The sequence below is a fragment of the Pinus tabuliformis genome, chromosome 5_1 (assembly GCF_031772625.1).
Source record: "Pinus tabuliformis cultivar Carrire ecotype Pingquan chromosome 5_1, CPIR1, whole genome shotgun sequence".
In the NCBI taxonomy this organism is placed as follows: Eukaryota; Viridiplantae; Streptophyta; class Pinopsida; order Pinales; family Pinaceae; genus Pinus; species Pinus tabuliformis.
Genome location: NC_142305.1, coordinates 255508697 through 255580785, shown reverse-complemented (window position 1 = coordinate 255580785; position 72089 = coordinate 255508697).

Below are 72089 nucleotides of genomic sequence, written 5' to 3'. Positions count from 1 at the left end.
TACCTCTTTCAAATGGGAAGTCCATCAGATGGATGTTAAATTTGCCTTCTTGCATGGAGACTTGCATGAAGAAATCTATATGGAACAACCCATTGGCTTCATACAAACAGACTCCAGCCTTGTATGTCGACTTAAGAAATCCCTTTATGGTCTCAAGCAAGCTCCTCGGGCTTGGTATGCCAAAATGGACAGCTTTCTTTTAGAATCTGGCTTTTCTAGGTGTCATTCTGACAATACTGTCTACACCAAGAAAGTGGGCAACTCTCTTATCATCCTTTTTCTTTATGTTGATGATCTTATCCTTACTGGTAGTGATCCAAACCTTATAAACCATGTGAATTCTAGCCTTAAAAGTAAATTTGAAATGAAAGACTTAGGAAACTTACACTATTTTCTCGGTCTTCAAGTCTTGCAATCCAAGGAGGGTATTTCCCTTTCCCAGTCCAAGTATGCTTGTGATATTCTACGTCATTTTCACATGGAAGACTGTAAGCTAGCCCCTTCTCCCTTTCAGTCTGGAGTCAAACTTTCAGTCACTTGTACTTCTCCTGAAGTTGATGCTACCTTATACCGTCAACTTGTAGGAAAACTTTTGTATCTAACCCATACTCGCCTTGACCTTTCCTTTGTTGTTGGACTTGTTTCTCGGTTCATGCAAAACCCCTGTGAAAGTCATTGGAAAGCAGCTAAAAGAATACTTCGTTATGTTCGAGGTACAGTTCAGTTTGGGATTCATTACAGTGCCGAAGCATCTCCTCTATTGGTTGGTTTCACTGATTCCGATTGGGATGGTGACCCTAATGATCGGAAGTCTACTGCCGGTTATGTGTTCACTCTTGGTTCAGGACCTATTACATGGGCTTTCAAGAAACAAGGTGCCATTTCTCTTTCATCAGCAGAAGCAGAGTATCGTTGTGCCATAGAAGCTAGTAAGGAAGCCTTGTGGCTTCGTCAGAGTTTGGATTTGAGCAGCAGCATCCGACTACACTTTGGTGTGATAATCAAAGTGCCATTCAGCTATGCAAAGATCCAGTCCAACATCAACGCAGCAAACACATTGAACTGCACATGCACTTCATCAGAAAGCTCATTCACGCCCATGTTCTTGAAGTGCAATATTGTTCAACAGATGATCAAGTTGCAGACATCTTCACAAAGGCTCTCACAAAGGCGAAGTTAACTAAACTTCGATTTATGGTTGGAGTTCAGGAAGTTGTCACTAAGGGGGGATAGGCTCTTGTGCCGCCTTCCGTCTCCTATTGTGTCATATTTGTAAATCCTTCAATCCTATCCTAAGTTGTTCTTAAAGGGGGATGTTAGAATATTTCGAAACATAGGAAATAGTTAAGTACAACTTGGTCTAGTATAGAGTTAGGTATAGAGTTAGGTAAAGTGTGTTTCTTTACCGTTGTACATTTTGTAACTTACAATCTGACGGTCACGATATGTAATGATCCGACGGTTCATTCTCTCCTTGGTATTACCGACACTTGATCTGTGGCTTGACACCCGATTGGTCCATGATTTCTATTTAAAGCGCATGGAGGGTCATTTGTAGGGTAATCCGTGCATGAGAGAAGCATATGTAAATTTTCATTCTTTTATTAATAAATTTCCTGAAGTGGCTGCGTTGGCTCAGGCCATGGACTGTTTCCCTGTTTGAGGGTTTTAACCACGTCAAAAATACTGGTGTATTGATCTGCGATCAGGTTGTGAGCGGTGTCCTTTGGTGTTCTGTCTGAGGAACTTACCCTGTAAATTCCTACAGTTTTCAGTTGTCATTTTTTATTGCTTTCACTTTAATTATTGTCTTTTTCATGTTATATTTTCTCTAGCATGTGTTACTTTCATTGTCATTAACATATCACAAGAGTCATTCACACTTTAATAATTGTCATCTTTCTGCATGTTAGTTGTCGCACAATGTATGCATGCTTTTTCTAGTGGTTTCAAGGGGTTATCTTTGTGTGAATGAGTTGATATAACCATGTAAACATCAGCCACACCCATTCCCAAAGTTTTAAGCACTTTCATACAAGCGTTATCACAATCGTCACAATGTGTACATTTAGTGTCGCACTTGTCATAAAGTCGTCACAAAGTTGTCACACTAAGGAAAATATGTTGTTAACATGTTCTAGATGATATTATATGTTGTTGTGTTCTAAAAGTGTTTCAATTATGTGATTACAGTCAAGTCATATTCACAACGGTCTCTTTGGTCCCACACTTAGCCAGATTTTGTAAAATTCCTAGTAACCTAGCCTCATCCAGCCATCATGAAATGTGCACTGCATATTATAACCCCTCAAGCAACGACCTTATCTCTTGGAACTATCCAATGCACAATCTCTTCCTCCTAGAACTTTGCATTTCACAACATCAGTGCTCAAGCCCAGCCCCTGAGTCCCATAACTGTGCAATATTTCTCTCCATCCAAGCCAACACTATGCATTTCACAGTCTTAGTCCTCAAGCCTCATTATTGAGCTCCTGAACTATGCAAATACATAATCAGCTTGCCTCTTATCCTTCCAATATGCACATTTAACATTTTGTTATGAAACCAACTCACAAAAATATAGAAAAGATAAATCAATGCCTTATAAATCAGCCTCTTCAAGGGGGAAACCCCCTTTACATTACACAAATGAACAATTCTTGGATGATACAAATGAAAAAACCTCCTTTCTATATATAAGAGTCTAAGGGGTCATAATATAATCAGAGTAGACATAACAATAATAATGTAAGGGCACAATAATAACAATAGTGGGATTCTATGGGGCATAATAATAACCATATGGGGATACATGGGCACAAAAATATAATAAGGGGGTTTTAATAATAACAATAAAGGGTTACACTAGTAGTATAGGGACCTAACATGCCCCTCTCCTTCAAAAAGTGTTGTCCTCAGCGCTTGAGTAGTTCTTGATCCTTTTGTATAAAATTCTTTTCCTCCCATGTGGAATCTTTAGCAGGTAAGTTCTTCCACTTGATGATATACTTTGAAATTGATCGATTTTGTAGATGTCGGGTTCTTGTTTCTATGATTTTTCTAGGTTCCAATATGGTTTTTCCTTCCTCATCAAGTTCTGGAAATATTGTTTGAACTGGGATCTTCTGCAACTTTTGAATGAGTGGCCACACTTCTTTGTCCTTCTTCCTTTCATCTCTTGATTTCTTTATCCAATATGGTTGGATAATATAAATAGCACAAAGCAATGCTTCCACATCCTCTTCTTTTCTTGAGAGTGCATCTGCAACAACATTTTTCTTCCCTTTTTGTAGATGATTTCAAAGTCATAACCCAACATAGTTGTGACCCATTTTTTCTTTTCTTCTAAAGATAATATTTGTTCTAAAAATTATTTAAGACTATCATGATCCATTTTTACCGTGAAGTGTCTTCCCATTAGGTAAGGTTGCCATTTCTTAAGTGAATCTAGTATTTCCAACATTTCCTTCTCATAAATAGCTTTCTTGAGATGTAGCCTTAAAAATACACATTCGCCTCCATCAAAACTTCTTTCACTACAATGTTGATCTTCTTGTTGCTTCATTTGATTCTGCACCAAAGTGGCATTATCCTTTAAAAGTTGGAGAACTTGTTGCTGATGCTCGATGTGATCTTTCACTGCTTGAATCTTTTTCTTCTTGATATGTCCTTCTATCTTGAGAGTTTGAGGAGTGGTAATTTCTTCCAATGCATTACAAGATATGGTTGGATTCATTTCTTGATGCTCGATGTGATCTTTCACTTCTTGAACATTTTTATTCTTGATATGTCCTTCTATCTTCATAGTTTGAGGAGTGGTAATTCCGGCCAATGCATTACAAGATATGGTAAGTTTCATTTATTCTTTCTCGACGTGATATTTCCTTCTATTTTGAGAGTTTGAGGAGTGATAATTCTTGCCAATGCTTTACAAGATATGGTCAGATTCATTCTTGAAGCTTGATGCGATATTTCACTTATTAAACATTTTTCTTCTTGATATGTTCTTCTATCTTGAGAGTTTGAGGAGTGGTAATTCTTATCAATGCCTTACAAGATATGGTCGGATTCATTTCTTCTTTCTCTGGGGTTGGTTCTTGATTTATATCCTCTTCTTTTGACGTTCTTGATCCTTTTCTTCCTCCTCTTCACACTCAATGTAAAATAATTTATTCTCAACACACTTATGACCTTTAATGTATTTGTTATCACAATTGTAGCAAAGCACTTTTGCTCTTTTTTCTTCCAATTGTTATGGTGTCAACCTTGTAGGTTGTGGAAGGCTAGGAGAAACAACACTTCCATCTTGAGAGTTGTGAGGGTTATACTTCCTTATTGCCATAATTTTTATTTCCACTTTTATTTCCAACCTAAATGCATTCTTCAATAAATCAAGTTTCCAAAGACGAGCGTCATGTTGAATGTTATCCTTTAAAGTCCCTATGGAGACATCAATCCTCCGCTTCTCTAGAATATCATTTTCCCTTATATTCAATTTTTGAAAGTCCTCAATGTGCTTTACCATTGAACACTTTTGTTTGAGATTTATCAATTGGCTAAAGAAGGTGTTTCTCTTTTTATCCTCATTATGTGCTATCATTTCCTCTGTGAAAATTGACCACGTAACAAGCTGTTTACAAGAACAAAGGCCTCTATACCATACAAATTTATTTGGTTATAAATAATTAGATGCAATATGTACCTTTTGTAACAATGGAACACCATGTAGATCAAAATATTTCTCCATCTGTAGCATCCAATTTACCGGATCCTTACCATCAAACTTCCTCATCTCACTTTTTCTTGATTTTAGGAGCTCAATCTTGAAACGACTGTACCTATGTAACTTTGGATCTTTAAGTTCTAAAATTTTGGCTTGTAATGGCCCTCTACGTGCTCTTTCTAACTCCACAATTCTAATCACAATTGGATTCCCGAAGAAATATTTATTCCCAATCTCCCACAATGACCTAATTATATACTAGTTCCATAGAGTGAACCTGTACGACATGCAAATTGTCACTGTTTCACCCTTATATTGTGAAATTTGTACCCAAACAAAATACCATCTGTCCTATTTTTGTAACTTCTTAAGAAATTGGAATTTGATGCTCAGAGAGAATGTTATGACGATTTTCCCAAGCTCACCTGTTTAGGATGTAATTCGGGAGTCTTCAAAAACCGTCACTTCCTCAAATCATATATACAAAAATATAGCGAGACAATATCTAAAACTTGGACCCGAGGTTCAAAATGATTTCTTCTCAAATGGTTTTTTTGTTTAGGTTCTAAAACTTCGTAGTGAAATAGTTATAGCGACAATTCCACGATGACCTGTTTTAGATGAAATTTTGGAGCTTGAAAAATCTCCAACTTCCTTAGATAATATATCCTAAAATATAGCGAGACAAGATCTAAAATTTGGACCTAAGGTTCAGCACGATTTCCTCTCAAATTGGTTTTTTTCTTTAGCATTTGAAATGTCACAAACAAAAATTTATAGTGAAAATTCCATGATGACCTATTTGGAGTAGCAAAACACTAGAATCCAAAGCTCTGACACCAAATGTTATGAAACCAACTCACAAAAAGATAGAAAAGATAGATGAACGCCTTATAAATCAGCCTCTTCAAGGGGGAAACCTCCTTTAAATTACACAAATGAAAAATTCTTGGATGATACAAATGATAAGACCTCCTTTCTATATATAGGAGTCTAAGGGGTCATAATATAATCAAAGCCAACATAACAATAATAATGTAAGGGCACAATAATAACAATAGTGGGCTTCTATGGGGCACAATAATAACCATATGGGGACTACATAGGAACAAAAATATAATAAGGGGGTTGTACTAATAACAATAAGGGGTTACACTAGTAGTATAGGGACCTAACACATTTTCAGTGCTCAAGCCCAAGCCGTGGCCTCCAAAACTGTGCAATCATGCCCTTCAACCAAGCCTGAACTATGCATTGTATAGTCTTCGACCTCAAGACAAATCCTTGAGCTCTTGAGTTGTGCAACTACATAATCACCAATTCTGCTTTGCCTTCCAGAACTACGCAGTTGACTAAAACAATTCCTAACCCCTCAGCTTGGCTCAATGAGCTCCCAAACTATGTAATATTCTTCCTTAGTCTAGCCTGAACTACACATTGCATAGTCTCAAGGATCAAGCTTCACCCCTAACTTCCTAAGCTACTCAATTACGTAGTTACTGATCATCTTTCCCATCATGTCACTCAGTTCCAACTCAGTCAATGGATCAATATGCACCATCTTAGACTAGGAGTTTATCATACTGATGTCACCTTTTCATGAGTGGATTTCATATGCATGTAATCTATCATGTTATGGAAATATGATGAGGAGGGAGATGGAGAAGGAGGACATGATAGATGACACATATGGAGTTGAAGAGATAAGATGATCATCATGCAAGAAGACGAAGGAACTGGTACTATATCAAAAGATCAAGATCAAGATCACATGGAAGACTCCTCATATTAAAATATAAGGAGGAGGAAGAAGAAGAACATGTACCATATGTTCAAGAAGACACAAAGAAGGAATAAATAGGAAGAACAACATGGAATTGTCACATCATCATGCAATCCATGTCATTAGTGTCATGTCATGTCTGGTCACAAGTCATCATATGCCACATTGATTATTGTGAATTATGTAATTACCTATTCAAAATGTATTGTAAAGTGGAAGTCTAAAGGACAAATTCATAATATGAAGAGTCATGTAAAGTCAAAAAGTCATAGGAAGTCAATAGTCATGAGTGTAGTCAAAGAGTCACAAGGAAGGTGAATCATCACCTCTTATTTATATATACACCCTCATTGTATGAGGAAAGAAATTTTCACATTGGCTCCTCCTGCAAGGCATTAGAGAGACAAATTAGGTCTTTTGAGGAGCAAGGAGTTACTTAAATGCTCCACTATTGGAGCTAGTGATGTTCATTGTATACATGTGTCTTGGGTCTTTTACTTAATAACCAAAGTCTTTGTGGCTGACATGTTCTTCATGCATGGATTATGAATATTTGTAAGACCATTCTTCAGATGTTTGTATTTCATGTTTTCTTTCATCCATGCTAAAGTAGTTGAAATATTTAGGTTATTTAGTACATATCTTATTAAGAATGTTTTGTAATGGTTGTTATTATTGTCCCGTCCTTTTGGACTATTTTGTGGGATACTAGATATATCTTTCTCATTCATTGGTTGTAATGACCATCACATATTTTATGGACTATTCCGCTAGATTTCAGATGGATCCTTCTTGTTCACATGTGTCTCTACAAGGGTGGTACTATTACCTCTCTCTTAGAGGATCACTTTACTCTTTTCTTTGTCCCGGTGGATCTTTAGATACAATGGCATGGAAAAACTCAAAATTCAAAGTGATTGGGATGAAGTCAACTCAGGACCAAAGCAGAGATCTTGTCTTCCTAATTCCAACATCACAAATAGTACTTCAATCCAAGTCCAGATGATGAAGTCATCGCACAAGGAAGGTTGCTTTGATCCTTAAGAAATATAGGATTTTTACTTTGAAAATGGGTATTAAGCCTTAAAGGCAAAATCGTAATTGGAGGACTTATGGAGGTGGATTTAAGAGTGGTGCAGTGGAACCCCCGATCGCCGATATCTGATTAAAATAAATTGGCAGATTGGTGGGAAACTGGATCAGATGTCGTATATATATATATATATATATATATATATATATATATATATATATATATATATATATGTATATCGGCAAACAGGCAGAGCGATCGAAGATCAAATAATCGGTGGGATCATTATCGAGACGCCGATGTGATCAGCCGATGCCGATATCGGCGATCGGTGATCACTGGTCGGCACTTCCTCGGTCACAGGGCTTTAGAGATGCTAATATCCTAATTTGCGACCTCAGGTTGGACTCGATATGAAAATGCGTCTGATTTAATGTTTTTTGAAGTCCGGGTAAACGAGATTTTGCCATATTTTCAGTGTTTTTCGAGATTTTAAGGTCTTGTCACCTCAACGATAAAAAAGACCATTTTAGGATGGAATTATGCCCGTCGATCCTTCAATGCCATTGGCCTCTATAATGAACCAGGCAATCCCCAATTTGAATGGGATTCTATCCAAGGAACCCATTATAAAAAAAACTAATCGATGGAAAGAGCAAGGAGGAGGAATTTTGTTGTAGCACGTTTCTTTGTTGGTAGGAGGCCGAGAGAGCATATTTGTCTATGTTTATATAGTTTTACATGACTCCATCCCCTTTCATTGCTACAGACGCATTGGTGCTGCTTACCTCTCTGTCATTAGGCATCCATTTCACAACCATCTTGCAAATTGGAGGTATAAACCAATTGTGGACAGTTGATGATTGTAATTCTCTTTTCTTTCATGTCATTTAATAAGAAAGGCCTCCCCATTGTTGAGCTGGGCCTGGAGACGTATTTTGAATTGGATGAACTCCATTATCAAGCTTTGGTGTCATAATTTTGTGCCTTTTATGTGTTTACTTCTTCTTTTTCTTATGTGCACATTTCTATGTTAAGCTGTAAATTTGGCATGTGATTCTTTTCTATACATCTATAAGCGAAAACATCATGGATCAAGTGGTATTAGAGTAGGGCTTTTTAGATGTGAATTTCATGTTTGCATGCTAACAAGAGGCAGGCTTCAAAGAAGCGAAGGGAATCTAGAACCTTTCGATCCAGAAGCAGGGCATGCACCTCGAAGGAGAAACATGGAAAAAGATGAAGCTCATCTTGAAGAGGAGCATAATTTCAACAATACTTTCTATTCAATGGTAGAGAACATCAGTCAGCTCATTTAGCCTTAATCAAATTCCCAGATGGATTTGATTCTGATATGGCTTTCCAGGTGAGAGAAAGAAACTCCCTTACTTTGGAAGATATGCAAAGCATAGCAGTTAGTGTCGAAGCCAACCTAATATCAAAAAGAGCCAAGGCTAGGAGTGAAAGGAGGCTACCATTAAAGGAATAAAGCTCACCCTGATATCAAAAAGAGCCAAGGCTAGGAGTGAAAGGAGGATACCATTAAAGGAATAAAGCTCACCCTTTGAACAAAAGCTATATGCCACAATTAAAGGAATGGATAGACTAGGAGACAGAGTGGAGACAATTGAAAGGAAATATCCTTGGGATGGTCAACAAACCAATACAGGGAGACATCCTAATTTCAGGAAAAATCAAAACCTGAACACTAGTAAGAATGGTCCTGACCAAAACATCAGACCCCTTTTCCATGAGAACTATTCAAAAGATTCCAACTCTTAAGGCCCAGAAAAAGATACTCAAATTAATTTGATGAGGCTTGGTAATGAAGGGGAAGTTTTCTTGACTCAAGAGGATCAAGAGGCCCACATACTTAAATAGTTCCAAACCCAATCAGGGGAATCATTCGACTTTAGAGAAGGATATGACATAACCATCTTTGATGTGCACAAGAAATACAATCTAAGAAGTAGGAGAATTGATGTCCCTGAAACAAACAAGCAAAAGGTTCCAAATTATCCCAGAAGAGTTAAGATAGTAACCACACATGTACATATTCTTTCTAGATCAAATACTAATCCTTCTAATCCCATAATTGAAGATGTCTCTAATAATCAACCAAACCATAAATAGATCTCCACTTCCCTTCCTTCCAAGGGAACTGTGGAAGAACCTCCAGAGGTTGATCTAGGGGAATCAACAAATCTTGATTCTACTCCTAAAAATGAGAAAAACATAGAAAATACTGAAATAGAGAAGATATTGTTGTTCAAAATCCAAAGGCCCAAATAGAAAAACCCTTTAATCTGGAAACAGAAGTAGGTAAGCTAAAAATTGTTGTCCCATTATCTGAATTAGCTAAACATGATGCCTACCGAACTCAAATCAATAGATCACTGAAAATTACTGGAACTGAAGACTCAGTTAATCTTTTTGATGACCAACCCGAATTAATCTTTGGCCCAGAAGTGAATGGAAAACCATTGGAAGGAGGAATTCCTCCCTTCTATGTGAGCTTAAACATACATGATAAGATTCTTCACAATGCCATGTTTGACTCTGGGGCATCTCATAATCTCATGCCCAAGTCTGTAATGGAAAAGCTAGACCTAGACATCACTAGACCATACAAAGATTTGTTTTCTTTTGATTCTAGTCAAGTGAGATGTTTAGGATTGATAAAAGACTTGTGTGTTTCATTGGTTCAATACCCTGCAAAAACAATTTTAATGGACATAATGGTAGCAGATATACCACCTAAATATGGCATGTTATTATCCAGATCCTGGGGTGCTAAGCTTCAAGGATCTCTTCAATTAGATATGTCATATGCTACTATATCAGTTTTTGGGCAACCAAAGAAACTATACAGAGAAACATTGATGAAATATGTAGTAAGTAGTCAAGAAAGACCCCAAAATTTCCCCATCTACTTAGTACACTCTGATATGGATTCGTTCATTCTTTACAATGCAGAAACCAGTCCTTCCAATACTTTAGAAGTTTTAGCAGCAAAACCAAAAGAAATTAAAAAAGAAAAATCGAGTGTTCATATTAAGGAAATGTCAGATAACAAAGAAAAGTCAAACGAAAACGAAAACCCAGATACCATGGTTAAACAAATTCCTACTACCTCAAACACTAATTATGAGCATGAAATCCTCTCGCATTTAGAATTTGATGGATCCGTCGATAAACTAGGGGCAGGAGCAGGATTTTGGGTGTACAATTTAGAAAATGATCATGTTGAAGGCCATGCCTACAAATTAAATTTTAAGTGCACCAATAACATAGCAAAATATGGGGCTCTCTTGTTGGGTTTTAAACTTGTCAAAAGATTAGGAGCAATCAAAGTGTCTGTCAAAGGAGATTCATAACTAATAATCAAATAGATTAAAGGAACTTACTCAACTTTGGATCCTAGACTAGTATATTATAGAGGAACAGTCATAGAAATTCTCAATACTTTTTTGGAAACTCAGCTTGAAACTATTCCTAGAAAACACAACATCCAAGCCCAGAACCTAGCCATGTTTGCTAGCACCTGCAAATTACCTTTTCAACCTAATCATTAATATACTGTTGAGATTAGGCACAGACTAGCCATCCCCGATAATCTGAAGAATTGGCAGGTTTTTGATAGTGATGAGCAGATCAATAATTTTTTAACTTTAGATGAAGAATTTTCTAACAATAACATAGATGTAGATACAGTTATTAGTTCTAGTAAAATATATGAGGTAGAAATCAACATTTCAGAAGAAATTTCAATAAATATGCTTCATCCAAAAAAATTCTCACAAAAATAAGTTCAAGACCTGAAACAAATGGACCTAGATGAAATAATTGAAGAAGAAATAGAGGTTATCAACCTAAAGTACAATCATTTACCCAAAGGATTGACTCCTCTAGAAGATCTATTTGACTCCAATGACATTCCCAAAAAACCTAAAATGGAGCCATTAAAAGCAGATATCGAAGAATACAACTTAGGAACACAGGAAAATCCAAAAATGATAAAACTGTTAAAATCTTTACCTCCTGATCAGAAACTAAGGTATGTTGAACTTATGAGGGAATTCCAGGATGTCTTTGCCTGGAGTAGCAAATATTTGAAATCCTATGACACCTGTATTATTCAACACACTATACCTCTGAAATAAAATCAAAAGCCCTTTAAACAGAAACTCGAAAGAATTAATCTTGTGTTATTACCATTAATTGAGAAAGAAATAAAACACATGTATGAAACAGGTATCATTGCCCCTATTAGATTTTCAGAGTGGGTGTCTAACTTGGTACCTACTAAGAAGAAAACTGGGGAAATAAGGTTATGTGTTGATTTGAGAAATGTAAATAAGGTCTCTCTCAAAGATAACTATCCTTTACCCAAAATGGATCATATTTTGCAAACGGTAGTGGGTTCTTCTATAATTCCACTTTTAGATGGGTTTTTAGGATATAACCAAATCTTGGTTCATCCTAATGACCAAGAGAAAACTGCTTTTACAACACCATGGGGCACTTTCATGTACATCAAAATGCCATTTGGACTAAAAAACGTAGGAGCAGCCTTCCAAAGAGCAATGGACATTACCTTTGCCAAAGAAATTCATGATTTTATGGTTATTTATCTAGATGATCTAACTGTTTTTTCTAAAGCAAATCAACAGCACTTGGACCCTCCCAGGCAAGTCTTTTTAAAATGTAGAAAATATGGTATTTATTTGAATCCAAAGAAGTCCTTGTTCGGTCTAGAGGAGGGTAAACTTTTAGGTAACATCATTTCAATGATGGCATTCGAATTTACCCTTCTAGGATCGAAGCTATTCTATAGATACCTCATCCAAGAAGTATTAAAGAACTTCAGGCTTTCTTAGGGAAGATAAATTTTCTAAGACGATTGATTTCTAACTTAGCTGAACTCATTAGATTACTAAATAACATGCTAAAAAAGGATTAAAGTATCAAATGGACATTAGAGACCAAGCAATCATTTGAAGAGATCAAAATGGACTTAACTAGAACACCATTCCTCACAAGTCCTCAATTTTATAGAGACTTCATCACTTTTTCTTTTGCATCAGAACACACCATAGCTGCACTTTTATTACAAAAGGATGATCAAGGATGTGAAAAACATATAGCCTTTTTTAGCAAAGCACTCAGAGATGCATCATTAAAATACAAAATAATGGAGAAACAAGCTTTTGCACTGGTAAAAGCTATTAATGATTTCAAAGTCTACATATTATACTCTCATGTGATAGCATATGTTCCTAATGCAGTTGTAAAAGACATCCTAACTCAGGATTGAATCGACGGTAAAAGAGGTAAATGGATAGCTACCATATTAGAGTATGATATAGAGATAAAACCTACCAAGCTAATAAAAGGTCAGGGATTGGCCAAAATCATGGCAGAAACTAATTGTCAAGCCCTAGACATAAATGAACTGAATAACGAGCAGGAGATGGCGACTCCACAAATCAGCCAGGCCTTTTCAGTCTCACCTTGGTATGCTGATGTAATTTATGTTTTACAAAACCTGCAGACTCCTCCAAGGTTATCCAAAACCAAAAATAGGTTTTAAAAATGAAAGCTTCAAAGTTTTGTATTTTAGATAATACTCTTTTTTGGAAAAATCATGAAGGAATTTTGTTAAATTGTTTATTAAAAGATGAAGCTGACAAGGCTCTCCAAGAATTTCATGCAGGGGACTGTGGTGGACATCTCTATTGGAAGTCAACTGCAGAAAAAATCCTAAGGGCTGGATTCTATTGGCCAACCTTATTTGCAGATGTGAAGAGATTTGTAACTTCTTTCCATAAATGTCAAATTTTTGAAGGCAAAAGAAAGTTGTTACCTTTACCCTTAAAACCCATTTCCACCAAGAAACCGTTTCAACAATGGGGGCTTGACTTCATTGGAGAAATTCATCCACCCTCTTCTAGCCAACACGAATGGATACTCACTGCCACTAACTATTTTACTAAATGGATAGAGGCCATTCCCTCCTGACAAACCAATGACATTGTGATCATAGGTTTCCTAGAGACCAATATTTTATCTAGATTTGGTTGCCCCACCAAAATCATTACTGATAATGTTGCGGCCTTCAAATTGAATAAAATGATTAGTTTCCATAACAAGTATCACATTACACTGGGCCATTCCACAGCCTACTACCCTCAAGGGAATGGACTAGTCGAATCCTCCACAAGAGTCTAATTAATATCATCAAAAAACTATTGGAAGAAAACAAGAAAACTTGGAACAAAAAACTGATAAATTCTTTGTGGGCAAATAGGCTTACAACCAAAAAATCCATTGGAACCAGTCCTTATGAGTTAGTATATGGAATGGAGGTTGTTTTTCCTTCATCACTAGGAGTTCCTGTCATGAAAATACTCCAAGAAGCTCAAGTGGAACCTAATGATATTCAAAGAAGGATAAACCAAACTATCAATTTGCAGTAGACCAGGGAGGAGGTGTACCAAAGATCCCAAGTGTTGTAGGAGAAACTTAAGAAGATATTTGACAGAAGAACCAATGTAGAAGATTTCCACCTTGGAGACAAAGTGTTAAGATGGGATTCAAGAAGATAGGGCAAGGGGAAACATGGGAAGTTTGACTTCCTATGGAAAGGACCATACGTCATCTATGCTTTCAAAGGAAACAATGCATATTTTCTTAAAGGGTTAGATGGTACATAAGTAGAAGAAGGACCAATCGTCAATGGTCGGATGTTGAAACATTGCTTTGATCCTACTTACTAATGTCACCATGTTCTTCATAGTACATATTATATATTTTGTAATGTCATTGTTTTGATTGGATAGTAAGATTTTGGAATTGAAGCCCAAAGAGAAGGCCCTAAATTCAAAAGAATTATTGTCATGCATACAATAAAGCAACAAAGAAAAGAATATTGTAGAGCACATTCAAATTCATTCAGAGGCCACTGATCTATTGTTCCTGACTTTCCACTAGGGAAAGCCATCCCCAAGTGGAGCCATTATTATGCCCCTATACCAATAGCTGTCATATATCATGATTGACTTGGTTTAGCTTTGAAATATGTTCATACCTTTACTTGTTGCAAAGGTTTTCCATATTTGTAAAAAAATAAAAAAAATTTAAAAATGTAAAGAGGGTATACCCTAAAAGAAAAATCAAAGGGTGAAAAGAATAAAAAGAGGTCAAAAAAGGAAAGAAAATGAACCCCAGCAAAAAGAAAAGACCATGAAAGTCTGCAAGTCTAAATGCCACTACTTTTTACTTTTGTATAATAAAAAATGTGTGCAGCTTGTCACTTATGCCACAATTCATGAATAGTCAAATAGTTTAAGCTTGACTAGTTCATATTTTCAATTTCATGTTGTAGAAATAGAGAATAAAGATCTGACCAAACAGTTTAATCTTGGCAGATAAGTAGATAGGTAGAGTGAATAAAAGGAGCTCAACAGTTTAATCTGAGCCCTTGGATGTAATAAGTGTAGATTTATATAGACATCACTATGTAAAATAAAAGAAATTTTGATAAAGGTTTTCCAGTCTAAGTGCACCCTAATAAAGAAGTGAAAATGCTAGGATAAAGTAGGTAGGGTAAGTAGGTGATGGTTGCAGAATAAATATGCAGCGAATGGTAAGTATGTGTAAACATTTTACTTTCATCACTAGGCAAAGGCATGTATCACATGGAAGACACATCAAGCAAGAAAAGTAAAGAATAATTAACTTCCCTACTCATTTCCCCAAAATATTTACTAATTCCCTAAGTACTAAAGGTAATTACCAAAGTTTGAGGGGCTCAGAGCATTTATCTAACTTTTGGAGGGACTGGACCCTCGACCCAATAATTTAAAATGCCTAAGTTCTTAAGCCCCTTCATCATTATTCACCCCCCCTCATAAGTTATTCATTCCCCTAATAAACACTCTCCATAAACACTCTCCATATAAACCCTCATATTCAATTAGCCTAAGTTTCAAATGTATATGATGAAAATGTTTTAAACTTAGCATACATTTCACAAGTCATATTAACCACTTATCCATATTACTATATAATTCCCTTATGTAAAGGTTACAAACTCCCGTATTATTATAAATATACAAAAACCCCAAATTTTTATACATCCCACCCCTCGGTTAAATATAACCATAAATCAAGCAATAAACGGAATTAATTAACCAATCCGTGGTTAATTAAGAACTCGACCCCCACCATGCTAAAACAAGGATTAATTAATCCCCACGATTAATTAATAACTTTCGGACCAATCAAACTGCCCCCGATGTGATTAACTCCTTTAATTAATATTGGACCCGCCCTCTGTTAACTATCCACCACTTCACCTCCTCGGCAGTCGTCCGATCGGATCCTGCAGATCTGACGGTCATCACGCATATCGTGTGGGCCTCCATGGTCGACCTTTAGCGCGAGATGGTGAGCGGTTTTGTGAATAGTACCATCGCTACATGTCACACAGTGTATGGAATCGCATGGACTCACCCAAATACCACTTACCCTCCACTAGCAGTGCAATGAAAACCACTTACTGCCTCCAGCTAAAAGCAAAACATCAAATCACCTTCCCGTTGATGCCATCTGTCCAAAATCTCAAACCTGCCAAAACTTTGACTTTGCATAAAAACAAAGTTAAACAGTTTTTCATCCTTATTATGAAAGTGCATGCATGCAACCTGAACGTTGAAGTCAACCAGCTCATACATTAACCGTCAGCCACCATGAAACTTGCAGGTCAACGCCACTCCAGTCCATCATTTGCACCCAGTGAACCTACATTCCATTGCCCATCACTGAAAAAAGTAGGTATTTACCAGTTTCCATCCAGAAACTCTATAAGTACTTGATTTTCTTTGCAATTATTTTGAAAAACCTAAAATTCATTATAATTCAGTTGCTAAACTCAAAATTGAAGATTCCCAAGACCCTCTATTTTCACCAATTCCACTTGAAAACCCCATTTTCTTATCTGAATCCACAAGAACCAGAATGGAAACCCCCATGGCCCTCAGTATAGCACCTATCACTACCCCCCATAGAGATTTGGATTATCTACCCTTAGCAGATAAATATTTTCAAATAAAAGATCTTGAAACTGAAGAAACCCCTTGAAAGTATTTTTCCAATGCCGAGACAATTACATGACTGGCTCTGATACCATAGGACTTTGGGAATCAAATCTCCCAAGGTACATTCTCCCCTTTGTGTGCATTTTCCCTGACATTATCCATCAATGTCCCAACAATTATGATCCCAACCTCAAAGCAATAATGTCCCCCAATCAAACTGTTCTCTTCACAATTACTGCAGATTCAGTCAATGATATGCTTTAGTTTCAACCCAGCCAAGACCTCACTCCCATTTCCCTTGGAGAATTGTTAGAGAAATCATCTAAATTATCCCATTCTAAACTCAGTCGCCTTTGCTAGACTTTTATGGATAAGCATCATCAACCCAAAGATCCTCCTCCCTATTTGTCAGCTTTCTTCACACAGACAAGTAAAAATATAATTGATATGATAGTTGTAGTCATGGGTTTCAATACTAGTGAGTTTGTGGATGAATTGACCCTAGTTTTAATGTCCATTTTTAACCTTGGCCAGCCTCCTGTTGTCAAATATATATACTACTTTCATTGCTAAGAAAATCCACAACTATTTCATGAGGTTAGAAAATGAAAAAGTATTCAAGTATTCTACATTCATATATCACCTTTTCCTTTACTATCAGTCTGACAAGTTCCCATCATCTATAAATAAACTTGATACAAAGTGTAATCCCAGATCAATCATTTTTTGGACTTCCATCTTCCACTATTCATATGCTTGTCCCTATTCATACAATGAATTCATTGACCAGCTTGTCCACCCAGTGACCACCATGCTGACAAGAAATTATCCTCCTAGGATTAGTGATGAAATCAAAAGAATCCTTCAACTATCCAAGCAGTACGAGATAGGTGACTAGTACTTGTACCAGAATCACACAGAGATCAGAATTTATGGTTGTGAACTTCCTCCATTCAAACTACCAAAGTATGTTCCTATGAGGCTGTTTGCCTTGGAACATTATAGGAAAATGTTAAACTCTGATCAGACTCACTTTACCAAGGCCAAGAAGAAAGCACAATTAAGAATTAAACACCACCTAGGCCCATTTGTCTGCAACAATAGAGAAGCAGGAAAAATCACAGAAGAAATCCTAGAACAAATGAGATTAAATAAAAGTTTTGCTTGGAGATATGATCCACAAGGTTTCATTTGTGATAAGAGACTGAAACATAAGTTGTCACCATATTTTCATCACAAAATCCCTGAAATAGAGCAATATGCAAATATGGATGAATGGAGGGAAGGAACTCTAGTTGAAATGGATAGTGATCAGGTCGATGTAGAGAATATGATGAAAGACTTAGAAAAGAAACTTGACCTAGACTCTTGTGAACAGGTACCAGTTGAAACTGCTCAAAATCCAACACCAGAAACTAGTGCACCCCCTACAAAACCACCACAGGAAAAAGATCAAGGAACAAGTATTCTAGTATCAGAACAACCAGAGATACTAGAGAGGCCTAAAATCTCTAAAGAACAAGCTCCACCACAGTCCCATCCAGCCCAGGTTAATATGGGAGACCCCCCAGTTTTGCAAACTCCTCTGAATGATGAAAGGAGATTAAAAAGAGGCAGGGAAGTAGCTACCCCTGCCAGTGGTCCTTCAGACCAGCCTGGTGCTAAGAGGCACAAGCTAAATCCATATTCAGAGGAAGAATTTTTTGAGGAAACAACAGGGAGCTTAAGGAAAGAAGGTGGAAAAGTCTACATACATCCCCAATAGGTGGGACACCTTCTAGTTCACAAAGACAAGAGCTTGAACGACAATATAGTGTCGAAGTTTCATCTTTCAGGTCTTCATCTAACAAGGCATTTGACATCAAAGGAAAAATTAAGGAGATAAAGGCCAAAAATGAATAGTTGAAAGCCCAAGCCTACACTCAATACTTGAAGATGGGCCCTACTAATCAAACCAGGTTTACGTCATCTTATGACATCAAAGAAGGGAAAACGTAGATGAGCTTTATAAAGCCTATAGTGCAGTAGCCCAAATCAATTGTAGACTACCTCAAAACCGATTTTGAGGTGTTAGCCAAAAATATTCACCCCATAGATTAGATAGAACTGCATAATCAAATAGGGGAAATGGTTTATTCTACACTGGTAAGCAAGGCCGTGATGGCACATAGGTTGGAAAATTCACTAACCAACACTACTGCCCAATTGAAACTAGAAAGGGCCTCATTATAGGAAAAAGAAAACAGAATTAAATATTTGGAGGATTTAATTACTGAGTTGGGCCATAACCCAAAGGATATCAAAGATGTAGAGGGCCTAATATATAAAAATAATGAATATATAGCTACACTGAGAAAGCAGCTGAAATTGCCACCACTCATGCACCCTCAAACTGTTGAGGTAATCGAGAAGAAGAATAAAGAAGAGTTTATGGACTTGGTCCTAAAGCTAAATGAGCAACTAAAAGAGACAAAACAAGAATTAGAGAAAACACTGCAAACAAGGCAGAGTGAGTCAACCTCTCAACCTCAAAATGTAGTGCCAGTGGTTTTTACAACAGTCCCTTCTACATTGGCAACTTCTCTAGCACCAAATGTCCCTTTGGCAACAACTGAAACTATTGAAGTAATAGGTACAAGTACAGGTACATCACAGGTAGGAACCTCAAGCCAGAGCATAAAAGAGTTGATCAAGTCCATGGAGGAAATGAAGCTCCAGTTCACTGAATTGCAAAAGGTAAAAGAGAAATTCACTACTTTAGAGCAGAAGTATGATGTGTCAAAATTCAATTTTGCTGAAGAGGTGAGGAAAAAAAGGCTTGACTCAACAGGTTAAAACACTGGAAAAGGATCTTACATTTGAAAAGCCTTTGACTAATATCAAAAAGATATTATGGACCAACATCATTGAATCAATCAATGATGTTTGGTCATCAATTCAAATCATTTTTGAACAGATTGACTTAGTGAAATTTGTTCTTCAAGAGATGGAAAAAACCAAGGAAGAAATAGGAGCGAAGCCTGAAGAGGCAATGAGTTTAATAAACTTTCTAAATAGTAGAAACAGGTATCAATTGGAACAGCTAAACATTGAGGATAGAACTGGTACTATCCTTGAAATAAAGAAAGTATTGACCAAAAGGACTCTAATGCAAAACCTATAACGCAAATGTCAAAATATGCAAGAAGACATAGATGAGTTTATGGGGAAATTTGGCATCTTACAAAGTAAAGGACTTCCAAGTCCTTTAGTCATCAATGACAAGCTAATGAGGCAGGATGATTATATCAACAAATTATACCAGTATGCTAATAGTCAAGCCATTTCCTCTACTAGTTCATCTACACCCAAGGCATTACCCACAGGGAGAGTTCTCTATGATAGTTTGGAGAACCGTTTTTATGTTGAGCATGAAGTGAAGCACCTGTTTCCAGTGCAACCAAATTTTGTAAAATACACAGAAGCAAATGAAATCTTCATAAAACTGAAAAGAACCAGAATACCAAGAGATTACTGGGGGACCAACATGACAGACATCTTATGATTTACCAAGGTAAAAAGTGAATTGAAGTATTTACCATAGTTAATTTTGGTAAAAGAAGATGAATGATGATAAAACAGGTAAAGAGTATTAGTCACAGGTAAAAAAGTATTAGTGAAAATCTAAATTCAATTAGCCTGCACAGAATTATGAATAAGATAGAAAGATGCATACTCATAGGACCTGCCTCTAGCTCTTTAAACAAAAATAGGGACAACAAGCAAGAAGTCCACATTCAGTTTCTACTTTTGAGACCATCTGTCTGTACATTCATGTAAAATATATTTAGTTTTCCTAAAATATATCTCTCTCAATTAGGGGATACTTTGATGTAAACTTTGTATAAGTACTTCCTCTTTCGAAGTGCTAAGTGTGGATTCTTGGACATTTCTGTAAACACCTTATTTTGGAATAGAAGTGTTGTTGAACAACTTTTGTATGGCTGGCTGGACAAAGTAATAAAGTAAAGGACTTTTACAAGATACCTGCATCAAATGAGAAACAAAAAAGTATTCTATGTCTTATGTTTTTACAGTTTTCTAGTTTAAATATTCATATGTGTTTCATATCGGAATGATAAACAAGAAAGTATATTTCAGAAAGAGCTTTACTACATTTTGTCATTAAAATAATTTATATTCTTAATGTTTTCTTTCAGGCTATCATAGGTAGGGAATTCTTAATTGCTCCCTGCTTTTTAGTTTTTCATTGTTGCCATTTAACAAAGAATTATTAATTACTCTTTGTTAATGATCAACCACTTTGCCTCATCTTGAATTTTGTTGAAGGATTCTTAATTGCCCTTCCTCCCTTTCAAGATCATTTCACCCTTTCAAGTTATCATTTGTCTCTTGTTTAGCTATATTTCCCTGTGAAGCCCTCCTCTGTTGAATCAAGCTGATCCAGTTAAGCCATCTTCAATTGACTCCATAGCCCAATGGCCTGAAATACCTTGTTTTACGCATCTACTCCTGAATTCCACCACCAAATAAAATCAAAACCCCCCAAGCTTTCATAACTATCCTAATATCACATAAACAAAGCTAAATCATAAAGAGAGAGCCCTCTCTGAGTATAGTTTGGCTAGATTCTGTACTTAAAAGTTGGTTTGTGGTTACCTCAGACCCCTTTCCTTCTTTTGACAACTTCTAGGAAAATCTGAGTGATAACAAATCTAACTAGCCTCTCTACGGCTGGGTATCACAGTTCTCATTTAGTGGGAAAGAAAATTGCAGAGTAGTAAAAATGTGGGAAGCTCTTTTCCTCATGGTTTGATTTCACATTTGCATTAAAGGAATAGTTTTATCCCTTAGGATACAAACATAAAGCTTTTATGAATTGGAAATACTTGAGGCAAGGAAAAGGGAAAAATGTTCAAAGTTTTACAGAAGAATTTAGGAAGAAAGCATTGAATTTGGGTATTGCACTTGATGCACCTAAAGTTGTAACTAAGTATATTGGCTCACTGCATAGTTATATTAGGCATTCATTATTATTGTTTGAACCAACCACTATTGATTCAACTAGCGTAAAATAAATTCATATTGAAAACATAGGCAAGAATGAAAGCGAGGATCAGTCCAGAAAGCCACCCTTCAATCCTCCCAATGGAAAATCCAAAGTGAAATGGAAAGGGAAGGAGAAGAAAACAACAGCAGCCAAAGAAGGAGAGCAGCCTTATTGCAATCATTATAAGAAGGAAGGCCACGATGATGATCACTATTGGAAGAAGCACCCAAAAAGGCATCCAAAGAAGTATGGAGGAAAAGGGAAGCAGAAAAAAGTGGTAACGGCATAGCAAGACCTTGGATCATATTCGGGAGATGAAGCACTGGTCAAAACAACGGGAACAAAAGGTACCCTTACACCTCCTATTGATTCTAAATCACATGAAAGCACCAGTTCTATAGATGAGTCCCTTTTGAATGATATAAAAAGAATTGAATTATTTCATATCAGATTTGTAGTAAATCATACCAAGGTTGAAACTCTGTTTAACACTGGGTCCCAAGAAAACTTAATTATAGAATCCCTAGTAAAGAAGCTTGGCTTAGAGACAAAGCCACACCCAAAACCTTACGCATTGGGATGGATACATGATAAAGCAAAATTGAATGTAACCCAGCAGTGCAAGGTCAAATTTGTGATTGCATCTAAGCTAGTAGACGAAGTAGAGTTGGATGTAATACCACTAGATATTTGTGGCATGGTATTAGGGAGCCCATACCTGTATGATAGAAAGGCAGTCTTTTTATGCCATGAGAATAAATATCACATCACCAAGTATGGGGTAGGATACATAGTGTAGGCTCATCAAAATAAAATTAATGCTAGCCTTGTAAGCGCTGGGCAAATGAAAAGAATGGTGAATTCCAGTAAAACATGCATGCTTATGGTTGTAAGGGAGAAAGCAGCCGAATTCATTGATGCATTCCAGGGCTGTGATGGGAAGCATAAACAAGAATTAATGGAATTGATTTCTAACTATACTAAATTGTTCTAGGAGCCGAAAGAATTACCTCCAAAGAGGGAAATCCAACATGAAATCCATCTATTGCATGATGTCCCTCTGCCAAATATCGCCATCTATAGGATGTCAGAGATTGAAATGGAGGAGATCAAGAGGCAAGTGAAGGAATTGCTGGACCAAGGCATCATCAGGCTGAGCTCCTCTTCTTGTAGCTCATCAATTATTCTTGTGCCAAAGAAAGACAGTAGCTAGAGGATGTTCATGGACTACCGCGTGCTCAACAAGATATCGGTAAAAAATCGCTATCCTCTCCCACACATAGATGATTTATTAGACCAATTAAAAAGTTTTGTTTATTTCACAAAGTTGGATTTGCGCAATGGCTATCACTAGGTCAGAATTACAGAGCAGGACATGTGGAAAACCACTTTCAAGACCAAGCAGGGGTTGTTCGAATGGATGGTGATGCCATTCGGGCTTTGCAATGCTCCAACCACCTTTATGCGGGTTATGAATGATATATTTTAGCCTTTCATTGATGAGTTTGTTTTCGTGTATTTAGACGATATAATAGTTTTTAGCAAAAGTTGGTTTGAACATGTGAGTCATGTAAAGAAAGTTCTTGATGTGCTGAAGAAAGAAAAACTCTTTGTAAAATTGTCAAAGTATGAGTTCAGGAAAACCTCTTTGGGTTACCTAGGTCATATTGTTGGTCATGGTCAGTTAAAAATTGATCCCTCTAAAGTTGAAGCAATTTTAAATTGACCTAAGCCTACTAGTGTAACCGAGGTTCGTAGCTTTCTAGGTGTAGTCCAATATTGGAGGAGACTTATTGCTAATTTCTCTATTATTGCAGCACCTATGCACACATTGTCAAGTTTGAGACAGGTCTTCCAATGGGGAGGAAGACAGCAGAAGTCCTTTGAGACATTGAAGGAAAATATCAACATCGCGCCAAACTTAGCCTTACCTGATCTCTAATAGCCATTTGAGATCAAAGCCGATGCCAGTGATTATGCCATGGGAGTTGTACTGATGCAGCAAAAGAAGCTGATTTGTTACCATTCTGAGAATTTTTCTCAAGCTGTGATAAACTATCCCACCTATGACAAGGAGCTTTATGCCTTGGTGCAGAGTGTGAAAAAGTGGAAACACTACCTGATCGATAGGGAGGCCATAATCCATAAAAATCATCAGCCCTTGCAGTACCTTTAGTCACAAACCAAGTTGCAGCAATCTCATCATTTCAAGTGGATGGGCTTTCTTCAACAATTTCATCTAGTAATAAAGTATAATAAGGGCACTAGCAATAAAGTGGTCGATATGCTATTTCACCCTCCTATTTCTGCTTATGTTATTTTGCATAATGCTTCATTATCTTTTGAAATTTATGTTGAACAATATGCTAACGATGATGACTTTAATGAGGTTTATGCAAAACTAACCCATGGTTCATAGGTGGACAACTATCACTTGCAGGGGAAATTGTTGTATCACCTTGGTAGATTGTGTATTCCCACAGGAGAAAGAGTACATGTAACTCGAGAGGCCCACACCTCTCTTGTGTCTAGGCACTTTGGTGGCGAAAATACTTTATGTCATGTACAAAGACTTTGTTTTTGGCCTCATATGAAAAACATTGTGACTCACTATGTAAAGGGTTGTGTGATGTGTTATGTTTCAAAGCCCTCTAATCGAAAACTTGGGCTCTACACATCACTTCCTATTCCAAGTCATCCATGGGAAAGTGTGTCAATGGACTTTGTAGGAGGTTTACCTTTGTCTAGGAAGAGCCATGACTATTTGTATGTCTTCATTGACTGTTTTAGCAGGATGTGTATTCTTATGCCTTGTAAAAAGTAGATTACTACAGAGTAGACTGCTTCTCTTTTCTTTCAACATGTTTGGGTCCACTTTGGATTACCCACATCAATTGTGTCAGATCAGGGCTCTCGCTTCCTTGGAGATTTTTGGACCAGATTGTGGAGGATGATGAACACCAAATTGAAAAGAAGCACAACGTTTCATCTGCAGACTAATGACAGACAGAGGTTGCTAACCGTACCATGGTACACTTATTACGAGGCTATTGTGGGAAACATCCCAATTTGTGGGATGAACATCTCCCCTATATACAGCATTCCTAAAACCGAGCATTGCATTCCCCTACGAAGCGTTCACCATTCAAGACATGTTTTGGTTACCTACCAAAGGGCCCTTTTGATATGGTCTTTGGAAGGGAAGATGGCTCCAGTGGATGTAATGATAGGGACAAAGCTTAGTAGTTCATTTAGCGAATCGAATTGATTCACCAATTATTACAAGAGTAGTTGGAGAAAAGTCAAGCCCGTTAGAAGACTTGACATGATAAGCACTGAGTCAACCATCAATTCCAAGTGGGCGATAAGGTTTGGTTCCACATCAACAAGGATAAGATGAAGGGAGAAGGAAAGAAGTTGTGGCCAATCTGATATGGACCATTCACCATATTGGAGAAGGTTGGGAACAATTCCTTTCATCTTGACTTGTGAGTATATATGCAGATGTACTGAGTAGTGAATGTGGCAAACCTAAAGTTGTATGAACCACCTTTGATGATGGACACTGACGAGGTGGGCACAGTTCCTACAGTCAATGATTTTTCACTAGAATATCTCAATGAGTTGCTCGAAGACATCATCCTCAACAGAAGAACCAGAACCTCACGACAATGAGATGTAAATACCTTCGAGTTGGATTCAAGGGAATGCACCCCAGCAAGGCAAGGTGGCTGGAGAAAGAGAAAGTGAGGGAACAAATACCTCACTTGCCAATTGACTAATGAAAAGCTTTTGGCAGTCCAAAATCTCCTCAATGGGGAGGATTGATCCAGGTGTTTCTTCAGATACAATGGCATGGAAAAACTCAGAAATCAAAGTAATTGAAATGAATTCAACTTATGACCAGGGAAAATATCTCGTCTTCTTGATTCCAATAGTGCAAACGGTACTTCAATCCGAGTCCGAATGATGAAGTTATTGTACAGGGAAGGTTGCTTTGATCCTTAAGAAAATAAGGATTTTTCCTTTGAGAATGGGTCTTAAGCCTTAAAGGCAAAATCACAATCGGAGGAGTTATGGAGGAAGATTTAAGAGCAATGTAGTGGAACCCCCAATCATCGGTGGTCGGTGGTCGGTACTTCCTTGGTCATAGGACTTTAGAGATGTTGATATGCTGATTTACGACCTCAGGTCAGACCTGATATGCAAATGCACCCGATTTAATGTTTTTTGAAGTCCGGGTAAAAGAGATTTTGTTGGATCTTCAGTGTTTTTCGGGATTTTAACGTCTTATCACCTCAATGATAAAAAAAAGGCCATTTTAAGAGAGAGTTATGCCCGCTGATCCTTCCATGCCACCAGCTTCTATAATGAACTAGGCAAGCCCCGATTAGAATGGGATTCTGTCCAAAGAACCCATTATAAAAAAAAACTGATCAACGGAAAGAGTAGGGAGGAGGAATTTTGTTGCATCATGTTGTTTCATTGGCAGGTGGCCAAGAGAGCATCTTTGTCTGTGTTTATACAGTTATGCATGACTCCAGCTCCTTTCATTGCTATGAACGTATTAGTGTTACCTCTTCGTCATCAGGCATCCATTTCGTAGCCATCTTGCAAATTGGAGGTATAAGCCTCTTGTGGACAGTTAACGATTGTAATTCTCTTTTCTTTCATGCCATTTAATAAGAAAGGCCTCCCCATTGTTGAGTTGGGCCCAGAGACGTAGTCCGAATTGGACGAACTCTGTTGTTAAGCTTTGGTGTCTTCTTTTTGTACCTTTTATGTGTTTACTTCTTCTTTTTCTTATGCTCACATCTCTGTGTTAAGCTGCAAATTTGGCATGTGATTCTTTTCTATACATCTATAAGCGAAAACATTCTAGATCATTTCCTCCATGGTAGAATAAATTTGACACACCTTCTTGCTTTTCGAAGACACCATGCGTTCCTCTCTCTTATTGACAATTACAACCAAGGAAAATTTATAACAATACATGAAAATCAAGTCGATACTCCATATGTGCCTCCTATTCCAAACAGTGTCAGGGATAATTGGGAATTCACATCGGGGAGACCCCTTGGTTGATAGGTTTCTAGCACCGTCAACAATGGTACGAGAAGGAGGGCCAGATGTCAAGTTGTGCTCGTTGAATATTTTTTAAACCTCTTTTCTCAAATGGCTTATCGTCAAATCTTACTCCCAGGGTGTTTCTCTAATTTATCCAAATATCAATTTTCAATCCCCGATGAGCCTATCTATCACTTTCCTCAGTTAAATTTTGATAGTGAGGATGAAACATGCATAACCACACACATTTTTTATTTTCTTAAATTTTGTGAATCTTAAGAAATCGACGATGAAGAGTTGACTTGTGTGCTTTTCTTCCTCACCCTTGAAGGTCATGTTAATAAATTGCTTCATACATTGCCACCCACCTCCATCCATTCTTTCCATCATTTCCTCAAGGAGATTTATATAGGTGTGATTGTCGAGATGGTTATAAAATAATCAATCAGTTTAGAATGAAGCCTGATGAATCAGTTTAGGATTTTTCTAATCGATTCCTTCACCTTTGTCATGAATTTCCTAAAGAAGATGCATATTGGGGTTTCTTTAAACAAGAGTTTCAATGTTTAGTTCATGTCTCTTTTCATGGTGAACCTGAACCCCTTGATGTTTCTACTTCCCCAACACTTTTGAATCATGAGACACCTCCAATTTTAGAGGAGGAATGTGTTGCTCCTTTTTTTCTTTGTCCTCCTCCTTTTCTAGTTCTAATAAGGGTGTCTTAGTGCGATGATAATAAATTTGGGAAATATGCAGATTAAATTCCTAATCCATCTTATTATTCTTCTTCCACTTTTCATGACTTAGATTCAATGGAGGAAATCCCAGAATGGCTCATGAATCACATGGTGAAGACTAACTCCTACATTCCTCAAGATGATGTTACTATTCATAAATATAGTCTCGAATATAATATATAGTTCTATTATCCTCTATCATCTATGTTCCATGACTCTTTGTACCATGATCTATCCGATCAACCTACTCCACCAGCTAGTTTTTCACACCCTCTCAATTTTCAAGTTGTTGGTTCGAATTGTGATAAGATAAAAGGAAGTCACATTACAGAGGTAGGGGAACAAGAAGGTGAATATGATTTTTATCTTTCTTCTCTTTTCCAAAATCCTCCATGTGAAGATGATGCACTTCCATTCTTGGATTATTTTCAATATTCTAATCTTCGTAGGGAATCAAATGCAATTAATTCTTTTAATCACTCTGTAGATTTGAGAAATAATCATTGCAATGATGATGAATTTGTTAATGTATGTGATCACAAATTCCCATGTGCATCATATGATATTTGGTTTCTCATGAAGATATTACTTTACATCCAAAATCAAATTTGGTCAAAGAAGATGTGCCTATCGAAACTTCTTCTTCATCTCCCTATCTACGTGCTCTATTGTTGGCGATGAATCTGCTCGCAACGAAGATACTCCATGCTCTTCAATCCTTTCATCCAAGGAGTTAACCTCTCAATTGGCACAAGGTGTTGAGATTATCCACAATGCAAATAAAAACAATCAAACCATTGAGTACTCTTCGCATCCCTCATAATCTCTTCTCTTGCATGAAGGCAACTCTTCAAATCAGCTTGCTCACGAAATTTCCCCAATTCATTCATCTTTGAATTTGTTATGAGAAGAATCTTTTGACTTCAGTAATCTGGTTTTTGAAGTTGAAAAATATGATAAAATAAGTGACATTGATGGCTTCCATCTAATGAGAAGTGGCCTTATTGAAACCAGTAGTAGAATCAATCCCCAAATCATGCACGACCTGGTTCAATCTTCAAAATGTGATTTTACAATCTTGGAAAGTTTCAATACCTGCCAAGGATTTGAGGCACTTCAACTTTCATTGATGGTTATGTAAGGATCTCATGACTCTGGTAAGCCCCCCGAACTAAGTCAAATCTGGCTTTTGTCACACAATCCTTCTCTTTGCATGGTTTCACTCAATGTAAATCTCTTTCTAAAATATGTTTGGTGTTTCAGATGCAAGATTTCAAAATTCTAAAATTTTACTTTTGACTGGATTCAGGAATATTTTTTAGCTCATTCATATTCATGCAAATCTCTTGCATTAAACTCGAGTTTGGAATGTGTAACTCTCATAGAGTCATGGAATTGTAAAGTTGATCATTCCAAAGAACATTTTTGGCTAAAGGAATCATACATATCAGATCTGTTTCGTGATGAGCAACTTATGGATTTCCTTGTGAATATCATATCACAAATATTTTTCTTCGTCGCACTTGAAATCCTCTTGAGTGAAAATGAATGCATGAGTTATTATGTGAATCAAATTCTTTTTCGTTCACTACATCTGAACTGGTTTCATGTGTTTATTGAACTGACATTCCTTTCTACTTATTTCAATGATTACAATGCTAGTGTAGTGCATTACCAATTAAAAATAAATATATTGTCATGTTCATCACACAAGGAAGATGATTCTATTATTCAAAGCATTTGCAAAACTGTTCAAGTTGATTTATCTTTGTTAATTACAAACTAGGAATCTGATGCTTTAATCAACCCATATTATCATTATTCTATCTTTGATAACTGTTAATGATAGTTTCTTTACATCCTCTAATATTTATTGTTCAACATTTCAATATTTGCATATTTGTCGAGCGGTTGAGGCACTTCATCCTTTGTTGGTGGTTATGTCAGGTCCTCACTGTCTCGACATGATTGTTGAATATGATCAAATATATTTTCCCTCATAAGAGTCCCATCGTAATCCCGTGCCTCTAGTTAAAAATTCATCATTTTAAATATTTCAAGGTTTTCAAGAGGATTGTCATGAATTTTACAATCCAATCGCTAAATGGTTGGAACAATCTTACATGGAAATCTATGTAGCAAATAACAAGTGATCTTTCCTCACACTTGTTAAAGAGTTTGGAGAAAATGGATATACATTTGCAGAAAGCTTCAGAGGTTCTTTGAGTGATGGTTCTCATAAAAAGGGTAATAATATAAATTGGTTAGAAGTGGTGGCTACTATTAGATTCCTATACCAATAGGTTTCATTTTTCATGATTGACTAGGGAAGTGCCAAATATGTTCATCTTTTCATGCTGCAAAGGTTCCATATTTCATATACAGGTAGAGAGAATTAAAAAATGTAAATAGGGCATGCCCTAAAAGAAAAATCAAAGGGCAAGAAAAATGAATTGGTTAGAAAAAATAATAGAAATGAACCCTAAAGAAAGACCAGGAAAGTGGCCAGTCAAAATCCCACTACTAGCTTGTTTGCAAGTTCACAATGTGAACATATGTAGGAATTTACAGGGTAAGTTCCTCAGAAAGAACACCAAAAGGACACCGCTCACAACCAGATCACAGATCAATACACCAGTATTTTTGACGTGGTTAAAACCCTCAAAGAGGGAAACAGTCCACGGCCTGCGCCAACGTGGCTACTACAGGCAATTTATTAATCAAAGAATGAAAATTTACATAAGCTTCTCTCATGCACGGATTACCCGAACAATGACCCTCCATGCGCTTTAAATAGAACTCATGGACCAATCGGGTGTCAAGCCACGGATCAAGTGTCGGTAATACCGAGGAGAGAGTGAACCGTCGGATCACTACATATCGTGACCGTCGGATTGTAAGTTACAAAATGTACAACGGTAAAGAAACACACTTTACCTAACTCTATACTAGACCAAGTTGAACTTAACTATTTCCTATGTGTCGGAATATCCTAACATCCCCCCTTAAGAACAACTTGGGATAGGATTGAAGGATTTACAAATATGACACAATAGGAGAAGGAAGGAGGCACTAGAGCCTATCCCCCCTTAGTGACAACTTCCTGAACTCCAAGCATATATCGAAGTTTAGTGAACTTCGCCTCTGTCAGAGCCTTTGTGAAGATGTCTGCAACATGATCATCTATTGAACAATATTGCACTTCAAGAACATGGTCATGAATGAGCTTTCTGATGAAGTGCATGTGTAGTTCAATGTGTTTGCTGCGTTGATGCTAGACTGGATCTTTGCATAGCTGAATGGCACTTTGATTATCACACCAAAGTGTGGTTGGATGCTGTTTCTCAAATCCAAACTCTGATAGGATCTGACGAAGCCACAAGGCTTCCTTACTAGCTTCCATGGCACCACGATACTCTGCTTCTGCTGACGAAAGAGAAATGGCAGCCTGTTTCTTACAAGCCCATGTAATAGGTCCTGAACCAAGAGTGAAGACATAACCAGCAGTAGACTTTCGATCATCAGGGTCACCAGCCCAATCAGAATCAGTGAAACCAACTAATAGAGGAGCTGCTTTGGCACTGTAATGAATCCCAAACTGTACTGTACCTCGAACATAACGAAGTATTCTTTTTGCTGCTTTCCAATGACTTTCACGGGGGTTTTGCATAAAACGAGCAACAAGGCCAACAACAAAGGAAAGGTCAGGACGAGTATGGGTTAAATACAAGAGTTTTCCTACAAGTTGACGGTATAAGGTAGCATCAACTTCAGGAGAAGTACAAGAGACTGAAAGTTTGACTCCAGACTGAAGGGGAGAAGGGGCTGGCTTACAGTCTTCCATGTGAAAATGACGAAGAATATCACAAGCATACTTGGACTAAGAAAGGGAAATACCCTCCTTGGATTGCAAGACTTGAAGACCGAGAAAATAGTGTAAGTGTCCTAAGTCTGTCATTTCAAATTTCTTTTTAAGGCTGGACTTCACATGGTTTATAAGGTTGGGATCACTACTAGTAAGAATATGATCATCAACATAAAGAACAAGGATGATAAGAGAGTTTCCCACTTTCTTGGTGTAGATAGTATTGTCAGAATAACACCTAGAAAAGCCAGATTCTAAAAGAAAGCTATCAATTTTGGCATACCAAGCCCGAGGAGCTTGCTTGAGACCATAAAGAGATTTCTTAAGTCGACATACAAGGCTGGAATCTGTTTGGATGAAGCCAATGGGTTGTTCCATATAGATTTTTTCATGCAAGTCCCCATGCAAGAAGGCAGATTTAACATCCATCTGATGGACTTCCCATTTTAAAGAGGCAGCAAGGGAAAGAACAAGGCGGATAGAGTTGATTTTGGCGATAGGGGAGAAGTTTTCAGTGTAGTCAATGCCTTCAACCTGTGAAAAGCCCTTAGCAACAAGACGAGCTTTATGTTTATCAACTTCCCCATCTGGTCCATACTTGGTTCTGTAAACCCATTTACATCAAACAAGTTTGCGTCCATTTGGTAGAGGAACAAGATCCCATATATCATTTGCCAACAATGAATGATATTCTTCATTCATAGTTGCTTCCCAATGTGGATGGCCTGAAGCTTCTGTAAAAGTGTCAGGATCATGATTTACTGGAGCTTGAGCTAGTAAAGAAGAGGCCCTTTCAAACTGAGAACGTGTACGTCGCTGATCTGTAGGATCACCGGCAAGATCACCTGCTGCATCCCGAGTAGCACGGACCCATCTTGGAAGTTGAGGATCCTGAGAAGGTGGGGGAGGATTATCATCCTCACTTTCATCATCTGAAGAAGAAATGTTTTAAAAAGTAGAAGAGATAGGAAGAGGTGGCACATCCGCCGGACTAGGCTCGCAGGCCGATTTATTTTCATCAAATTTTACATATCTTCTAATGATAACATTTTTGGACTTAAATGGAATAAGTCTATAACCTTTTACATCTTCAGAATATCCAACAAAAGTACATTTCTCACTCTTAGGTTCTAAAGCTTTATGATTTTCATCTGGAATATGGGCCCATGCTTCACTTCCAAAAACACAAAAGTGACTTACATCTGGTTTAATGGAACTCCAAGCTTCTTCTGGAGTGATATTCTTTAGAACCTTAGTAGGAGTGCGATTGATTATATAATTTGCACAATTAATTGCTGCGGTCCAAAAACTAAGACTGAGTCCTTTAGATTGCAGCATACAATTAGCCATTTCCTTTAAGGTGCGATTTTTCCTTTCAGCTACACCATTTTGTTGTGGAGTGTATGGAACAGTATGTTGCATTTGAATTCCATTTTCAGTGCAAAAGTTGATGAATGTGTTTTTAACATATTCTCCACCATTATCAGTTCTGAGCTTAAGAATTTGATGTCCAGATTGTTTTTCAACAAAGGCTTTGAAGGCCAAAAATGTGTTAAATACTTCACTCTTGAGTTTTAAGAAGTATACCCAAGTGCGTATGGAGAAATCATCAATGAAAGTTAAGAAATACTTGCAGCCAGAGAATGAAGCAACAGGAAGTGGACCACATAAATTACTGTGCACAAGCTGTAAAGGGGCTGAGACGTGCCAAGAGGCACGTTTTTCAAAACTGTCCCGATGATGTTTTCCGAGTACACATCCGGAACAAACACCATCTCTGCAAGATACCATAGGAAGACCTGTCACCATATTTTCTTTACATAGATGCTGAAGGGAGCGATAGTTTAAGTGACCAAATCGCTCATGCCAAAGTTTTCTCACTTCATCATTATGAGCAACAAATACTGAGGGAAGATTTGATGACCCAAAGTTGTGAAACTTATACAACCTTATGGAATCATCAGCAATACCAGTAGTTAGAATCTGTTTAGGATCTCTCAGATCCTTGATTACAACATCATGACGTGAAAATTCAACAATTTTACCTTCACCTGAATGAGTTATCTGATATACAGATAGAAGGTTTCAGGATAAGGTTGGAACACATAATACATCATTGAACTGGCCATTGTCTAGATGAGCAGTTCCAGTCCCTACAACATTAAGAGATCTATCATCACCAACATATATATTTTTGGTGTTACAATCATTTAAAGAAGAAACCATGGCTTGGTTTTTGGCCATGTGATAAGAGGCTCCAGAATCAATGAGCCACTCATGAGAATGAGAAGAAGAAGATACATTTAATGCATAACCAGACTGAGATGATTGACAACGACATGCAGAAAGTGCCATTCCTGAAGTTGAAGTTGAAGTATGCTCCACATGGATGTTATGTTTCTTCATTGCGGCTTCCAAGGCTTCCATCTTCTTAAAGCATTTAGATTCTAAGTGGCCATCTCAATTACAAAAGTTACAATGTCTATCAGTGTTCTTCCTTTTTTTTTTATTGGTCTTATCATTTTGCTGAAATGATCTTTCAGTTTGAGGCTGAGTTTGCTTAGGACCCTTGTTTGGTTTAGGACCATTCTTTTTAGGATGACTTCTTAGGATTCTTTGAATTTGGTTGCTGTTGGGCGGCTAACGCTTTCTTGGAAGAGTTTCCAAGATTAAGAAGACCAAGGTGTAAGAGTTTTTCTTGTTCTCTTATTAAAGAATCACAAAAAGAGTCAAAGGAAGGGGCCTTGTAGTCTTTTCCTTGACAAATGAAAGCTTCCCTTGTAGAATGGAAAGTGGAAACAAATACAGAGTAGGCTGGACCCAACTTAGTAAGGATGGAATAAATAAGGTTACTATCTTCTTTCTTAACCTTAACACCTTCCAAGAGATATCTAAGGGTCTTGAATTTGGACAAGAAATCTTCAATGCAAGAAAAATTATTAGGATCCAATGTAAGCAACTCATTTTCAATTTGATGGGCTCTAATTTCATTTTTAATCCCAAAAACTTTAGTGATTTGTTCCAATGCTTCATGAGGAGTATCAAGTTCTGCAATATGGAATCTAAGATCAGGAGAAATAGACATCCCTATCAAACCACGTGCTTGATCTTGTCTATTTTCCCATTTTAAAGCCTTGTCTTCATCTTTTGGTTTCTTCTCTTGGCCTGTGGCTATTCTGTAGAGACCTTTACTTCTAAGTAAATCTTCCATGTAGGATATCCATTGGAAGTAGTTAGTGTTGTCAAGAATGACTTGGCATGGACTTTCCATTTTTTTTTTTAAATTGAAGCTGAAGATGCTGAAAGTAAATGTTCCAATGGATAGATCTCGAAAAATTAGGCGGTTTTAAAAAAAAACGGCTCTGAAAAAGGCTTCCGGATGAAGAAGTTATGGCTTTTTGAAAACAAAATTGTTGAAGTTGCTGGAAAAGTGCGCGAATGTGCGGAAATGAAAAAATCCGCCCCCACAAAATGGAGACTTGAACCCAAGACCTCTACTCTCTTAAAATAGCTTTGAACCAATTGATCTATACAAAAAAATTGAGAGAGAGAGAGAGAGAGGGGGGGGGGCTTGGTTTGCGTGCTTTCCTTGAGAAAGCTCTTTTTCCCTACAAAACAAAAAACACAAAACCCAACACGGACATGCAAAGAAAATGAACCTTATGGCTCGAAGTTAGATTTAGCCAAAAAACTAGATATTTTAAAAAATGAACCTTCCGGCTCAAAGTTAGCTTTAGCCGAGAAACTAAATATTTTTCTCAATGTTTCTGATTTTCCGAGATCACACTAAGGTGCAGGGAAAAGAGCATACGCAGAAATGAAAGGTATAGATCCAGTTAAAAAAAAAAAAAAACTAAATAAACTGAAACCGAAATAATTAAAGAGAAAATAACAGTAAACTGCAAATAAAGACTGTATACCTCCATATCTTAAAAATGACGCAGCTAGGGGACCGGAATCCTTTTCACGTGAAACGAAAGGGGTTCCTCACTAGAACAGATGCTCCGAACACAACAGAGCAGTCCTCTCGGCCCGAAAGCAGTCAGAAATAGCAGATCTAGGAAACGTCAGTCGGATGCAGTTCTACCGGCTTCAGATTTGGATCACCAACGGACACGGCCCTCAAATAGCTCTGATACCATGTAGGAACTTACGAGGTAAGTTCCTCAGAAAGAACACCAAAAGGACACCGCTCACAACCAGATCACAGATCAATACACCAGTATTTTTGACGTGGTTAAAACCCTCAAAGAGGGAAACAGTCCACGGCCTACACCAACGTGGCTACTACAGGCAATTTATTAATCAAAGAATGAAAATTTACATAAGCTTCTCTCATGCACGTATTACCCGAACAATGACCCTCCATGCGCTTTAAATAGAACTCATGGACCAATCGGGTGTCAAGCCACAGATCAAGTGTCGGTAATACCGAGGAGAGAGTGAACCGTTGGATCACTACATATCGTGACCGTCGGATTGTAAGTTACAAAATGTACAACGGTAAAGAAACACATTTTACCTAACTCTATACTAGACCAAGTTGAACTTAACTATTTCCTATGTGTCGGAATATCCTAACAAAATATTATTGTTCATCACACCTGATGGATGGCCCAACAGTTCAATCTGGACCATGTCATGTTTAAATTGCTTGTTCTAGACTAGAGAAAGAATATCTGTCCAAACAGTTCAAGCTTGGCAGATGAGTAGATAGGCAGAGAAATTAAGGAGCCCAACTGCTTAACCTGGGCCCTTGGAAGAGATAAGGGTAGATTTAGATAGGAGGGCAGTCAAAAGAAAAGAGGACAATCAGGGTTTGCTAGTTCAAGTGCACCCATTCAAAAGGAAGAAAATATGTTAGATTTATTAGGCTGGGTAGGCAGTTTGAGGTTGCAGAAGCAGGTGGGTGCTCATTTTTGTCTGGTTAAGAAGGACTCATCTCATCAATGACATTGGTACCATGGCAGTTGGTTGGCTGCAGAACAACAGAGGCATGACTAATTTCCCCTTCATTCCCCATAAATTTTTGACTAACATCCCCTCAAGGAGCTTGGGATCTGCCCAAGGGTCTTGTTCCACTTCATTCTATAACAAATGTCAAGTTGAACTCTGAGTTTACTTGGTTGTAAGAAGCCACATTTCTTGTGTAAACATCATCATTCCAAACTTGTTTCATCTTCCTCTGCCTAAGTTTCATTCCACAAGCTTGGCATTCACTCATGTTGTTTCATTCCACAAACTCCTTTTAACCACTAACTCTATTATTTAGCCCCCTTAATCATTTCCCTACCCCTATAGTACAAAAACTATATAGAAAACCCCAAAAATATTAAATATCCCTGATCCTTGGCACTATAGCTATACAACCCTAGTTGGGGAAATATTTAGTCCATTTGGGACTAATATTAGCCCTTCCACGTCTAAACCTTTGGGATTTGTTTAACCCCACGTTAAATAAATAGCCATGCCCCCCTTCTCACGTATAAACCTAACCATTTTACCCTTGTGCTTACATAGTTCAGGTTCTATTTGATATTTGGTTAAATTAATAACCACATGACCCCGGTGCCCATCTCATAAAACCCACTAACCTAAAGTTTTGGACCCCCACTCATTATAAAATGTTTAAATATAAGGCGGGCCCCCTTGTTCTAAAGCCCCGCAGCTTCAAACACCCCGTCCGCCGTCCGATCTCAAGCTTTAAATCCAACGGTGGGCAGTAATATCGGGCGCTCCGATCTGCCGAAGATTAGCATCCGAGGGATGGGCGGTTTTATTTCCATACCCCCGCCACGTGTCGATCTCCCGGCGTGATCGGAGGCACTCTCTGCAAAACCGTCGCGGGCCATAAGTGGTGCGGGAAAAACTGGAAACCGCCTGTCCAATGACGTCAAGCCCATGTCACTACATGACGTCACATCCCCGTCGACCCACCACTACCGTGTACCACTGCCACCTCACTCGCTCACATCAGCGGCCCGCCACTGTGTCATGCCATGTCACCTCATACACATTGACTGCCATGTCATCTTCCGTACCCACTCCGCGCCAAATTATGTCATGCTGACATCATCAATCAAACACGCAAAAAAGCATCGAAATGTTCAAAATTCAATAAAAAGTCGTGAAAGCGACCATTTTGTTTGTTTTCTATTATGTGCCCATGGAGCTGTTACATGAGATTTTACGTCCAAATCACCCGAAAACCTACACAATCCATCACCCAGTGAATTTGATGCCATAACTCGATCCCGTAGCTCGAACTGTACCTGCAAATTTTCCTTTGCACCATAAAACCAGGTATTTACCTGTAGTTTGCCTCCAAACCCTATTTTTCGCAGTTTTCTCCATTAAATTTGTTTCAACATCTACCAATTCAAACCAAAAACCACTCGGACACCTAAAATCCCACCTCTAAATTTGCTAATTGACCCCCTGTTCAAGAAAAGCCCGGAAAACTTGGCCTCCTTTGCAAAATGCACTGCTAAAACGCGTTTCTAAGTTTGTTTCGTTGGCACACTCTGCAAATTACTCATTCATTCACTCCCCTATCAATTCTCTACTAAATTGCACTCATCTCACTAGAAAATCACCCCCATTTCCACTGAAGTGTACTCACAGTGAGTAAACCCAATCAATTCATTCAAAGACCTGTCCAAATTCTGCAAAATTGACTGTTATACCATAAATCATACACAGTGAAGACCAGTTCTATATCTAAGCCTATTCTACAGCTTCTTCACAAAGTTTCTGGGGCAATTCTCACTGTTCAGTTGTTTCAAAAATCCAATTTCAAATTACAGACACAGAGCATACAATATGGCCACTCCAGCAGCATTGAACATTGCTCCTCTAAATGCACCTCACAAGGAACTTGAGGCATTACCCCTGGCTGATAGGGACCACCTTATTCAGGATTTGTTTGGTGACAGAAACCACTTGCAGACCTTCTATCGGCTGAGAAATAGTTTTTTGAACAACTGTGATATGTACAGAATATGGGAATCTGACCTGCCCATTTACTTCCTCCCTTCTGTCAACATTTTCCCTGAGATAATTCGACTATGTGCTAAAAACTATGAGCCAAATCAAAGAGCAGTCAAGTCTCCATTTGGGAGCATTCTTTTCCAAATAACTCTTGATACAATCAATCAAATGCTTAACTTCAATCAAATGCTTAACTTCAAGTAAACTCAACTTCTGATACCTCTCTCTATGAAATACCTACTTGAGGAAGGTCCCAAACTCTCCACCTCAGAGATAGCCAGAATTGCCAAAATATTCATGAGAGCAGACCGCCAGCCTACATAGCCACCTCCTTTTCTCTATGTCAATTTCAATGAAGTAGGGAAACTGTTGGTTGATATGATATCCTATGTATTGGGTTTCAAAACAAGTGAGCACATTGATGAAACCGTTCTGGTCCTATTGTTTGCATATAGCCCAGGACAGCCTCTTGCTATCAAGTACAACTATGCTAAATTCATCTCTAACAAGATACATGACCAACTGCGGAAACTGGATAGGGAGGGAGTCTTCAAATACTCATCATACATTTATCATTTGTTCATGTATTATCAGCCAGATTTCCTCCAATTCCCCATCAAAAGGTTGGACTCTAAAGTGGAAAAGAGGTCTGTAATTTTCTGGACTTCGGTCTTTCATGAAGTCAAGAACTCCCCCTACTCTTACTGTGAGCTTATTGACTTGTTTGCCTATCCAGTCTCTTGTCTCCTAATGAGAAATCCTCCTGCTAGGCTCTCCTATGACATGCAGAAAATATTACAGCTTTCAAAGAACTACAAAATAGGTGACTGGTACTTTTGCCAGAATCACACTGTCATTAGGATCTATGGTTGTGAGCTCTGTCCTTACAGGCTCCCAGGGTATGTGCCAATGAGACTCTTTGCCTTGGAGTATTACAGGAAACTCATCAACTCATACTTAAATCATTTTCATAGTGCTAAGAAGAAGGCTCGCCTCAAATTTAGAGACCAACTAGGCCCCTTTGTTATGAACAAGAAAGAAGGTTGGCAAGATGTTGATCAAATATTGGGGCAAAAACTCAAGCTGAAAAGAAGTTTCTAGTGGGTTCCTTATGACCCAGATGGCTTTATCAGTGCCAGAAAAGTAAAATATAGGCTGACAGCCTATGAGCATTGTAGAATCCCACAAATTGAACAATATGCCAACCAAGATGAGTGGGTGGCAGGGACACTAGTTGAGAAATTTACCCAAGAAGAAATTATGGAGCAAAATGTCAAATATTTAGAAAAAACTCTTGACTTAGATTCTTTTGACTAGGTAATATTCAAACTGCCACAACAAGTAAGAGAAGGTTCATCTACTACTGCAGCCTCCCAAGCTACCCAACAAAGGTCTGCACCAGAAATAGGTACAACAAAGGGCAAGGAGCCAATGGATGCAGAACAAGAAAAAATCACATAACAACTTGCTACTTCAAAGGAGTAGAATCAAGGGAAAGCCCCTCCACAGCAGACTGAGCCACCACAGATTCCAGCATTGCAAACTCCTACCAATGAAGAAAGAGGCAAGAAGCGAGATAGTGAAGAAACTACACCAACTAGTGGCTCAACACAACAACCAGAAGCCAAAAGACAAAGATTTGATCCTAAAATTGAGGAAGAAATTGTTGAAGAATTCATAGAAAGCCCGAGAAGAGAAACAAGCCAGCAAATAGCTACTAGGTCATTCCACCAAGAGCAAGAAAGGCAGCAGGGTATGGAGGTCTCTTCCTCAAGGCAGCAAACCAAACAACCGCCTACCATCAAATCAACTTTCATGGAAATCAAGGTTCGAAATGAATTGTTAAGAGTGCAGCTATATGATCAGTTTCTAAAGGCAACACCCTCCAAACAGCAAAGATTAATGGCAGCCTGTGACTTCAAGGAGGAAAAGATGATATTAAGTCATTTCAAGCCAAAGATCCCACAGCCCCAGACAACTGCAGACTATATCAAGACAAGCTTAGAGGTCCTCTCCAAGGACATACAACCGATGGATCAGATAGAGCTAGACAAGCAAACTGGTGAGATGGTCTATGCCACCCTAGCAGATAAGGCCACACTGGCTCATCAACTAAAGGAATCATTGAAAAACACAAACACTCAATTAGATTTGGAAGGAATGTCTTCTCTACTAAAGATAATAGAATAAATACGTTGCAGGAAATTATTGTGGACCTAGGGCATGATCCTAAGAAGGATGCCAAAGCCATTCAAGCCCTCATAAGGAAGAAAGAGGATGATATTGCTGCACTCAAAAAACAATTGAGGCTGCCTTTAATAATGCACCCTCAAATTGCAGAACTTGCTCAAGAAAAGGAAAAAGAGGATACCTTGGATCTACTAATAAGCAGGAACCAAAGAATAATTCAGATTGAGGGAGAATTGGAGAGAGCACTACAAGGAAAGCAGGGAGAGTCGACCTCCCAGCCACTTCAAACAGGTCCAACTGTGGTCACTGTTCCTCCTACACAAGCAGCAGTAATCCCTCCTATTATCCCAACATCCACAATAGATTCATCCACTACAGATGCTACAGCAACAGCAACAACAGCAGCACCTGAATCTAGCATGAGCATGGAAGAAATGATCAAAGTTGTCAAAGAGCTAGAAGGTCAGGTAACAGACGTAAAAGAGGCCAAAGAAACGTTTGCCAAACTGGAAGTAAGCTACGACAAGTCCAAGATGAAAGTAGCTGAAAAAACAAGGGAAATAAAGGCCTTGAATGACAAAATAAAAGCCTTAGAGAAGGAGATTACATTGGACAAGAGTCTAGCTGAAATAAAGAAGATTTTGTGGGCCAAAATTGACCAATCAATCACTGACCAATGGAAATCAATCCAAACCATACATGAACAGATAGAATTGATAGGCCTAACCCAATTTGAGACTCAAAGGGCTAGAGTAGCATTGGGAAATATGCCTGAGCAGGCCAATAGAATGATTCATTTCCTGAACATGCATACCAAAGAGGAGTTGGTAGCATTAGACATCAGTAACAGGACAAATACTATTCTGACAGCAAAAAAGGTGCTGACCCTAAGAAATTTTGTGCAAAGTCTAGAAAGAAAGTGTCAGGAAATGCAGGCAGAAGTAGATGATTTCAAGCTAAGGCTTGTAACATTGCAGAGCAGAGGATTACCCAACATATTGACCAGTGCTGGAAGACTGCTGACCCGTGAGCAGTATGCTACCAAGATGAATAATTTTATTTCAAATCAGATTACAACATCCTCCAGTACCTCAGAAGAAACAGGGCCTCCATCTATACAAAGCCTTTATGACAAGCTGGAAAACTTATTTTACATTGAGCATGAGATCAATCACCTGTTTGAGGGCCCACCCAATTTTTATAGATATACCGAAGCCGATGAGACATTGATAAAGATACAAAGGCATCAATTTCCTACGGAATATTGGTGGCAAGGAATGCTGGAGGTTTTACCAAGGTAATTACAGTCTTTTTCCTCTTTGATCAGCTTCAGATTTTGGTCAGCTACAGGTCAGCGAAATTGGGTACAAAGACCACCGGTTAAAGGATGAATATAGTAGGCAAAGGAAGTCAAAATGTGACTATGAAATTTTTTATGAAAGACCAAGTATAGATGCCAAGCTCAGGATAGCAAGGCAGTGATTCAACAAAGCTCAAGGACAGCAAACACAGAAACCGCAAATTAAAGACGCAGCTTTAGCTGACTCAGTTGGTCCAAAAAGTCAAATTTCTCTGACAAAATGGACAACTAGTGCACCAACAATTACTGTAGCATTCATTTCTTTCATTTACTTCTTTAAAGAGTTGGTGAGGGAACTTATTGTATGTAGACTTATCCATAGCATATTTTGTATCTCATTTTTGTATAAATACCTCCCCATGAAATGTATTTGGGGTTGGTGATTTTCTCTCTAAGGTACACTATAATTTCTAAGACTTCTTAATACAAATGGCTATTGAATTTCATGGTTTCTGAGCTGTCTGAATGTGCAAATGGTGTTCTGGGACCTACTACTGAATTCCTGAGTCATTAGATGGAACAATAAGTTATTCTAAACTTCGTCTTATGTTTTCTATGTTTACAAACTTCACATATGTTTCATAATCTTGATAATAAGGAGAAATAATAGCCCAGAATTTGTTTAATTACACCCTGTGTCAATTTCTGTTATTATTTACGTTTTCCTCATAATTAGTCATAGATATGAATTCTTAACTGCTCATGTTTGTACTAATTCCTTCACTTTGAATATTGTTTAGGAATTCTTAACTGCTCCTGGACAATACTCATAGACTTTCCCTCTACCAACATAATGAAAGATTCTTGATTGCCTTTCATTCCCTGACTTCATTCCATCATTTCCAGATTTGAAAATTGTTCCAAAACTGCCTATCTCGCTCCGTAGTATTACCTTTTCCCAGGAAACGCTTTCAGCTTTATACCATCATCGACTCCATAGCCCAATGGAATAGACTATCTTGGACTTGCACCCCAACTCTACCTGAAATCACCACCCAACAAACTCAAAACAAAAACATGTGCATCATAACTAGCCTAAAATACTCCAAGAACAAAGCTAAATTACAAAGAAAGAGCCCTCTCAGGTTGCAGGTAGGCTAGGACCTGCAGCTAAAATATTGGTTAGTGGTTACCTCGGTCGTATTCCCTTCAAGAGGCAGGGAAAAACCTGAGTGATAACATCATTGGCGACTCCGCTGGGGAACTAAATGCCTATTTGTTACTGCTGTCCATTTTATAGTTTTAGTATTTAGGCAGTTGTTCCAAAGATTCAATTACTTTTCCTCATTTCAACATATTCAAAGAAAATCCAGAGCCTCCCTATTTCAAAGAAACTCTTTTAGAATATAAAAAATTCCCAGAAAATAACAAAAAAAAATTTAGAAGCTGGCTCCAAAGAAGAAAACTCGGTATACCAGGTCAAACCCTGACCCTGACCCTCTAGCTATTTTTGAAAATCCCAACTTGATCCCTAAGATCCTTAGGAAACAAGAAGAGATAGAAAAATCTGTTGATTCAGACTTTGAAACAGTTCAACAGAGTTGTATCCCAACTCTTGCTAAAGCTTCAGTTCGTCTTCATATTGTTGTTTCTTCTACAATTTCCTCATCCACCTCTCAAAGCACCTTCTCCACACCTCCATCCACTGCACATATTTCAACTCCTGTCCCTGCTGTTCCAGCTGTCCCATTTCTTCCTGTTGCTCCATTTATCCCTGTAAATATGGAAAATCGTTATGCTCCTCTTTAGGTGCCTGGAAATCCAAGGGCTATGCCTCAAGATTATCAAAGTAAGATCGCTTATTTTGATGGTACTAGTACATATACAGCCCAACAACATACAAAGAAAATGCAAGACTATTTTGAGAACTATGAAATTGATGATGATGATGTAAGAATGAAGACTTTCGTCCAAAGTCTAACTGGTGATGTTAGGACTTTGTTTATAGCACTTGCTGCAAACTCTATAGCCAATCTTGATGCCCTTTATCAATCATTTTTGAATAGGTGGGAAAAGAAGAAGGGTCCATTGCATATCCTATCAGAGTATGACAGTATAAAAAGAGGCCCACAAGAAACTGTCCTAGATTATTGTGCTAGATTCAACAGTGTATACAATGCCATTCCTCAAAACCTTAGACCTCCACCTGACTTAGCCTTAATCAAATTCCCTAATGGATTTGATTCTGACATGGCATATCAACTGAGGGAAAGAGCCCCTCCAACCTTAGCAGACATGCAGAATATAGCTGTTAGTGTAGAGGCAAATCTCATTGCTAAAAGAAATCGGGCAAGAGGTGAAAGAAGAACAACTTTCAAGGAAGAACCTTCAACATTTGAACAAAAGCTTGATGCAATCATCAAAGGCATGGACAGACTTGGGGGTAGAGTGGAAACCATCGAAAGAGAATCATCATGGGAAGGTCAACCAAGTAACACTCCAAGAAACCCAAACTTTAGAAAAAATCAAAATCCAAATGTTGGGAGGCCTGGCCCTGATCACAACATCAGACCCCCATTTAAATATAACTATGCCAAGGCCTCAACATCTAGTGAACCAATTGAGGACACCCAAATAAATCTAATGGGGTTAAATAGTGAGCAACAAATTTTCCTAACACAAGATGATCAAGAAGCTCATAATATCAATCAATTTCAAACTAAATCAGGGGAGTCATTTGATTTTAGGGAAGGCTATGATGCGGCAGTCTATGAGGTTCATAAACAGAAAAATTTAAGAAGTAGAACCATGGATGTGCCTGAACCTATCAAGCATAAGGATACCAAACAGCCAAAGAAAACAAAAGATAAAGCTGTCCCACTAGAACCATCTTCCAAAACAGACCCAGACCCAAAGGAAGTCTCTGTGGAAGATATATCAGACATACAACCTTCAAAGAATCAGTCATTCACATCCCAATCCTCAAAAGAAAATTCAAAAAACACTCCTGAAAATAATTTTAAAACAGATTTGGTTCAAAACAACATTCAGAATGAAGAGAAAGTCATTGAAAATTTAGTCGAAAAGGAAAGGATTGTTGTCCACAACACAAAATTACAGATAGAAAAACCTTTTGATTTAGAAACAGAAATAGGTAATCTGAAAATAGATATTCCTCTCTCTAAATTGGCTAAACATGAAGTGTACAAACAGCAAATCAATAGGTCACTACAAATACCAGAGGATAAGGATGCAGTCAATGTTCTAGATGATCAACCAGAATTGATTTTCAGTCCAGAAATCAATGGAAAAACAGTAGATGGAGGAGTTCCTCCATTCTATGTGAGCTTAAACATTCATGAAAAAGTGTTGCATAATGCTATGTTTGATTCAGGAGCTTCCCATAACCTAATGCCAAAATCTGTGATGGAAAGGCTGGACCTAGACATCACAAGACCCTACAAATATTTGTTCTCATTTGATTCTAGCCAGGTCAGGTGTCTAGGCCTAATCAAATATCTTTGTGTATCCTTAGTCCAATATCTAGCTAAGACAATCTTGATGGATGTGGTGGTCGTTGATATTCCACCAAAGTATGGTATGCTTTTATCCAGATCTTGGGGTGCAAAACTCCAAGGATCTTTGCAACTAGACATGTCCTATGCCACTATTTCAGTCTTTGGACAACCAAAGAGATTGTACCATGAAACACTAATGAAATAGGTTGTCAGCAGTCAAGAAAAACCCCAAAAATTCCCCATCTATTCTATGCATTCCGATATGGATTCATTCATTTTATATAATGCTGGAATGTGTCCCAAAACAGATGCTAAACTCTTGATAACAACACAACCAGAAAGTATGAATGAATTATCTACTGCTCAAGATAAAAAAATTGTTGATGTGGTTAATGCAATAAAGAAAAATGATATATCATGTGACATACAAGAGCCAAATCTACCCACTAAACAAACTTCTAGAACTCTTAAGACAAGTCATAACTAAGAGATCTTATGGTACTTAGAGTTTGATGGCTCGGTAAACAAATTAGGAGCAGGGGCAGGGGTTTGGATTCACAACGCGCAAAATGACCATGCTGAAGGTCATGCATATAGGCTAAATTTCAGATGCACAAACAATATGGCCGAGTATGAATCCCTTTTGTTAGGACTCAAACTGATCAGAGGTCTAGGGGCGACCAAGGTCTCAATTTTAGGGGATTCAGATCTAATCATACAGCAAATGAAGGGAAATTTTGTCACAAATGATCTTAGGTTGAGAGCTTACAGTGAGAGCTTACAGAGGGGTAGCCATTCAAATACTTGACACTTTTTCAGAATCTCAACTTACCAAAATCCCTAGAAAGCACAATTTGCATGCACATAGCTTGGCAACTTTTGCCAGCACTTGCAAGATGCCTTTTGAGCCCAATCACCACTTCACTACTAAAATCAAGCATAGACCTGTTGTCCCAGATAATGTCAAATAATTGGAAAGTCTTTGAGAGTGAAAGACAAATAAATAACTTCTTGACTTTGAAAGAGGAATTCTCCAGCATAAACATTGATACAAGTACTAGAGATGAGCAACAACAGATAGACCAAATTGAACAAAATATATCAACTGAAACAGAAAATCTGATATTGCACCCAACAAATTTTGATGAAAAAAATGTACAAGAGCTTAAGCAAATAGCTTTTGATAAAATAGCTGAGGCAGAAGCTGAAGTAATTGAACTAAAAGATATTTTTCTTCCCACAGGCTTGACCCCTTTGGAGGATTTATTTGATTCAAATGATATTTCAAGAAAGCCAAAGATGCAACCACTAAATGCTGAAATTGAGGACTGCAACAGTGGAACCACAGAAAATCCCAAAATGGTAAAACTCTCCAAAGCATTTCTGTTACAGGGAAAAGTGTCTATGCAGAACTGCTAATCCCACTAAGGTGTGGTAGCTACCTTAGAAACAAACAAAGTAAATCTACTTTCATTTTTCCTTTATGAAATATAGATGAAAGAAGAATAAAGGAGACCAACCTCTGTCTTGCGCTTGGCTCCTAGTTCGATTCCTCTCTCTTCTGATAGTCCTTTGCTACTTGCTTCCTCATACACCCAGCTTCACAGAGTACTTGTAGAATCAAAGTAGCATAACACTATACAAGAACATGGATCTATTATCATAAACAATCTAGGATCAGATGTAAATTGGCCATACAAATGCATAAAACATAAACGACACGAGAGTATGGAGGAAAACTTGAATAGCTTTTATTGATAATCAAGAAAGAGCCAAGAGAGTTACAACCAGTTGTTCTGACCCAGCATCATCCTCTCAGCAAGTAAGCCCTTATTCACCTCATGCAAAGCTTAGATAACCCAACACTATGATGTTGCCTCAAGAAACTAACAACAATTCCTTACAAGATGCAAAAATCCAACCTCTGGATCTCTGGGATGAGGGATCCATATATAGATATCTGTAAGGGAGATGAGTCAGCTTGTGATTTGATTAGTGTCTTGCCTCTGATAGTTCTCGCTTCCACTTGGAGATTCATGATATCTTACGCATCCTTGGTCGAATTCAGAGAGGCAAATGTCACAGGAGAAGTTTCTGGAAGATTCCATGCCTCTCCACCTCGCGGATTGACACTGCCATTTGTCACTTCTCGCCCATAACACCCCATAGAAGGGATTTTTGAAATGAAACACACCCACAGAGTGTACTTAGGTGATATGCAACGCACTTTGCCTATGGAGCAAGTGAAATGATCCTGTTTTGACCAGTTCTGAGCAGTTTTTCAAGGAGAACTTCTGGGAGAAGCTGTAATCAGTTTACCTTGTTCCTTTAGGGGTTAGAACAACACTTTTAGGGACTTAGGAGACCTTGGTTTATGGACATTTTATGCTTGGGGTTGCAGTGCCCAAAAATGTCTACTACAGTTGCCCCCTAAAGCATGAGGTCGTTAATCTTTTTGATGTCGAGTGAAATGCTTTATCATGAGGATCCAAAGTTCTTTCAAGTTGGGAGGAGACCTGTAATAATATACAATACAATACATTATCTTCATAATATTTTCATGATCTAGCTGAGGTAGGCATTCCCATGCTCAACTTTATAAATTCATTTTCATGTACATAGGACAAATAATCGTCTGAGTGTAGACTGATGATTCTGGTAGAGCCATCATCCCTTTGATTGGATGATTATCTGTGCAGCAACGATGTACATTTGATGTCTTTATTTCCCTGAATATATATCGCAGTCCGGATGGATGAAACTAGATCCGAGGTCTTCAATCTCGTTCGATCTTCACTCGAAGTACAAGTCTATCCATGTGAGAGATGTTCTAGATTCGAACATGGAAAGACATCGCGTGATTACTAGCCAATGATGTAAGCTATTAATAGGCACGAGAGGGATCACCGGTAATGATAATGACCCTCAAGGTACTGCAGTACAATTCACGTGGTGTGAATAAAGGACTTGGTGTCAAACACCACGCAAAATCTTTCGGTCGAAGACCATTGATGTAAACCTGTCGCTGGAAGTGAGAAACTTGCCATTGAGGCATGCAAGCTTCAAAGTACTGAAAGGGGCGTCCCTAGATCAACTTCTTGGATAATGAGCTAATGTCAACAAGAAGTGATTTGTCATAGGAGGGCCTTAATGAATCCCACATCAATGACGTGGAACGGAGCAAATTATTTTAATGGAGGTGAAAACGCTCTGGTGATATAAGGTTCAGGGTGGCAGTCATGAAAGAATGGAGCGTAAATGTATTGCAGCGGGTGAGACACGGATGAATTCTCTTAATGACTTCTCTTGAACATATCGGTGACATTGACGTGATGGATTGGTAGCATTTTCCCCAAATGTGGATGGTGTGATGGGACCATGGTGATGTGACCGGTGAATGAAACAACCCAACCCGACTTGGATGCGGAGTGAAAGTGTCATGTTCAAGAGCGACTTGCTACCAACAAAGTTTCTTCAAGTTTTCTTCCCAATTTTTCCCCAGTCATTGCTGACCAGTACCTCTTTATTTTTGTCAAGCTTGAGGAGGATAACATATGCTTGTTCTATAATTTTCCCTTCGGGCAAACCCATCGCTATGTTTTAACGAGCCTAGCGATAGTGAAGCTCGTTCTTGTGTGCTATGGACAAGTTTGTCGCTATTAGGTTTTAACGAGTTTAACGACAAAGATAACTCGGTCCTTTTCAATTTTAGAGAATCTGAAAAAGGGACGTAAAGGAAACTCCAAAATTTATTTTTCGTCATCTAATCCCTTAAGTCCGAAAAAGTATAAAACAATACAGAAGGGATGAATTTTCGATACTTTTAACGAGCCGAAAAAAACAAGCGCTCGATATTTTTGTGTAATAATCCCTTAGGTGCAAAAAGGTTAAAATCTAAAGGAGGGATAGCACTTCCGGTCCCTTTAATGAGGCTGAGAGTCCAATGGCTCAGCAATCTTTTCATATTTTACGAGTCAATTGAAAAGTGGTTGAAGGAGACTCGTCTTTTGAGGAACGAGTGATAAAATTGGGTAGCAACTAATTCCAGGTAAGGTTTGGAATTTCCCAATCATGGCAGTGTTACAAGGATGGCTAACAGGATCACTCTTCGCAACTGTTCCTCAAAAAGGGTACACAATCAAGTGGAGGTGAATGATTGGCCAATACAGAGTGGAGGTGATGATGAGAACATGACCAAGGCTTTAAAGGATGAAGTACTACATTCACGATGGTTATTTACCGGGAAATAGTTCATTTTTTAATGAGCTTAAATGTGGGGAGAAACATTTGCTCATGACTTATGTTTATTTTTTAACGAGCTTGAACTATGTGCTAAAACTGCTCGATTAATCCAATCGTATAATAAGAATGTCTCATATATGAAAATGGAAATTTTCAAATCTTTGCCCCACATCCTTTCTATATGCAAGTTAGGAAATGACCAATCCTACGAGTTTAAAGGGTTAGAGGACCTACAAATTTAAAAAATAAATGGTCGCTCTTCGCTTGCACTCCAAAAGGTTTGCACGCCCCCGGGTATAAAATAAAGCTTCAAGGTTACCTTTTGTTCTACCAACAAAACATTTGTTTTATCAGGAAAGGTTTACCTCTTTCAGGTTACCAAAGATTGTTCTATTCACAGTGCAAACAAAACACTTCTTCGGCGATGTCTACCGAAATAGACAAAGGTGAAACAATCCACTCACATAACTTTGACGAGGGAATCTTATTCCAGTGTAACCCCCTTTTCCAATCATGGATGGGAGTAAAAACTAGTCATATATCTCTCGCGGAAACCTATCCTATACCTGAAGTTTTCCTGCCGAAGCAGACCAGGGTTCATGCCCCCTGGGTTTCAGTCATGTCCCCCAAATCACTCACTCTCATCAAGTGGACGGACTGGAGATTGATGAGACATTCCTTGTGTGAAAATACCATTCAGGGATGGTATATGACTATTTTCTATGCGTGATCCGGGAAATGAAAGCTGGTCTACGAGCTTGACCACTCTTCCTTCGTGCGGAAAACACATTACTCTAAAGAGTGATGAGACAATGGCTCCCATGCAATAAATATAGTCTCGTCCAAGGAGTAGATTATAATCCAGGGATCCTTGGACTACCATTACATTTATATGAACGGTTTTCCCTCTCAATGTTATGGGCAATGGGAAGGATCCCTAACGGTCGACTGGTTCCTTTGTCAAAGCCTGTTAGATTTCGCATCTCAGGAAAAAGCGATGGCGAACCAAGCACTTTCCAAGTAGTCGAGGAAAGGATACTCACAGAAGCCCCTTCATCTATGATGGTACCAGCCATAACCATTCTATATATTTGAGCAATGATTCGGAATGGTACACTAGCCGGTAAACAGGGTCTGCCTAGTTGATTCCAGTCAAAGGAAACAACTAGGTTGCTTGGAGGTGGGACCGAATAGATGACTGGGTATGACTTTGACGAACTTCCTTCCTGCGGTAAAGGAATGGGTAAATTGCCCCCATGTTCATCGGAGTCTGTGCTTACGAAAAGAATTTGGGCGGTGTCATCGTTATTCTCTTTTGTGACTGTATCATCTGAAGATGGAACCTCTGAAGGCAAGACCAGGTCAACTGCTGCCTCGACCTTTTGACTTTCGTCTGGTATATGTTCAGATGGTTTGTCTTCAATGATAGATGCTTCGGTCGACCACGTGGGCAGGTCAGCCAGATTTTCAACTAGCGACAGACTCGGCAAGAGTTTTTATATCCAGGAGGAAGTCGTAACGGTGAAACCAGATGATCGTCAAAAACTCTTTTAGCCTCGTCTAAGAAGGGACAACGATGGACGACATGATCGCCTTCGCACAATTTATAAGGAAATCTATATTTTCATTTTTTGCCTAGGGCTTCACTTTCACTAGTCGACGGTCCGTTTTCAACATGATCATCAGAGGTTGATGACACCGGGTTGTGCAAACGAGGAGACCAGTCCCTCAATATCTGAGGGATGCAGGGACAATCTCGATGATAGTGGTCTCCTTTGCAAATGACACATGGAGATTTAGGCCTAGTTGGTGCAGTGTGTGGATTTTCACTAGACGACGCTTGGTTGCCCCCTTTCGCTTTTGGCTCCTTCTTCTTCTTCTCTTTCTTCTTCTTTTCCTTCTTCTTCTTAGGTACTTGATTTTTGGCTTTACCAGCCCCATCAAGAAAAGAGGAAGGAGGAGAGGAAGAATTGGAGGAAGTAGAGGATTGGGGGGTAACTTTGAAATCGTCTAATTTCTAATTCGATTGCTCAGGAATTGCGATGTTTTGAACGACAAAGGTTGAGAAGAGCCATACAGGAAAGTCGATTGTTAATCCTTGAAGTGACAATGTGGCCATATGGGGTGCACCAACATCTCCCCAAGAGGTGAAGGGACTAGGATTTCCTCGAAGGGGAATTCCTTGGTTTGTTGATTCCATTTTCTCAACCTAAGATCAACGTACGAAAGGGTTATGATTATTCCATTTAAAATAAATTTTAGACGCTTTGACACAACTTGTTTTTTCAATTTTAAAGAGTCGAGAAAAAACAAAAGATGACTCTAGTCGCCTTCGATTTTTAATCAGCCTGAAGTGACAAGTGCTCAGATGGACCTTTTCTGCTAAGGAGTCTGAAAAGGAACGAAAGGAACTGCTCTAGAAATCTAGGCAGAGGGATTACCAAACCAATCGCAAAACTGCAGAATAATTTTTACGGTACGGTAGTCAATATTCTCAAATGCTGTGTTCAGTGCATTGCGATCGATAGGGCGGCAGACACGGCTTCCTAAGGATAAAGGATTAAGCCTATTGTGGTCTCCCAAAATATACTCGACGGTACGTGGGAGCACATGTCCGTACTGCCACTTATCGTCTCAAAGTGGAGGAATCATCCAACCAACAGTGAGAACAACAGTTACCAGGCTTTACGATGCCGGAATACGTCTCTAGCCTAGACTTCTAGATGTTGTGCGTTAGGTTCCAAAGCGTTGTTAGATTCATTAAATTTATTTTATAGTTGATCTTGCTTAAGAAATTTTCCTTTCAGGTTCACCGTGTGATGTAGATGTATAATTCCTAAAATGCAATCTAAGATGATAAATAGTCTTTTATCTTCTTTGTGCAATGAAAATCCTAGCTACTAAGGAAAGAAAGACAAAATTCTTTCAACAAAGAGAAAAGAGCACACACTATATGCATTGTCCTAAATCAAACCAATCAAACAGTCTAAATGCAAATACACATGCATGTACTTTTTTTCAGCCTTCTTAATATGTGAATGATAAAAAGAAAGCTAATGCGCAAATCTGAATTACTTTCAAGCGACCATTACTAACAATTTTCTTTTTAAATTCAAAACGAAGACTTGCTTTCAACACTAGGAAGACTACAATTTCAGATAAATCTGACTCCCTCCTATGACTGAAAATGACACTTGCGACACTTTCAAATCAAGAAACGACAGTACAATTACGTTACTTTTTGCAAAGGAGAACTGAAAATGACTCAACAAATACACAAAAACATTTACAGTTCCTTGCATAATGGAGGCGGAATATCAGCAAGGAAAGGGGTTTCAGACAGAGGTGTACTGACCATAGGTAGCAAAACTCATGAATAGAACTAAAAAGAATGAACAGAAACCAACATTCAGGAACAATGTCTAGTCTGATCAGCGCACCTGTAACACAGTGAATTTGAAATGCAGCACACCTACTACACTCGGGAAGTGGACAGAACAAAGATTGCGCTGGGCCAGAGACGAGACTTTGCTTGGGTTCTAGGTCACAGTTTGCAGTTCAGTTTAGGGATTTTGGTTGAGCAAGTGGTAATTAGTAAATCAACAACAGGGGTATATCTAAGGAGGTTACTTGAGCCACCACAAGGGAAATTAGAGAGTTTGTAAATCAGTTGTTTAATTCATAAACAAAACCTGAAGATTGACTGAAGCAGCATTTATCTACTTTGCATTTGCATATCAAATGCAGTTCGAAAGCTACCTGGCTCGACTTCAGGCTCCTTCTGTAAGTTTATAAAGTAAACAACAAGGTAGATAAACAAACAACCTAGTCGCTCCCCAGTGGAGTCACCATTTTGTTACAGGGAAAAGTGTCTATGCAGAACTGCTAATCCCACTAAGGTGTGGTAGCTACCTTAGAAACAAACAAAGTAAATCTACTTTCATTTTTCCTTTATGAAAGATAGATGAGAGAAGAATAAAGGAGACCAATTGTCTTGCGCTTGGCTCCTAGTTCGATTCCTCTCTCTTCTGATTGTCCTTTGCTACTTGCTTCCTCATACACCCAGCTTCACAGAGTACCTGTAGAATCAAAGTAGCATAACACTATACAAGAACATGGATCTATTATCATAAACAATCTAGGATCAGATGTAAATTGACCATACAAATGCATAAAACATAAACGACACAAAAGTATGGAGGAAAACTTGAATAGCTTTTATTGATAATCAAGAAAGAGCCAAGAGAGTTACAACCATTTGTTCTGACCCAGCATCATCCTCTCAGAAAGTAAGCCCTTATTCACCTCATGCAAAGCTTATATCACCCAACACTATGATGTTGCCTCAAGAAACTAAAACAATTCCTTACAAGATGCAAAATTCCAGCCTCTGGATCTCTAGGATGAGGGATCCATATATAGATATCTGTAAGGGAGATGAGTCAGCTTGTGATTTGATTAGTGTCTTCCCTTTGATATTTCTTGCTTCCACTTGGAGATTCATGATCTCTTACTCATCCTTGGTCGAATTCAGAGAGGCAAGTGTCACAGGAGAAGTTTCTGGAAGATTCCATGCCTCTCCACCTCGCGGATTGACACTGCCATTTGTCACTTCTCGCCCATCTCACCCCATAGAAGGGTTTTTTGAAATGCAACGCACCCATAGAGTGTACTTAGATGAGATGAAACGCACTTTGCCTATGGAGCAGGTGAATGATCCTGTTTTGACCAGTTCTGAGCAGTTTTTCATGGAGAACTTCTAGGAGAAGCTGTAATCAGTTGACCTTGTTCGTTCAGGGGTTAGAACAACACTTTTAGGGACTTAGGAGCCCTTAGTTTATGGAAATTTTATGCTTGGGGTTGCAGTGCCCAAAAATGTCTATAACAATTTCCAGCTGATCAGAAATTGAAATATATTGACTTGTTTAAGGAGTTCCAAGATGTCTTTGCCTGGAGTTATGATGATCTCAAATCTTATGATACTTCAGTCATCCAACATACTATACCTTTGAAAGAGAATCAAAAACCTTTTAAATAGAAGCTTAGAAGAGTGAATCATGTCCTCCTTCCCTTAATTGAAAAGAAGTTAAACATATGTATGAAGCTGGAATCATTGCACCTATCAGGTTCTCAGAATGGATTTCAAATCTAGTGCCTACTAGGAAGAAAACAGGAGAGATAAGACTGTGTGTTGACTTGAGAAATTTGAACAAAGTCTCTCTCAAAGACCATTACCCCTTACCAAAAATGGACCATATCCTCCAAAGGGTAGTGGGAGCCTCTAGGATCTCATTATTAGATGGATTCTCAGGATTCAATCAAATTTTAGTCCATTCGGATGATCAAGAAAAAACTGCCTTTACGACACCTTGGGGAACCTTTAAATATGTCAAAATACCTTTTGGACTCAAAAATGCAGGGGCCACATTTAAAAGAGCAATATATATAGCCTTTTCCAAAGAGATCCATGATTTTTTAGTCATATACCTTGATGATCTCACTGCTTTTTCAAAATCAGACCAAGAACATTTACAACATCTAAGGCAAGTGTTCTTAATTTGTAGAAAATACGGCATATCATTGAACCCAAACAAATCATTGTTTGGCCTAGAATAAGGAAAGCTCCTGGGTCATATAATCTCAAAATATGGCATCAGGATTGACCCGGACAGAATTCAAGCTATCCTTCAAGTGCCTCATCCAAGAAACATCAAAGAACTGCAAGCTTTTTTATGAAAGATCAATTTCCTAAGGAGATTCATTCCCAATCTGGCTGAGCTAATCAGACTATTAAACAACATGCTGAAGAAATATTCTAAATTCAAATGGACCATGGAAGCTAAACAAGCCTTTGAGGACATCAAAATAGCTTTGACAAAAACACCAGTCCTCACAAGTCCCAAGTTTGATAGAAATTTCATCATTTTTTCCTTTGCATCTAAGCATACAATTGCTGTTGTCCTATTACAAAAATATGACCAAGGATGTGAGAAGCCCATCGCTTTCTTTGGAAAATCCCTTAGAGATGCCCCCTTAAAGTATCAGATCATGGAAAAAAAAGCTTATGCCCTTGTAAAGGCCATCAAGGATTTCAGAGTTTGTATCTTGTACTCACATGTGATAGCCTATGTTCCAAATGCTATGGTTAAGGATATTTTAACTCAAGAAGGAATTGAAGGTAAGAGGGGCAAATGGATAGCCCATATTTTAGAATATGACATTGAAATCAAGCCTACAAAACTGATAAAAGGACAAGGATTAGCCAAATTGATGACTGAAACCAATTTTCAAGCCCTTGACATCAATGAACTGGACAATGAACAGGAGATGGTGACTCCACAGATCAATCAAGCCTTTTTACAATCACCTTGGTATGCTGACATATGTTTTGTACTGTTAAACCTGCAAGCTCCTCCAGGGTTGTCCAGGACTAAAAAGAGATTCTTGAAAATGAAGGCATCAAAGTTTTACATTATAGACAATGTTTTGTTTTGGAAAAATCATGAAGGAATTTTGCTTAATTGCCTAACATTGGATGAAACTAACAAAGTACTCAAGCAGTTTCATGCAGGTGACTGTGGAGGACACTTATATTTGAAATCAACAGCTAATAAAATCCTAAGATCTGGATTTTATTGGCCCTCCCTGTTTGCTGATGTGAAAAAAATTTTAATGTCTTGCCATAAATGTCAGATCTTTGAAGGCAAGAGAAAGTTGTTACCTTTACCCCTCAAACCTATTTCAACTGAAAGACCATTTCAACAATGGGGTTTAGACTTCATTAGTGAAATTCACCCCTCTTCTTCTGGCCAACACAGGTGGATTTTGACTGCCACAGACTACTTTACCAAATGGATAGAAGCCATTCCTTGTAGGAAAGCCAATGACTCAATTATTATGCAATTTTTAGAAACCAACATCTTATCCAAATTTGGTTGTCCAGAAAAAATTATTACAGACAATGTTGCCGCTTTTAAATCCAAAAGAATGATCAACTTCTGCCATAAGTACCACATTAGCTTGGGCCACTCCATAGCCTATTACCCTCAAGGTAATGGCCTAGTTGAGTCATCCAACAAAAGCCTCATCAACATCATCAAAAAGGTCTTGGAGGAGAACAAAAAGAATTGGCATAAGAAGCTTGTAAATGCACTATGGGCAGACAGATTGACCACCAAAAGATCCATTGGTACAAGTCCATATGAATTGGTTTATGGAATGGAGGCAAGATTCCCTTAATCCTTGGGAATCCCTGTGATCAAGTTGCTGCAAGAAATACAAGCAGAGGCTAATGATATTCAAAGAAGGATCAATCAAACTATTCACTTGAAGCAGACAAGAGAGTAAGTATATCAGAGAACCCAAGTTTTACAAGAAAAGCTGAAAAAAATGTTTGATAAAAGAACAAAGGCTGATGACTTCTGCATAGGAAACAAAGTGCTCAGATGGGACTCTAGGAGGGAAGATAAAGGTAAGCATGGAAAATTTGATTTCCTGTGGAAGGGAGCTTATGTTATTCAGGCAATACAAGGTAACAATACCTATTTTCTGAAGAGTTTGGATGGCACAGATACTGAGGAAGGCCCAGTCAATGGGCAAATTCTCAAGCATTATTTCGATTCCCTTTGATTAGCATAACATGATTGTATATTGTACATAAATATTTGTATTTCCAACAGTTTTTATTTACAACAATTAGATAAGGAACAACATGCAGCAGATTTTGAGTAAAAGGTCAAGGATTCACACCACTTTAGGTGTATATTTTGAATTTAACACTAGAGATCAAGAAGAAGACTTGGGAAGTATAAAGATAATGATAATCAGGAAAACCAGTAAAGACAGAGCTGTAATTTTGCACATATCAGCTCATAAGGACTGCATACAGGCTACAAAGGTGCAAATCATTGGTCTCCAAGAGAATGGAGTTTCAGAGTACAACAAGAGTTGAAGAAAAAGGCCATCTAACCTGTTGTTCTTGGCCTTTCACAAGAAAAGGCCATCCCCAAGTCGAGTCACTATTAGATTCCTATTCCAATAGGTTTCATTTTTCATGATTGACTAGAGAAGTGCCAAATATGTTCATCTTTTCATGCTACAAAGGTTCCATATTTCATATACAGGTAGAGAGAATTAAAAAATGTAAAGAGGGTATGCCCTAAAAGAAAAATCAAAGGGAAAGAAAAATGAATTGGTTAGAAAAAATAATATAAATGAACCCCAAAGAAAGACTAGGAAAGTGGCCAGTCAAAATGCCACTGCTAGCTTGTTTACAAGTTCACAATGTGAAGATATTATTGTTCATCACACCTGATAGATGGCCCAACAGTTCAATCTGGACCATGCCATGTTTAAATTGCTTGTTCTAGACTAGAGAAAGAATATCTTTCCAAATAGTTCAAGCTTGGCAAATGAGTAGATAGGCAGAGAAATTAAGGAGCCCAACTTCTTAACTTGGGCCCTTGGAAGAGATAAGGGTAGATTTAGATAGGAGGGCAGTCAAAAGAAAAGAGGACAATCAGGGTTTACTAGTTCAAGTCCACCCATTCAAAAGGAAGAAAATATGTTAGATTTCTTAGGCTGGGTAGGTAGTTTGAGGTTGCAGAAGCAGGTGGGTGCTCATTTTTGTTTCGTTAAGAAGGATTCATCTCATCAATGACATTGGTACCATGGCAGTTGGTTGGCTGAAAAACAATAGAGGCATGACTAATTTCCCCTTCATTCCCCATAAATATTTGACTAACATCCCCTCAAGGAGCTTCGGATCTACCCAAGGGTCCTGTTCCACTTCATTCTATAACAAATGTCAAGTTGAACTCTGAGTTTACTTGGTTGTAAGTGTTGAGTCCCAAACCCGCACTTCCCTATATACCCTTTCAACCTTCTTTTTCCATTTACTTCATCCACCAAGCTGTCAAATCATTGCATATTAGTCTAAAAGAGCTTATGAAATGGTTTCCTAACTATTTTTATGACTGTTGTTTGATTTAAATTATTGTTCAAGCAGCTGCAGAAACTTGTCACTTTCCGCAGCCAGCCCAAGTTTCTGCAACCATTTTGCTAAAGGCTATGCTACAGGTGTCCAATGGAAAAACTGGCCACATGGGTAAGATACAAGTGACGTGTACATGGAGTGTGTCCCCTCAGTTCAGCCAAATCACTCATAAACGGTCGTGGTCAATGACGGTCAAAGGAAGGGCCAAATGAGGAGTTTTGCGATGGCACGGCTCTATTTTTCCCATGTGAAGGTTTTTGTGGCACGATCCTTAGTTTCCGGAGGTACTGGCACACCTGTAGAGCAGCCCGTGAACTGAATCGAGTAGCCACCACTCCATGGATTCAACTATCATGATGACCATCACGCTAGATCTCAGGTCAAGGAGATTTACATGTCTCTTGGCAACATAAAATCTAGGAATTAGTCGCAGCACCTTTACTTATAAATAACGCGTTGATATACGCTGGATAGTTAGTTCTCGAAATGTAATTTTGACTGTTGTCATGAGCCCACTGTACTGTGTTTCCCTTTGTTTTATTACTGCACTTTAAATACATGAGAAGACAGCTTTCCTGAATCTGATTTGTGACTAAGTGATTGACTGGCCGAGGTTGCAGAGGACCCCTGTACACAAAAGCTTTGTATAGTTTCTTGCTTTTATTTACTGTTTTTAAATCATTGCTTGTATATATATTGCGTTGTTCTGATTTTCATTGATGTCCATATTTCCTTTATGTTTTCTTTCATAACTGTTAGCTTATCAGTGCTTCTTTTACAGTTTTTTGTAGGTAACCTGGGGAGATTTACATATTTTTGATAACTACTGACATGAGATCATCTTGTCCTTTCTGCTGATTTTCATTTCCTGAGTTTAGTTCCAGCACTGTCATTTTTCAAGTTGTGTTTTGCTTATTTATTTTTCTGCTACTTAGACATCATATTACTTATCTGTTTATAATTTCCTTTCTATAGTCAAGCGACTCTAGTAGTAAGGAATCAGAATATTAATTATTGTAGTATGATTTAGTTTGCTTTCCTGCAAGTTAGAGATTGAATTACTTATGTCATTTTCAAGAGTTGAAATATGAATGAGTAGTTAAATCTTAGTTTCCTTTTTATGCAATTTAATTTCCTGCAATTTAGATATCATATTACTCAGCTTGTTTATGATTACTTCCTATAGACGGGGTGAGTCGAAAGGTGAAGGGTCAGAATGGGGGTAGAAGTAGTGTGATTTAGTTTGCTTTGCTTTCAGTCTTTGATTTTCTTTAAGTTCAGTTTTTACTTTCTTTTTCACACAGCAGTAAGGATACTGGGCCATTGTCACTAGTTCACTACTTTGGTACATTTACTTCCTTTTGAGAATTGATTTCATTACAGTCAGTTTGGAACTTTCTTTTTGAAAACTTTTAAGTATGGAAAATTACTGTAGAAATCACCATTACCATCCATACTTAACTTTCAATTTCGCCATCACACACTAGGGAATCCATAGAAGATAAACCCAAAAACAAACTAAAAAAAAAAACTCAAAAACGACAAAAGACTAAGAAAATGGTTATCTTGTACATATAGTACACCTCACTTCATCAGTTTACAAATTCCAGATTGACATTTTAATTAGCAATTTAGAACACACTAAATTTACCAAACAATAAGAAGCCACATTTCTTGTGTAAACATCATCATTCCAAACTCCTTTCATCTTCCTCTACCTAAGTTTCATTCCACAATCTTGGAATTCACTCATGTTGTTTCATTCCATAAACTCCTTTTAACCACTAACTCTCTTATTTAGCCCCCTTAATCATTTCCCTACCCCTATAGTACAAAAACTATATAGAAAACCCCAAAAAATATTAAATATCCCTGATCCTTGCCACTATAGCTATACAACCCTAGTTCGGGAAATATCTAGTACAGTTGGGACTAATATTAGCCCTTCCATGTCTAAACCTTTGGGATTTGTTTAACCCCACATTAAATAAATAGCCATGCCCCCCTTCTCACGTATAAACCTAACCATTTTACCCTTGTTCTTACATAGTTTGGGTTCTATTTGATATTTGGTTAAATTAATAACCACATGACCCCGACGCCCATCTCATAAAACCCAGTAACCTGAAGTTTTGGACCCCCACTCATTATAAAATGTTAAAAATATAAGGCAGGCCCCCTTGTTCTAAATACCCGCAGCTTCAAACACCCCATCCGCCGTCTGATCTCAAGCTTTAAATCCAACGGTGGGAGGTAATATCGAGCGCTCTGATCCACTGAAGATTAGCGTCCGGGGGATGGGCGGTTTTACTGCCATACCCCCGCCACGTGTCAATCTCCCGGCTTGATTGGAGGCCCTTGTTGGCACTTTAATTGTTTATTAATTAAACAGGCGAGTGCCACATAAATTGTCAAGCCGGGAAAGTCCGATTATTTCAAAGGTGACTACGTACTGTATGTACTCGATTTTAATAGCATTAAAAGTTGTATTATAAACAATTCATTCTCTGTTAAACCCTTACTCTGTGTTACAACAGTTATAGTCTATTGTAGGAATGGAATAAGAAAAGATAATTAATTAAAGAGAATAAATCTGCAAAAGGAAGTGATGGTTGTCCTGTAACAAAGGATCAGGACCCTATCCCCAGAGTAGGAACATTCAGCACCCGTCTATGTTATCCAGTTCCCCAATACACTCTGTAAATCCTAGTCACCGGTGAGACACTTAAATACAGCATCAATTGATTAAAAGAAAAACAGAGTCTTAGAAAAATTAAAATATCATCAAAAGCAATACTCGTGAATAAGGTATGAACAAAAATCACACTCAACACACAACAGAAAGAAGATGGGTGAATCTTGTGATGAAGGTGGGCCCTGTCCTTCTCAAACGATTCCCCAGGACACGGAAACTAAGATGAAATACTCAGAACAGAACTTTATTCATCTGTCAATATACCATATTACAAGAAAGATTCAATCTCGTCCTTCCACTACAATTCCTGTGTTACAGCTTGTTCATCCTCTCTCTATATCCCCCTCTGGTGTAGATGTCTCCTCTTTATAGAGGAGACATCTATTACAAAAGATTTTCAATATACATTCTAGTTCGGCCCTTTGTACAAAAATAGGGAAATCAATTCCCGTTAACAGAATGTTGTTACAGTAATATGGATCATGAACATTACGACCAATGTAACCGTTTATTCAATAATTGATCAGATTGCTTTGCTGTTGCAGATCTGATACGCAAATCTCAACTGTCTCCTCGAGGTTCGCATGTTGTCCTTTTTGTTTCAGCTTCGAGGTTCGTGTTGTTTCCGCTATTTCAGCAGCTGCAAAATATGGTCCTGCCAGCTTTAGGCAGTTTCAACCAATTGTTCAGCAACTTAGTCAACTTCAAGGATCAATTATAAAGATAGCATGATTATGTGTTGAATAATTAAACATATAGCAATGAGGAGAGTTACTGTATACCTTTGGAATGATTAAGTCAAAACACTATCAAAGGCTTTCAACTATGGGTTGAAGAGGGTAATATTATGACAAAATATAAGGTCAAAAATAGACAATACAGGGTCCTAACATCCCCCCCAACTGAAAAGGTTGCATGTCCGCATGTAACGTCTACTATGAATCTGAGTTGGAATACTCGGATGAACAGTGCTAATTTCTTATGTAGTAACTATAGAAGGTGTTGTCAACCATGTCTCTAAACCCATGGACACTCTGAAGTTTTTGCCATGCTGCCAACTCCTCCTGTTTGGTCAATTTAAATTGAGCCTTATATTGTTGTCTAGGTAGCCATAGGAGAGGGAAATGAAAGTGGTAACCAATCCATCATTCATCACACTATCTAATGCATTTAACATAATCAGGTATGCGTGAGATTTCTGCCTGAAGATTGAGAGGATAATAAGGATGATATCCCCGTCTTTCTTTAGGACAGTGTTCCCAGAATATATTATTTTCTTTTATAGCCAGAGCTCCTTTAGTTTTCACATAATATTGGTAGTCATCCAAGACTGTTGCTTGTAGTTTCCTGATATGATCAGTCATCCCTAGTTCTCGTAGAATTCGTTGATGTTATGCAATGAAGATAGTTCCATTCTATGGTTCAGCACAAAACCAGAGAAGACAGTTCTCCTCATCGTGTGCTACCAACATAAAAGCATTCTGCCAAGTAAGCTAATTTCCCAAGAAGGAAATAAAGGCTCTTATTTGGATATTACCAACAAGAGGAAGTAAACTAATCTTTTTATCTTCAAGCATAGCCTCATTGTGAAGATAGAGTTCACACAGCAAGTTCTGGTCACTATTTGTTGCTTTTGCGAAAGTCTCAATAAATTGTTGCGGTGTAGAGACCTGGTGGGGTCTTCCATCCTTGATTGATTTTATTTGGAGGAACGCTAAGCGTTCTCTCAAAAATACAGAATAGTTAAAAGAGGGTTTCCTTGTAGAGAGTAACCACTGGACCAAGTCAAAGATGAGGGACAATCTAGTTTTAAATTTCTTATTCTCCTTATGTTATGCACGAGACTGTTCAAGCACTTCCCAATTTCTGTATGCATAGTTGAGCCATAATGACTTCTGTTACTGAAATTCCTTTCGTCGTGAGAGCTCATACTCTGTCTTCCATGTGTCACTTAGTTTTTGAAGACTGGAAGTCTATGTGTAAGCATTGTTGACAGGGGAAGGTTCAGTCTGTGTATACATAGTTGTAAAAGACTTTGGTACTGGTTTCTGTTCTGTAACAACTTGGGTAGGCCATAGTGGTTTTGTTTCTTACTCTAAAATTCTTGAAGACCCTGCTGGTTCTTGTGTAACAACAGGGTGTTCCTTTTTTACTATAACAGGAGAAGGTACTGGACTTGCGCCAGACAAAGGAAATTCAACTATCTTATAACCTACTCGAGTATAGATATCACCACATTCACTGCACGTGTATTCACTGCATTGATCCTTTTCTACACTCTTTTCAGCTGCAGATGCTACCTGACCTAACATGTATAGATTGAGTTCCTTTTTATAGGGTTCCCTAGCCGTTGTTAACTCTTGCTGATAAGCCTTAATTTCTGATTTCAAAAACTCATTTTCTTCCTGTAGGGAGCCTAAAGTAACCGAGGCTTCTGTAGTTGCAGGTTCCAATGGAGGAGAGAATTGTTGTTTGGCATCAACTTCATCATTTTCATCCACAACAGGTGGTTCTTTTGTATCACTTGTTGGGTCAGTGGCTGGTTCTTGTGTATCAGCCACATCTAGGTCATCTTCTTTTTGTTCTCCAACAGGTGGTTCTTGTGTGACACTTGTTGGGTCAGTGGCTGGTTCTTGTGTATCAGCCACATCTAGGTCATCTTCTTTTTGTTCTCCAACAGGTGGTTCTTGTGTGGCACCTATTGGGTCAATGGTTGGTTCTTGTGTAATAGCCACATACCCTATATCGTCTTGGGTGTCTACTTTAGATGTATCGGTAGCTGGTTCTTGTGGAGCAGCTGCCTCTTTTGAAAAAAATGATGTCACAAAATCGTGAACGCTCTACATTTCGGCACCCGAGGGTGAGGAAGGTGAAAGTTCAGGGCTAGGCAGAATATAGGAATTTAGAATGATAAGTTGGGAATTTGGGATAATGGCCTCAGTTGTTGCAGACGACCTTGTTTGTTGGCATGGTAAGGAATCAGGAAAAACAGTATTTTTTCTCTTACGAGCACTTTTCCTTAGGGTAGGGGGATAATCAGAAATGGTGGCTTCCTTAACTGAGGCCCTGGTTCTTCTTTTTAGTGGGGTTGCAGCTTTTTGTTGCTTTTTCCTCTTAAGGAAAATGATGGGGGTATTTTCATTCGAATCATCGGTGGGGATATTGACTATGGGAGTGGATGGTTCAGATTTATTAAGGAGTGGGGTCCGCTGCAGATTTTTAGTGCTCAATTGGGGTGTTTTTGCTGCTGGTTGTTGATTTTCAGCAGCTTGCTGGGAGTTTTCCTCGGATTGCTAGAAATTTTCTTCGTCTTGCTGAGGATTTTCCTCAGCTTGCTGAGGAGGGTTATTGAGGGGAGGTGGATTGTGTAGGGCAAAGCCTCTATTTATTAAGAGTTGGACCAAACGATGGTGCGTGAGGCAAAGGAGTTGGTTCCTTGCGTTCACGATATAGTGTGCCATATTTTTTAGATAGCGAAGCAGATAATAAGGCATATTTATTAAACGAACATGCCTCAAATGATTTAATAAAACAAAGTCATGTTGGTAGACTACCTAATAACGACCCTCGCAGGTGAAATAATGCTTAACAAATTCTGCAACCTTTGGCCATGGTGGTGGTAGTGATCGAAGTGCAACACCCTTGCCTTTGGTTTCAACGTGCTCTCCTGGTAACAGAAAATCTTGCTGTGCATTGAGAATGAGGTGTTTCCTGCTGAACCAGTGAGTACCATTGGTTGGTAGTCCTGAAACTTGCGCTATGTTCTCCTCTCTTGCTGGAATTCGCACCCCTTAGACAGTAGAGTATCCTACCCTCAAATTGCATGCAAATTCCAGAACCTGCTATGAATCAAAATCCGGAAGTCTTCTGAAGTAATCCACCATTCGTGCTTGTAGAAAGATTTGGTATGCCTCCTGGTAGAGTTCCAGTAATTTCGTCGAGCCAGGTTCATGTCTAACAACATTTCCTCCCATAGTTACTGGTTCAGACAAAATCCAAAGTGCAGAGCCGAGTTGCCGAAGTCGAAACAGAGCAGAACGTTACAAATGAAGTTATGACATGATAAGGTACAGACGAGGTGACTTAGATACTACCGCGAGAAATAGAGATGGTGGTGATTGGAGTGTCATCTAATGATTACAATATTTTGGTAATCCCCCCAACTGCGGCTAAATGATATGGTTGGTGGTACGATGATTTCGGCAGTCGTATCAATATCTCCTCATTAACTACAATTTAATATTCACACTTAAACATGCATACCTTTATATTTACCTTTGGTTGTTGCGCCGAAAAGTATTATCTCATCCTTAATAGGTCAATGATAATTATAAAAAGGGTCTGTAAAGTATGAGGGTTTTTATACACAAGGTTTTCATTGTTCACAGGAAGTAGTAGTGAAGGAACATAATTATCAAGATGAATGGCTGATCTCTTTAATGAATAATGATATGTTTCTATCAGAGTAATAGTTCATTCTTGGGAACAAAAATGGGGAAATTGGTGCTTTTTAGGAAAAATGGAAAAGATTGTTGTTTAAGCACTGGGATTTGGTGTTTCAGCAACGGGAAATTGTGTTTCAGCCACGGAAAATGGTGTTTCAGCAACGGGAAATGGTGTTTCAGCAACGGGAAATGGTGTTTCAACAACGGGAAATGGTGGAGAAAAATGTAAGAGGGAATGAATTATGATCTGAAGTGACATGGCAATGCTTCCCAAGCCGCAAATTAGTTCTTCCTATATTGGAATTTTTCTTCTCAGCCACCCTCTGAAGCTAAGATCTGCAAAATAATTAATTGTAACATGGCAACCCTTGACAAGGATTATTAGTTAAGAAATCTAATCTAAAAATAAATACATAAAAAGAAAATTAAGTGCCTTGAGGGATAGCAGGTTCCCCCAAAAAGGCATAGTGTATGTTTATCATGCAAGTAGCTTTGAAATATTCTTTAAAAATAGGGTGTTGATACAAACAGAGTCGATACCTATTCACTAATAATGGTGTTCTAGGATCATCAATCGCTAGGAGTCTAACTGTTCCATTTGGAAAAACAGTATCTACTTCATAAGGTCCTAGCCACCTTGTTCTTAATTTACCTTGAAAATTTTCAAAACGAGAGTCATACAGTAGAGCCCAATTACCTTTTTGGAACTGCTTATGCTTAATAGTTTTGTCATGCCACTTGGTTCTTTGTTGTTGTATCATGGTTGTTTGATGGTTGTCATCTAACCTCTTTTCATCCTATTCCTGAAGCTACTGAAACCTAGCTGTCTGTGCATAAGTCAAGTCAAGGTTAACAGCTAAAGTAGCCCTTAAGGTTTTGATTTCAAATTCCACAGGAAAAAAAACATTTTTACCATAAACTAATTCATAAGGTGAAAATCCCGTAGTGTTCCTCCAAGTAGTTCTGTAAGCCCATAATGCTTTAGGCAACCTTTGAAACCAGTCCCTTTTATTTTCCTTTACTGTTTTTGTTAAAATGGCTTCTATGACTTTATTCGTACTTTCCACCTACCCATTTGCATGGGGGTGATAAGGCATAGTCATTTTACGCTTAATGTGATATTTCTGGAGTGTATCTTTGAAGACATTGGAGTTAAAAGGAGGTCCTCCATCTATGACTAGCTCTCTAGGCAAACCAAACCTAACAAAGATTTCTTCAAATAAAAAGGTTAACACTGATTCTTCATTAGCTCTGAGGAGTGCCTTAGCTTCTACCCATTTATTCATATAATTTGTGCAAACCAGTATATAAACTCTTTGATTGGATGGAGGATTGATGGGACCAATAAAATCTAGCGCCCATCTTTCAAAAGGTTCAAGTATTACCTGGGGGTTGAGTGGCATTTCATCCCTGTGATTAGGCTGGCCCATTCTCTAACGGCTATCACAGGCCCTAACATATTTTTTTGCGTCCTTGAAAAGTGAGGGCCAATAATAACCCATTCTAAGAACTTTGTGTACTGTTCTTTTATCCGCAAAATGCCCTCCACAAGGGCCATCGTGACAAGCCTTCAATATATCATAAACTTCATCTTCTCTGATGCATCTCCGAATTTATTGATCAAGTCCTGTTTGAAAAAGACACTCGCTTATCCAGTTGTACCTAGCACTTTTCTAAACGATCTTTCTTTTCTCTCTGTGCGATAGGTGTGATGGTAGTTTCCCTGCAACTAAGTAATTGGGAATGTCTGCATATTAAGGTGAGTGAGCAGATACTGCAAATAAATATTTGTCAGGAAAAGAATCATATGCTGGAATATTTTCATCAGTTTTTAACCGAGAAAGGAAATTAGCAACTACATTTTCTTTACCTGGTCGATCTACAATTGTGATATCAAATTCTTGTAACAATAATAACCATCTGGTAACCCGAGCATTTGTAACTGATTTGTTCATTAAATATTTAATGGCAGAGTGATCAGTATGAACAAAAGTAGTGTAACTGGTAATATAATGTCAAAACTTATTAATAGCATAAATGACTGCTAAGAATTCTTTCTCGGTAACTATATAATTAAGTTCAGCAGGGGTCATATTTTTACTAATAAAATATATAGCATAGGGAAGATTGTTTTCTTCCTGACCCAAGACAACTCCAATTGCAGTATCTGAAACATCAAAGGATAATATGAAATGGGAGTGCCCAGTCAGGTCCTCTTAAAATGGGAGCTGTAGACAATTGATGTTTAAGTTCATTAAATTCTTTTTTACAACCATCAATCCACTTTAATTCAACATTTTTCATAAGTAACACAAACAAAGGAGAAGCTATTTTAGAAAAATCCTTGATAAATCTTCTATAATATCCAGCATGTCCTAAAAAACTTCTTACATCAGTTTGTGTTTTAGGGATAGGAAGAGTCTGAATTACTTGTACTTTAGCCGAATCAACTTGAATTCCTAGGAATGAGATGAAGTGTCCCAATACAATACCTTGATTCATCATCATATGGCATTTTTCAGTACTTAAGGCAAGATGTGCTTCTATACATAGTTTAAGTACTTTTTCAAGGTTCTATAATGCATCTTCAAAAGTCACACAATAAGGAGTAAAGTCATCCATAAATATTTCTAAGGAATCATTAAGCATATCAGAAAAAATCCCTATCACTTCTCTTTGAAATGTTGCTAGGGCATTACATAGTCCAAATGGAAGAACTCTATAGGCAAAAGTCCCCCATGGACTAGTAAAAGTGGTCTTGTCCTGATCTTGGGGTGGAATCTTGATCTGATTATATCCACTAAATCCATCCAAAAAGGAAAAGAATCTCTTACGTGCCAAATTGTCTAGTACCTGATCAATAAATGGTAAGGGGAAATGGTCTTTCTGAGTGGCCTTATTTAGAGCTCTATAATCTACACACACTCTCCATTTCCCATTTTTCTTGGGTATAATTACTAATGGAGAAACCCATTCACTATCAGATATAGGATATATAAATCCTACATTCAACAATTTTTGAAGTTATTCCTTCACAATTTCCCTTAAATTGGGATTCATTCGTCGTTGGGGTTGACAGACTGGGCGAGATCCTTCTTTAATATAAATACGATGAGTACATAATTCAGGGGAGATTCCCTTCATATCTGTGTAAACCCATGCGAATGCTTCTTTATTCTCACGGAGTAGCTTCATTAATTGTTGTGTTTCAGCATCTGTTAGGTTAGGGTTTATATTTAATGTTTTTCCAGGCTCGATTTCTACTGTTATACCTTTGGAGGAGATACCAACTGATGTCTGAGATAAATTTTCAGTTCTAAGGTTTTGCTGAGATTCAGATTCCAAGATTGTAGTCAAGTGATCATGTATTTCAGAGTTAACTGAAGAAGGTTCAGAAATAAAGTTGCTAATTAATTCATCTTCGGTTGAATCTTTAAAAGTTAAATCTTGTCCGATAGTCAAGATGGGTTGGGTCTCATCATCCTCATAATCTAACCATGCAGAGTTATTATTAATCATAGGTGTAGCATGAGGGTAAAGAGTAAGTTGCTTGGCTTCACATCCATTAGAAATTGTCATTGAACCTAATCTACAGCTGATGAAGGCATCTGCTGTAGCCAGCCAAGGTCTCCCTAAAATCAATGGATGACCCCCCAACTTTGTTTTAGTCTGTAATACAACAAAATCAGTTGGGTAGTTCCAACATTTGAGTGAAATTATCAGGTCTTCAATGACTCCTTCAGGTTTCATTGTGGAGCGGTTAGCTAGCTCTAGAATAGTTGGGGTTTCCCTAATTACATTCTTTAACTGTAGTAACTGTGCGGTTTCAAGTGTCATGATGTTTATTGCAGCACCCAGATCTACTAGAACTCCAGAAACAAAAGTTTTTTCCAACCTGCACTGTGACCGTAGGATGACCAGGGTCACCATATTTCACAGGGGGATTTTTTTCTGACATTAGAGCAGCTAGATCACCCATCACATGAACTGTGAGGGGATCTTTAGCTTTTCTTCCACGTTTCTTCATACAAATATCTCTAACAATTCTAGCATAAATTGGTACATCTCTCAGTGCTTGTAAGAGTCGAATTTTAACATATAAATTTTGCAGTTCTCCTAAAAGATTAAAAGCAGGTGGCTCAAGTGTTTTGGTAAGAGCCAGATGTTCAGGGAATGGTGGCTCTACTACTTCAGTAGTCTTATTAGAGGATGATTCAATTGTTTCAACATTGTTATTAGATGACTTTTCTTTTCCAGTTTCTTCTTTATCAGAGTCAAAAGAAGCAATGTCATCAATAATGGGTTCACCTATTCTCCCAGAGCGTAAATGAATATCATTACATTGCATAGGGGAAACATGTTGGTTTTGAATATCAATTACCTACAGAGCTTTATTGTTATTTGGGTTGGGGTTAGGTTGTACAGGCAGCCGGGGTCTCATTGTCTAATTATTCGGTGGAGCATTTGATGGTAAGGAGAGAGATTGATGATACTGAGGAAATTGGTTTCGAAATGGGATCTGTTGCACTGTCCAATTTGGGTTCCATTGATTAAAATAGGATTGTTGTAGAGCCCAGGGATTCCATATCGTAGGATCAACAAAAGGAGGATTTGGTTGCTACATGGGTGGGAAATTCATTTGATTAAAGGGTGGGTACTGCATTTGATTGAAGGGCGGGTAATTTTCTTGAAAAGGAGGATGATTATTCCAACGATTAAATGGCATGTTAGAATTCGTACCTTGTCCTCGTGGTTTCCATTGCCTCCTCTGCGTTAGCAGGTACACTGCTTCAACTTCCTCTTCAGTTGGCTACAATTTTGCTTTTATTCCTGGTAAAGAAGGGCATTGTCGAGTCTCATGGCCCTTTTCACAAATAGTGCAAATTGGTACCTTGTCCAGTGGGCATTCCCTTAGTGGGTGTTTTTCTTTGCATTTAGAGCAGAAAATAGCCAAAGCAGCTTTTGCTTCTGCATGCTTCTTTTTAACCTGCAAGGTATCAATTTGTGAAGCAAACGAGCTTAACATTTCAGTTTTAAATTCTTCAAGTAAGTTACCTATTTCGGCCCGTGTTTCTCCTCCACTTGCTGATTTCTGGACTCTTGAGTATGTACTATCCTTGCTTTTTGGTCTGCTTGCTGCTCCTCTTGAACATTTCTTATAGAGGTTGACAATCTCATCATATGATTCCTTAGATATATCCCCTTTTCCAAGCATGTTCAACATATCTAAACAATCATCTCGTACCCCTTTTAGCAGTATTGACTTAAGAATATCCTTACTCATATCCGGATGATCAGATCGCTGAAAATTATACTGTAGTATTTACACGAAGTCCTCTAGATTTTCGTCCTCCTTGTGAACCATCTTAAATAATTCCTCCTTCCTTTCTCTTGTTCGGCAATAATCTTGGTATTTGGAAAAGAACTTTTCTTTCATTTGATCCCATGTTGTGATCACACGTCTTCCCAGGCTCATGAACCACCTCAATGCATTTCCTTTTAATATTGCTGGAAATAAATTCAATTTTTGAGGATTAGTAACATAATCATAACTCCTCTGTGCCAACAGGTACACTGCTTCAGCTTCCTCTTCAGTTGGCTGCAGTGCTGCTTTTATTCCTGGCAAAGAAGGGCATTGTTGAGTCTCATGGTCCTTTTCACAAATAGTGCAAATTGGTACCTTTTCCAGTGGGCATTCCCTTAGTGGGTGTTTTTCTCTGCATTTAGAGCAGAAAATAGCCAGAGCAGCTTTTTCTTCTGCCTGCTTCTTTTTAACCTGCAAGGTATCAATTTGTGAAGCAAAAGATCTTAACATTTCAGTTTTAAATTCTTCAAGTAAGTTACCTATTTCGGCCCGTGTTGCTCCTCCACTTGCTGATTTCTGGACTCTTGAGTATGTATTATCCTTGCTTTTTGGTCTTCTTGCTGCTCCTCTTGAACATCTCTTACAAAGTTTGACAATCTCATCATATGATTCCTTAGATATATCCCATTTTCCAAGCATGTTCAACATATCTAAACAATCATCTCGTACCCCTTTTAGAAGTCTTGACTTAAGAATATCCTTACTCATATCTAGATGATCATATCATTGCAAATTATATTGTAGTATTTCCACGAAGTCCTCCAGATTTTCATCCTCCTTCTGAACCATCTTAAATAATTCCCCTTTCCTTTCTCTTGTTCGACAATAATCTTGGTATTTGGCTAAGAACTTTTCTTTCATTTGATCCCATGTTCTGATCACATGTCTTCCCAGGCTCATGAACCACCTCAATGCATTTCCTTTTAATTTTGTTGGAAATAACTTCAATTTTTTAGGATTAGTAACATAATAATAACTCCTACAAAATAT